This window comes from Clinocottus analis, unplaced genomic scaffold, assembly GCF_023055335.1.
Source record: "Clinocottus analis isolate CAN_PGR_092001 unplaced genomic scaffold, fCliAna1.0.p SCAF_14, whole genome shotgun sequence".
Lineage (NCBI taxonomy): Eukaryota > Metazoa > Chordata > Actinopteri > Perciformes > Cottidae > Clinocottus > Clinocottus analis.
In genome coordinates, this window is record NW_027175865.1 from 8,649,709 (window position 1) to 8,704,419 (window position 54,711).

Here is a 54,711-nt window from a genome sequence, read left to right on the forward strand (position 1 = left end):
TGTAGAGTCTTTGTATCGGTTGATATGATTCAATTCTAATTCAGCTTCTTTAAACACTCATAATGCATGACCCCCTTTTCCTATTCGCTGCCATCAGATTCTTCATTCAGTCCTAAATGGAGTTGAGTCACTTGGGTGGATCCCTACTAACCTTGTGCACTGATGGGGCAGCGATGCAATTTCCCAGTAGCTTGCGGCTGAATGGGCCATAAACACCCTCATTCATGTAGTACAGGAACTCGGCATCTTCATTGTTCCCACCTGTGTAAATACAGAGATATAAAAAAAAACATAGAACATGGTGTATTATCTGGCAATGGAGGACTTGACCGCTGATGGTTTTGCTGTGATTATGCAACAGAAATCTTGACACAACAAATATGAGAACACAAACCATTCTGTCTTTTCTAAATCTGCATAAAATTATCTGTACATTTTCACAGTCAGTGAGTGCAGAGACAGATGTATTACAGTCAGATTTAAATGAAATACACTGGACAAAGACAACCTCTGAGAATGAAGTAACTCACCTTGAGTGAGGCTGTCCCAGTGACGGTTCATCACCTTTTTGCCAATTACGTTGACAGCCAGGCTGAAAGCTGAGGCCACGTAGAAGCTGCCTGGCTGGGCCAACACGTGCACACCGGACAGAGGGGGGAAGTAAGCCTCCAGCAGCGGCCTGACTGCAGACTCAACCTACACCAACAAAGTTACAGTAAATATGCATTTAGGCAGTAGTTCCAAATAAAAACAAAACATGTGCAAGAACTTTGCTATTAAAAGATCCCAAAGCTGAAAGCCATTACTTTATGCACGTTGTTAGTGAGGGGCAACTACACTGGCATCTTACATTACATTTAGCCGACGCTTTTGTCCAAAGTTAATTTGAGTAAACTGGTTATGTCTTCAATAATATATTGGTGGCCAAAAAAAATACAGTTGTCTGAAATAGTGTAATCTATCTTAACGTTGCTATTCTTTGCAGAACAAGTACATAGTGATTTGACAGTCATATTAATGCAAAACAATATCAGTTGTTCACCGTACCTGTTTAAGCTGACCCTCTGAGCCAGTAAATCCACCCCCAATGTCCAGGATGTTCATGTTAAAGCCCAGATCCACCTAAACAAAAACAGCAGACAATAAGTTGTGTCCCTTATTAAAAAGAAAGTACAGTACAAGGGATAAAAAGGCATTTAGGAATCAGAAAGTCTTGGGTTGTCACAAATCTTCTTAAGTAATCAGTTTATGATTATATAATTCGCAGAAAGTGCTTACCCCCATGTCAAACACACAGCGGGCATCTGACAGTGCATGGTTGTAGGCCTGTTGCAGGTCTTGGCAGGAGCTGGGGATGTGAAAGGTCACCCCCACCACCTGGACTCCAAGCTCTTTGGCTGCTTCCAACAGGTGGCGGCAGCTCTTCAGAGAAAAGCCAAAGGCCATGCTGGTTTCAGCCGCGTGAGCCTCGGTGGTCAACTGCAGCAGCAATCTACAAGATAAAAGAAAAAGGAGCGTCAGCCAGGAATCAAAACATAAAAAAGTAACAGCAAAGTAAGTATGTTTTTGACACAAACGATAACTTTCTTAATCTTATGTTAATTGTCAACCTAGATTGACACAGTCTTCAGTTTGGCAGAAGTGCACACAGATTAAAAAGTAGCCAAAGAAAAAGGTTTGCTCCTGGATTTGACACTTACTTTGCACTAGGGTGCAGGCGTGAAATCTTGGATAACTCAGCCTCACTTTCGCACACAAGATGTTGGATGTTGTTCTTGGCTGCGTGCTTGATGTGTGCTAGCTGCTTGCAAACCCCTGACAGAATGATGTTTTCTGGTGGCACGCCGTGCTCCAGCACCAGGCTTGCTTCAGTCTGCAGGAAAGAGGACACGTGTTAGAGAAATTACTGCAACAAAGTCTAAAATCTCTCTCTCTCCTGAACAATGAAAAGGGTACTAAGTGTGTTGCATAGGTTAAAAGGATAACAGTCATCCACTGACGAGTAATCAATTGAGTGCTGGTAATGTAATTGCCCCCAAATGGCATGTGCTTGCATAAGAGGATGATGCAGTTTGAAAAAATAAACAAAGCTATGTTTCTAAGTTGAAAGCTGACCTTGTTGGCACAAATGAAGCCCAGGCCCAAGGAGGCCAGCACCTCGATGACTGCAGGGCTGCTGTTGCACTTGACCGGGTAGTAGGGCTGCATCCGTGGCACTGCACTTTGCCAGCAGACATGCTGCCGCATCAGGGCACCGAGGTCTCCCACCACAAAAGCACTCTTCTCTCCCTAGGAACATAAGGACGTGAAGACGGAATGTAGTACAAATAGTCACTGGTCAAACCACTAAAGTTGAAGTGGAAAAACCAGGGGAAAAACCTGCTTAGTGCTAATAACAGTGACATTAAAACTATTTGAAGTATTTGGAAAATGTATTTCCCTGCAACATGAAGCCATTAAAAGGCATGCAAGCTGAACTGACCAGAGCCTGCTCACAGATGTGTCCGTCAATGACATCGTCGAGGGTCACTCCTCCCTCCAGGAGTTCAATAATGTAGTTGGGTTTGTCAACAAGTCCTTTCATCTCAACCGTAAGCCGACAATCATAAAGAACAGATAAGTAAGTCAAGGGGTCACGACTGAGCCAATGGGGTCCTGCCGGTATGCAACAAACTGGGAATGAAGAGGAAAAAAAAAACATACACCCTTAATTTACAGCAATTAACCAGGGGAAAAAAATACATAAGCATGCACAGCACTAATGACTTTCTACCTGGATGCATTCCCATGTTTAAAATCAACAGCTCCACTCTGTAGTCCTTTTTAGACACACATATCCTATTATATGTGTGTCTAAGTAAAGTTGTAATACCCACAAACCTAAATAAGCTTTTACATAAATCTATTGACTTTCTCAAAAACACATCGACCCCAATACAAACATGCATACTCACATCTTGGTTTGAATGCCCAATGACACCAGGAACACAATGCTTTTGGACTTTGTTACAGGTGTGTGCATACGTAAGCAAAAATGTGTCTGTGTTGTGGCCAATAGACACTGTGTCACTCACATGGACAAGTCAGGAGATGGACCTGTCCCGCTATCAGCTAGGATCCCAAGGTGGCTCAGCGTTGAAGTCAAAGGGCTCCCGGTAGAGAGCCGCCCCTAGGCCCCCTGGGTAGCGCTCATACACCTGTGCAGAGACAGGGGAGCCCTGAGGGACACACATATGCAATGTATTGCTATGCATACATAGTAATAATACTGCATTTTATCTTTAACACACTGTTCTTTCAAAAGAATCTCAGAGGGCCACAGAGCCAATATATAGTAAAACAAATAAAAACATAGTTAAAACATAGTTACAGCAAACCATAATAAAAAATAATAGCTGACAATGAATTAAGTAAAAAATGTCTTCCTGAAAAAAAATCAAAGTTTAAACGCTATTTTCTATGGGGTCACATTTGTTGTGATGATTTCACCGGCACAATCGATACATGCAGCAACTCTCGCGCCGGGTTACGTGGCTTCTGTTTTTAACCCAATAAACACCCACTAAATGCCGGACAACATATTGTCTCAACCTACTGTTTTTAGTCACTATTAGTCAACATCATGCAATACATGTCTATTAATAAAACACACACGTGTGTTGTGACAATGTCATAACTTGACAAATAAGATGTGTTTTTTTTTTAGCAATACGTCACCACAAACAAACGGGAAACCCTATCCAAGACATGTTACTAATATTTAGCTACATGTCGCACTCAGCTGTATTTAACATCGGAAACCTAATCGCGAGGAAACGAGCTGAGACTAGAGAGCTGCTCACGTTGAGCTGGCTGCCGATAGCACGTCGAGGAGGCTCGTGTTAGCGCTGCGTTTTGGTAATAACAGCCAAATAAACAGCAACACCGTCACACTTAACTCAAAACGAAGGTGCTAAGAGCGCATGCCATGTTCCAATATCTCCTATCGTAACATTAATACAGCTCAAAAACATAAAACGCAATAAATCGCCGTGTCCTGTGTGGCTAGAAGGCAGAACGACCAGCCCGCCATGTTACGTCCGCCTGCTGAATTCAAGAAACTCAACCCAAGTGTTACGCGTTACTTACGTGAGATAACGGCCAGAATGTTTTGGAAAATCGTCTTCTCTTTTTCGGCGGAATTTTTAAAGAGTAGTGGGCACAACGATGTAAGAAAGAAAGAGGGCGGTTTGTGCCATATGTCTGGATGACGGACGAGAGGCAGCTGAGCGGCGTCTTCTCTTTCGGCTGATGGGTGGAGGACGACTGGAGCAGAGTGGAGGAAGTGGGAAGAGTAATCAACTGCCATGGGCGGGGCCTAACGGTCAGTTCCACCAATGAACTTTCTGTATCTTTAAGCGCATACCAAATATGTATTTCCGAATATCTTACAGGCCGCCGTAGATCTGTGATGTTTATTCAGGTTACATAACCATAAACTTTCCGTAGATGGCCACTCGTTTCAGTCAAACAGTCCAAGGCCCTTGCTCTTGTTTTCTTGGGACAATTCAGAGAGAGAGAGAGAGAGAGAGAGAGAGAGAGAGAGAGAAGGAGAGAGAGAGAGAGAGAGAGAGAGAGAGAGAGAGAGAGAGAGAGAGAGAGAGAGAGAGAGAGAGAGAGAGAGAGAGAGAGAGAGATGGTTGGACCCCTGGAAGAATAGCTGAGAAGAAAATAATATATACACAATTTTAAAGTGTATCAGTATGTACAAAACATGAAACAATTATTTTGGAAAATATTTCAAGTTGCATTTAAATGTTGGAGCTAATTTTAACTACTTTATATACTATTAGGTAATGTAATCTTTAGAACTGCATCACATTTTTTAAATGTTATCTAAGTTTTAATGAAATGTTAACACAACTAAGAATTATTTAAAGACATGTAGGCATTCATAGATGTTGAGGGCAATTGTATTGTCCTTGTTTAATCTTCTTTCCAAGTCTGTCTAAAAATGTTTTTTAAAAAAAGGCATTGTTTTCAGTTGTATGCTGCCAATAGCAGTTTCCTCTATGATAACATGGCCAACCAAAGCATGATGCTAATTCTTGGAGTTATGAAGTGCTTTTCATCAACATTTCAACTTTATTGAGAAAGTCAGTGTGTCAAAGTCTTAAATTATTACATGTTTTTATAGTTTTCACAACCCTACAGAACTCAGTAATACACCTTTCAAAGGTTCTGTATGGAGATTTGATTGATTTAAAACAAAGAAAAAACAATGGTGTGGCACCCACAAACTTTTACAATACAGGGATGAAAAAACATACAAAATATGCTGCTTTGTAGGTTGTGGATATTTTGGTTGTGCTCAAAAATCTGGTGGATTATTAAGATACAAAAGCTGACCTAATATTTAGTTGATCCGCCCTGAAGAAAAACGTTGTGAACTGTGAATCAGTTTGATGGGAAGAAATTAATTTGGAAAAATGTATCTCGTAAAGCGTGGTGGTCAGGAGTTCAATAAAAACAGTGAATGACTGGTACAAAAATTTTAGCTTGCAGCCACCATAGTCGTATGACTTGTATTGCTGTGCATGTCTATAGCTGTTTGGCTGTATGTTCTTATCTTCATTGTCTGACAGTTACTTTGAGGGACACCATGTTCACAAAACAATGTGGCCTAGAAAACCGTGGAGTCTAAACAACAAAGTCCTATGTGAAAGCATATTGACAGAGCTATTTTAAAGTCCCTGGCTGGCTTTCTTCACAGAGACAAAGTGACTTGACTAAATGCATGGATTCATGCGGTACAGTCATGCTCATAGCCCTGAGGTAAATATTACAGGAATAGACAACCAAATTGGGCCAGACAGTTCACAGTTCTGAGATAGACATAATACACATTTATTTACAGTGTGTGTGTGTGTGTATATATATATATATATATATATATATATATATAATATATATATATATATATATATATATATATATATATATATATATATATATATATATATATATATACATATATATATATATATCAAATACTAACATGGATTTTGCAATCTTATCATTTGATTATGACTGCACAATTAAAGTTGTCAAAACAAAGTTCATGACAGAGTCCATGAGGACAGGAGGAAATAAGATTTCATGCTTCAGTTCTGCTGAGTTCAGTTAAATGCCTTGACTGTCATCAGGAAGGGAACTGAATTTGCAGTAAGAAGTAAAATGTATAAATAACTGCATTACTAATCAATTCACAATACCCTCAGCACACAATTCCAAAATTAAAACTTTTTCCAGACTATGTATTGTTAATTGTAAGGAATGCTCAAGTAGCTAACCTATATATCCACCTAACTGGTGGATATATCCACCAGTATCAACTGGTATTGGTATCTGTTTTTGTGACTCATAAATAACAAGAAAATATCAGTAAAGAAATGCCCCAAAAATGTTTTTACTGACATATTTTGTGATCTCGACAGTTTTGTTGACTATTAATAACTATTATATATTACCAATAGTTCTTTTTTTTCTCCTTTGAAACGGTTCATAAGAACTGTCACCTAAAGGCAGGAACTATTCAGTAATGTATGATATACATCTGACCAGCAGAGGGCGACATGAGTCAAACTGACTAAGCTGTCAAAACAGATAATCATGCTGCCTTTAATGACTATCGAAAATACTACAATTACTTTATAACAAAAAATGATGCAACTGAAATAAAAACTTTTTGGATTGTGATATGATTAAACAGAATGGAGAGCAAGTAATCAAAATACGTGGTAATACTTATCTTCACAATATGGCTCATAAAACGTGTTTTCCCATCTCCATCCACTTCTGTACAAGATTAACAGGAGCCTCTACAACCCAAAACGACATTGAATTACTAGGCCTACTACAATTTTTTTGTAATTCTTATATCCAGTATTCATAGTAATATATAATCTTTTTAACTATTTGTCCATCACCTATTATTTTTTCTCCATCACTAATAAATTTCAACAAATTATCTAACTACGTAACCTTTGGCTTCCTCAATGCATCAATCAATTCACGCGGGTGTGGAGTCCAGGTGTACTCCAGATCGGTTTTTAAATCGATGAAAAATACATAATGAAATCACAGTTTCCATTACTTGCACCGCTTAACAACTGCTATTGCTGTTTTTTATATACAGACATGGAATCTCACACGCGGTTGTCTGTCACGTGAAGGCAGCACAGCGCGCAGCAGCAGTTGCGCAGACGCACGACGACTGCCCTGATCAGCTGACTGTGAGTAAGACGTTATGTTGTTACACCTTTGAGTCGAAAAGCTGCTTTTATCTGCGCTATGTATGATAAGCTGCGTCTATCTAGCTGAATTACACCGTGTGGGCATCATTCGAAAGCCATAAGCAGACTGGTAAGTACGGAAATATACCGATTAATGATGTCGTGACAGCGCGAGACACTGCGATGCAAACAGCTCATGTCAGCAGCGAGCTAACACTGCATTTAGACACACAAGACCCAGGTAATGAACAGTCATTTGTAGTGAGAATGGTTCACAAATCCAACATGAATACCAGCAGCCCTGAGTCACGTGTTCATGGTGTTAAATTAAGAGGAGGCTCAGTATTTAGTGTGTCCTCTGCAGAACTCGAACTGATCATATGACAGTCAATCAGCAGACATGGACACCAGTCTCTTTGAGTTTTCCTGGCGCAATTAACCAGTGAGTGTGTAGAGATCATATTACAATCATGGGATATGTCAGCAAGTTAATGAATTGGAAGCAAAATACAAACAGTGGAACAAAAATCTTCCTTAATATGACTCTAATTCATTATACCTGCTGCAAATCCGTTCTCACACGGTGGTGAAAAAGTACTCGTGTCCTTTATTTTAGCAAAGGCAGTTATAGCAAAATATAATTAATGCGGTACATTAAACATCTTTGTAAGGGTGCCAAAGCAAAATAAACTTGAACATCAAAAGTGTAAGTACGTTCTCATTATGCAAAATTATAGTAGCATGTATTTCATATTATTGTATAAGTGACATATCAGCAGCTTTCAGCTACTTTATATACATAAAGTATATAAAGTAGCTGAATAAAGTAGCTGTATATCGAATCAAGTAAGGTATCGTTTTTTTTTGTGTTGATTATGTGTTTTGTTTACAAAGCTCAACATCCAAAGCAACTAACAACACATGTCAGTTAAGTGTAGTGGAGTAAAAAGTACAATATTTTCCACTAAAATGTAGCAGAGTGGAAGTATTCAGAAGCATAACATACAATCTAGTACAAGTACTTTAAAAAGCACACTGTGTAGGCCTACATATACGGTTCACATGTGTGAAATGCTTTGAATCAAGTAAGCTGCAGTATATCTCCAAAGTTTGATCTTGTTAAAATGTCCTAACCTAAGTTAAATTATTTTGATGTAATATATGTGGAGAACTGTAAACTAGAAGAATTACCTCACAATAATTAGTGTTTTTGTCCAATTTAGTACTTAATGGTTTGATACAGAAATCATTGAAATAGGGGTTTTTAAACATTGCCTACAATGGCTTAATACAACCAACTGCAATATCTATAATGCTGTAAATGATAATAGTATTTTATATAGGTATATATATAGCATAATTTTCATTGTTTCACCGTACATATCATCTCCCATTTTCTTTTTACTTTCCTTCAGAGTCGGCTACAGAACAGCGGCCCTCAAACAAATCCCAGAGCTCTACCGATACTCTGTCTCCTACTTCATCCTGAGTGACTTCCTCGCATCAAACCTGGACAAACCTCTTACCAACAGCCATGACAGAATTCTGGTTGATCTCTGCACCGGGGGAGAAGACGTGCCAGCAGACCTGGGACAAGTTGATGGTGGCCACCGCACACGCCAACAACCTCTCCGCTAACAACAAATTCAACATCCCTGATCTCAAGGTCACTCATGTGTATTCCCCACAAAAGACAATTCCCCTTTAAGTCATCTCGTGGAGGTTTTTGTTCATATTTTGGTGTGTTTTGTCTCTAACAGGTCGGAACACTAGATGTGTTGGTGGGTTTGTCGGATGAACTGGCTAAACTAGACACCTTTGTGGAAAGGTAAAACTTTATGTGTTAAAACTTTGCTGAAATAGTTTCTATAGTTCCCTATAAATCTATTGGGGAGCAGGAGACAATTGTTAGATGAACAAATAACCATATTTTAGAACAGTTCTGCCTATTGTTGTCATCTAATGCTTCTTTGGTCTTTTTTTAGTGTGGTGAAGAAAGTCGCTCAGTACATGGCCGATGTCCTGGAGGACAGCCGAGACAAAGTCCAGGAGAACCTACTGGCTAATGGAGGTAACTGCTGTTTACTTAATCATCGGACTGGTGTCCAGACGAACACTTTTCACTTGTTAACAGACATTGTAGGATCCTGTGTGCTCTGATGTGTAATAAAACACAGCCATTGTAAATGAAGGTGATTAATGCAGACAACTTTAATCTGTTCCTCAGTTGATCTGGTCACCTATATCACCAGATTTCAGTGGGACATGGCGAAGTATCCAATCAAACAGTCGCTGAAAAACATCTCTGAGATCATCGCCAAGGTAAACCTTTGTCTTAGTTTGATTTTGCCTATTCCTGTGATCACATTGAGTGATTTTGTATTGTGTGTTTGGTGCGGGAAATGATCCTCACTGAGCTACTTATAGTATATTTCTATACTCATTTCAGAATATGGAAAACATCCTGTTATTCATTATATATTTATCATATTTTTACATTTTGGGAAGTATCGGTATGCTTATTCCTCCTCTTACTGTTCTCCAGCAAGCGACTCAGATAGACAATGACCTAAAGGCCAGAGCTTCAGCCTACAACAACCTGAAGGGAAACCTGCAAAACTTGGAGAGGAAGAATGCGTGAGTTAAAAAATAATAACTGAATGTACTGTATTTTGTCTATGATTTGGCTTGACGAAAGCCAAATACCGTGGCACGTTTTAGCTTAATCGCAAACAATTAGCTGTACAACCGAGCAAAGTTAAAGTTAGTACATGACGGCATTTACTAATATCCCCCTTGTCCTACTCACAGCAGTTACAAACAGAAATCACAGATAATATTTTCTTTTTGTATGTTTTCCATTTTCCTGCCATAGCGAGGTAGTAAAAACTCACTTAACATTGTTGCTTAAACAATATACATTTTACACATCACCCTCTCTGAGCTGCCCTGATTTCCTGTTGTACGTATATGTTTAACATTTAGAACCAAAAGATTTGTATGGCATTGTGAGAGAAGTTCAAGTTGCCTGAGTATCTAAATGCATGTCTCGTTCTTTAGGGGGAGTTTGTTGACTAGGAGTTTGGCTGACATTGTGAAGAAAGAGGATTTTGTACTGGACTCTGAGTACCTTGTTACTGTGCTGGTGGTTGTCCCAAAGTAAGTATGCGTACATCAGTATCTACATCTTCACTTTACGATGAGTTAAGAGTTCTCATGTCATTGTATCTATGGTAGATTTGATGGAGGATCTTCTCTTACAGCTGCATACAAACAGTCAAATAGATTTTTATTTAGCAAAACGATCTATTTTTGCATTTTTAAAGGTATAATGTGGGTTACAGAGCTGCACGGTGCTGCAATGGCTGACACTGTCAACTCGCAGCAAGAGGGGCGAGGGTTCGAACCCCCGATCCCTCTGTGTGGAGTTTACACGTTCTCTCCGTGGTTCTCCTGCGTCCTCCCGCAGCCCAAAGACGTGCAGCTTAATAATTGGAAACGCACCAAAAAAAACCAAATGCCCGTGGGAGTGAATGTGAGCATGAATGGTTGTCTGTGCTGGGTGAACCCTGCCTGCACCCAATGTCATACAGCTGGGATCGGCTCCAGCGACTTGCAAACCCTAAAATAGGATAAGCGGTTTGGATAATGGAATGTGGGTTACATGGGTAGATAAAGGTCATTTAAGAAGACACCCAGTGAAAATCATTTATCTTCAGTCCCATGATGTGGTGTCCCCAGGGCCTTCTTCGCCTCACACTTGGTTTTGTCCATTCAATTTATTTATCTATTTTTAAATGTTGTATTATCAGTATTGGTATCAGCTGTTAAATACAATTCTCAAATGTAAAATACATTGATGTTTTCTTTCCCTTTCCAATCTCTCCAGGACAGGATATGCTGACTGGCAGAAGACGTATGAGACCCTGGCAGAAATGGTCGTGCCACGCTCCACAAAGTAAGCCCGGTGGTTCAGTTCACTGACTTCTGTGTTGTATCTGAATTAAAAGCCTCAATGAGTAGGTGAAAAAATAGAATAAATAGGCAAAATAATTCACTTGTCAATTTCTTATTCGTTATCTTCAGGACATTTCTGGCCATCAACCTCGATAAAAACATAGCGACCAGATTGTAAGCACTCATTCCAAAACAAGAGTGAATATGGGGTTCTAGCTTTCACACTCTGGCGAGCACCTTAACCCTCGTTGAGCCGAGGAAGAGAACCAACTTGAATATTGATATCCTTATTGTCAGGCAGTGCACCACCCCTGTGTCCGCGACAGTTGTTTCAGCAGGTTTCATGCTCTGATTAGTATTGGAAACATTTTATGGCTGACCCTTAAAAATCTACTGAAATAGAAAACATTATGTGGTTGACCTGCAGAAGGCAACTTACCTTTTGCCAACCGGGCCAGATGATTGGTGACGTTATGTTCGGGCTTTTGGACAGACACTAAGTATGGTATGGTAACCTAGCGACCTGTCTTTCCAAAACATATCTGCTGATGGAACAGGAAATGGGAAACATCATATATGTGTGTGTTTCTCATATGCAGCTAGAACAGTGGAATTATTGTAATTTTGACTATCTCCACTTTAATAGATTTTAACACCTACATTTAAACCTGGAACAGATGTTAATCTGTGCGTTGTTAATGCAGACTTGATCCTTAACTGCACATATTTCAACATAATATCTATAAATTGGGTTCCAGCACACACAGTTGGTTTGTGCTTCTTTCAATGAGTGAGAAGCCAGTGAGGGATCATGTCCTCATTGCTGCCTCAACGTACTAATAAGTGGTGGTGACCCAATATGTATCAAAGGAAATCAGTTCAATATAGTGAAATCTGCACAACAAGCGGATTTGTTAGTTTGAGTTTATCTTTCGGGATTATACGATTAATTAATAATGCATGTAATTTGTGCAGTACTTAAATAAGGTTCTCAATGGCGGTGTACATAATAATAAAAACAAGTGCCGCAAGTGGTTGCTGACTTTTTGTAACTTTTTGTAAAAGACCTTTTCAGATGTGAGTGTCACAAATAATTACCTGATGAAAGCACGATTTACATGTTTTGGATTATAAGCAGGCCAAGTCGTTTTTAGATACTTAAGAAATCTTGTTATGAGTAATATTGGGAATATTATATATATTGCGGTCTAATCAAATTGTTTACAGGGTATTCAACCTTTTTGTTTCTTTATAATGAACGTTAGACTTGTCTTCTTACTTTTACTGGGCTTCTACAAAGGCATTAAAGTAGGCCATGAATATAAGATATGAGTTTATTGTGTAAACATCGCAACGTGTCATGTCCTCTCCTGCAGGCTGATGTTTGAGGACAACGACAGCGGTCTGTTTAGTGTCACTCTCTTTACGAAGGCTATGGATGACTTCAAGCACCAAGCCAGAGAAAACAAGTAAATTCATTTTATTTTCCACTTGAGAGATTCTAGCTTGGTGTTTCTATTTTGTGTTTTTGTAATGTTTGGAAAATCAACCACAGATAAATGGCAGTAATGATATCTCATTATTGAAATTTACTTATTTGTTGACATAGGAACTGGCTTGTTATGCTCTAAAAAAATACTGCCATTCTATAATAAACACAATTTACCAGCACTGGACAGTCTCTCCAGTTAGCACGACTCAGGGATCTGTGTGTTCATGTGTCTTGTTTGTGTGTAGCCCTTTTTCTGGTGTGCACTTGTGTGTGTGTGTGTAGGTGTGTGTGTGTGTTGTGTGTGTGTGTGTTCACTGACAGCTGATTGCAAGCTCTCTTCTGTGTGTCCTGACCTAGGTTTACAGTGCGGGATTTCCAGTATAATGAGGAAGAGATGAAGGCAGACAAGGAAGAGATGACACGTTTGTCCACTGACAAGAAGAAACAGTTTGTACGACTGCTATTTTTGGCATAAACAGAACTACTGACTAAGTTGGGGAAGGAGCTTCATAGAGCTTTCTTACATAGAGCTGAAAGCCTAAAACCAGTTGAATATACTTCTGTCAATATACCTACTGGTAATTCACCAGAATGATTTAATTAAAAAACATCCAAAATGGGAATTTCAGCCAGTTAAGTATATATTCTTTTTTAGAAAATATTAAAATGCTGTTTCTATCCACACAGGGGCCTTTGGTACGGTGGCTGAAAGTGAATTTCAGTGAAGCCTTCATTGCGTGGATCCACATAAAAGCCCTTCGTGTGTTTGTGGAATCAGTTTTGAGGTAAGCAAGTGAAGACCCAGCAGCTTACATGAAACTCACTCAGTGAAATTAATCAGTCTGCTGCTCTTTTTGCATACGTTCACATCCATTCACTCGCTCTTTTTAATGCAAGATTAGTTTATTCTTGTTTCCTGTGCAAGAGGAAAGATGGCCTGAAAGACTTTTTGTGTTTCATAGATATGGACTACCAGTGAACTTCCAGGCTATGCTGCTGCAGCCCAACAAGAAGAACATGAAGAAGCTGAGAGAGGTGCTCTCCGACCTGTACAAACACCTGGATAGCAGCGCTGCGATCATTGATGTGAGTCCCTGTCACAGGCTCTTTGGCTGTGAAAGTGGCAGTAAAATGGTTGGAGAAAGGCAGGCCCAGCTCTTTGACATGTAACTCGGATCATCTCTTGTGTTTGAGCTACTGGCATCTGGTTGTTATTTACATACATACATTTTCCTAACTTTGGTTGCAAATGTATTATTTAAATTCATTTTCAAAATAATGAAAATGACACTAGTTTGCGACGAATGCTTTTTGTAACAGGCATGACTAAAATTGAAAGATGAAGTTTCCTTCCGATGCCAGAAAACATGGCTCATTCATTCACCATGCTAGAGGAGCTTTGCATTGCCTTCGGCGCGGAAACAAGCTTCTAGATTGTTTTATCACCGTTCACTGCTGAACAAATGGGAAAGCCTTTCTGTAAATCTATTCTTTATTCAGAACACCGAAACATCCTGTTTGGTGTGACAGATATCGCCTCTGTTGTTTCATGGAGGAACTGCTCACTCACAAGGTCTCTTGAATAACTGGGTCATGATTCCTGAATAGTCATTGCTGTTATTTCTTTAAAGGTTTTTCTGGTCATGTCAGCTAGTTCTATTATATTGGCAATAAGGCCGAAATATCTATGGCTGATACCTCCAACACTCTTCAACAACCCAGATGAATATATTGCACGACAGACAGGAGGGAAATATGTATTTTAAGACAGGCCACGTATGTAGTAAACAAACACAACAATGGTATCTTGAAACTCTAATAGGAACTTACTATAATACAATAAAAAGTATCGAAACATGGATGCAAACATTTTGTGTGTGATTATTTTGTCTAACTGTGTCTCCGTTGTGCCTGCAGGCTGCAATGGACATCCCGGGGCTGAACTTGAGCCAGCAGGAGTACTACCCCTACGTTTATTACAAGATCGACTGCAACCTGCTGGACTTCAAAGTCTAGATGAATTTCCATCATCATCTCACTCTGTGCAGTATTATTCTAGTGTGACACGCTCACATCCCCAAGATTTCCTGTTTTTCCAGTTTTCATTCCCATCGTCTTTTCCTCTCTGATGCTCCTGGTACATTCCTCGGTCCATGTTGAACAAGTTGTTGAACTTCTGTTCTAATATACTTAACAAATATGTGCCATCTTCTTTGTTTGTTTTTTTACCTCCTCTTTGTACCATGATGTAAAAGTGAATAGATCGAGGTGAAACCCACCAAGCATTCCCCATCAAAGGAGATAACATTTCTGAATTTGTATTGTTGTTTTTCTCTCCTGTCTGGCTACTTTAATAAAACCAACAAAAATGGTACATATGGAGGGAAAATGGGAAAAAAAATAAATGTATATTAAATATAGTATTTATTTAAAGCCTCTATAATCAGTGAATTTCTTTTGTTCAGTTCTTGAAAGTGATGTATTTGAGCTCCATGTAAGCAATGTCTGTTTACAAAAGATGTTGACCATTGTTCCTCTACTAAAGCTGTAATCCTGTGAAATACTGAGACGGATCATTTTACGGTTTGAAGAAGCAATATGTGCTGATTATGGTCCTAAAATTCCTGTACATTTAGCAGTTTGAGAAAAACACTGATGGGTCTATGTGCAAATGCTGTCTTGTCATTATAGCTGAGAATTACACAACATATTTCAAATAAATGTGAAAAATAAATACTCTATGTGAAATATAATGGACTTTGGCTCACTTTCCTTTTTAACTGCAGAATAAAGTTTATACATGTTTTCAGGCTGATATTAATCAACATCAGAATCACTATCAGTTCCAAGAGAAAAAAGTAAAAGAAGAAAAATGTTGGATATCATTTAGACTTATGTTGACTTAAAATACAAACTTGTTGAAGCAAACGGTTTTAGAATAGTTTTAGATCTTTGCTCAAGGAGTTATATGTTCAACACTTCTCTGTTTCGCTACATAAATTGTTTGCCTCATTTAAATGTCAGGTTCTTTACGTTTGTTGACTACCTCAATAAATAACAGATATGATGGCTTATTAGAAAGGAGAAATCTTATGATCCTTTATTAATGGATTTTATATAACTGTTGTATTTCCAATTAGATGGATAAATACCTTTATGGAGGATTTGTAACAGCCATTGAACCCCAAACTTTTTTTTTTTTTTTTACTAATGCTGTCTCACTGATCTGAAACACTATCAATAAAACCAATAGTTAAATGTTTTCCAATTTGTCTGCTGCATTTACTTTGTAAACTATCCTCTTTTGACTACTTTTGATTATTTAACTCTAAATGAACCATTATAATATTCTTAAAGAACTATATAACTATATAACTATATATATATATATATATATATATATATATATATATATATATATATATATATATATATATATATATATATATATATATTATTAACATTAATGGTTTTGGTGACACTATAATATCAGCCATCATATTTAACGTGTACAAGTAGCATCATTATTGTTAAATGGTTTATTATATGTAATATAAAAGCTAATATAAAAATATCTTTTTTAACAACTATAACTCCTCCCGTTGGCACTCATAAGTTTATGCTGATCAACACAATGAATAAACGACAAGATACTAAAACAGTTCTAAAATGTTCTAAAATGAGCAGCTGTTTTTTGACAACTACATAGATGTTCTTACATCTGCTGAGCCAACATTACAGTCTATTTTTTTAAATGTTTGTACAGGTATGATACATGCGATATGGGGGGACTTAAAGTGTGATTTTGATTGGTGCAAGCGCATATTTGCATGATGACGATGGTGACGGAGTCGATATCCCACACAGCCTATCAGCGGGCCGACTGGGTGCAGTTGGGTGACGCAGGTAGCTCCGGTGTGTCTTAATGCTGGTCAGCTGCTGTCTGTGGAGAGCATCAACATCAGCAGCAGCTCATGATGGTGACGGAACCACGGATTGAGCCGCAGTAGAGATCCAGGAGAGGATGCCGCGGCCGTCGTGAGACAACCCGAGCAGTGTTTAGCCCGAGTCAGCCGCACCTGCCGTGGATGCTTTTCCCGATGGGTTGTGGGGGGAGTCGGGCCGACGCGATCATCGAGCCGAGGTACCATGAGAGCTGGACCAGAGAAACGGAATCGACGTGGCTCACCAACACGGACGTCGAGACCTCTCTGCCAGTAGCAAACAGTAAGAGCCTCCTCGCTGTTTTCACTGCATCGTCTCGCTTTGCATGTGCCACAGGCCACATCACAGCTAAGATGAGAAAATAATGCACCTATAGGGATCACAGGAAAGCTAAATAAACCAGTCTAAACTGTCAGCTGTCAACTCCTTGACGTAGCAGTTTTGCGGCTCTACTATTGTCTTATTGTCGAAAGAAGCCAGGACAAGAATCTGCTGGTTTCACATGATAATCTCAGCCCTTACTGCTGTCCAAAGGTAAAGCTCTGGAGGCCAGCCTGAGGGAGAAGAGGATGGTCAACACAGGCACCCAGTGTGGGAAGCAGGCCCTCACGTCCACTGTCTCCAACCACCAGAGGAGACCCAGGCGCTCCTTGAGTGATGTAGGTGTCACTGGTAGCAGATATTGGCACGTCTGACAGCTAAACCTCAACCCCAAGAGCCTCTGTCTCTGCACATGGTGACGTTACAGGCTGTGAGACCTAACAGCATGACCTAGTGCACCTGTCCTCTGACATTACATGTGCATTTGCAGTGTTTGATAGTCCTTCTGACAGGTTGCTCTGCAGAATCAAAATCAACTTAATGAGGAATCAGAATCAGTAGTTTTCAATTTGTTCATGCCAAGTTTGGAAATTGACAATAATATTGAATTTGGACTTCAAATTTCTTAATTTAACTTTTAAGAACATGACAGCTTTAGGGAAGGAATGAGGGCATATATATATATATATATATATATATATATATATATATATATATATATATATATATATATATATATATATATATATATATATAGTGTGTATTGTAATCTGAAATAATGTTATGAAATAAGTTTGCAGAGATATTTACAATAATATCTACAGGCAACATTTTGAGGAAGATGCAAATATAGATACACGACAACAGGAACCATACATAATACAAGACCTGCTGCTTTTCTTTGTCAATAATAGCACTGAATAGTCAATATAAAATAGCCACTCACAGATGTCCCTCTGGGTCTTTCCAAAGTAAACATTATTGATCCTTCATGAAACAAGTTATTGGTTGCAGTCCTTTTCCAAAGGACGTTTGAGCTTCTTATTCGATTAGTCAACTAAAGAGAAAGTGTTTGTTTTGGGCTGAAGAACGGACAGATGCAACAAAGAATTAGAAAATGGGTATTTTTCAATATTATCGCACATTTTTATTGATACAATTAATCAAATGGGAAAATGTTGATGTTCCAGACCTAAAAATGTTCTGCATTTGCATTTAATTACACAATATTTTCCTGACTTTCAATGTTTGAGTGTCCTCTGACTGTACAGCTGTTAGTGCAAACAGTTATTATTGAGAATGAAAAATGTATGGATGTAAAAATTATTTTCATTTGCGTACGACCTCTACCATAACATTTCTTTTTTTATTTTTATTGTAAGAGCTACTGGACTGGAGGAACTGTGTGTATATGCTATCCACTCTGACTGCAAATGTGTGGGCTTTTAACTCTCACATCTTTTCACAGCAAACCACTCGTGAGTCCAAAAGGAGGGCGTCAAAAGAGGCCAGTGCGTTGTCTAAGGATGGGCAGCCCGTCAATACTAACAGTAGTGGAGACGCTGAACCTGGGAACGTGTGTGATGAAAGATGAAGAAAAGCCAAGACTCTGTGAAGAGGAAGATGGCAGCTCGAGCTGTGAAAAGTTCACCAGACGATGGGACGGGGATTTACAGACTTCTGTGGATGATGTTTGCTCGTGACTTTGCAAGACCTTGGCTGTCGATCTCAGTGACTTAAAACAAAAGCACCTGCATAATGTCTCCATCCAAAGATCTCAGGATGATGCATCCTTGTTGTGCCATTGTTGCGAATGCATGCGTGAAGTGAAGCAGAGAGTGCATCGCAGTAAGTGTGCGCGCTCTCCACCACGCCCTTCTCCCATGCTTAAGGTGCCGGTCAGGGAATCAGTCACTGTGTTAAGCCAATTTTAAAGAAAACAAGAACAGACCGTCCCGTATGCACATGATAATCACAGTCTGCACATCAAATGTTTTCTGTGTGCGGCCTTCCTCAAGACTTTGCTTCAGTTCTTTGTGCAAGTATATTCCTTTTGTTGCGAATGAAAAACAATGATGATGATGTTTAACCTCAGTTGATGCTGTAAATTATTTTCATTTCAAAGACCCTGAAGTGCTGTTTAGAAACTGAGATTTGGAGGTTTAATGCCTAAAGGCTGAAGACTGTCTTTTCCAGCCTTTGCAAGATAAACAAACAAACACACCCGCATGTGCCTACATCTTAATCTGAATTGCTCCTGATTTCACTTTGAGAATTTGTTTGGTTCAGTATTATGTGTTTTCCTACTTCTGATTTTCTGTTACATTATGTTACACTTTCCCATTTACCCTTATTATGTATTGTACTGATGAATCATCCATGTGGCTTACACTGATCTGCATGTTTAAATCAATCTTAAATGGTTTCAGCATTGGTGGAAAATGTTTCTACCCAGACATGGAGAAGCAAACTGTCTGAAATAAAACGTTTTGCTCATTTGATACACGTACAAATTTAAAAACTGCACAGAGAAGTACATAAAGAAGAGTAATTTAGAATGGGTCATCAGGAGAGTGAGAGTTATGGCCATCAGATGGCGCTGTTTACCAGTCTGATCTGACATGTTCTGCTTGTGACGGCTGTTGCTTGTCAAGAGTTTTTGATGATTCACTGAGATGATAACGTTTGAATGTGTACAGGCAAACCTTTGTGATGGAAAACAGCATTTAAACACATGATCTAACACAGTTTTCTTCTTTGAATTAAAATTGTTGTCAGTTTCTTAAGTTGTGAAACTCAGAAAGTTGTGGGCAATGCAATAATTTCTCCTTACATGCAAACGTGACACCAGAATTAATCAGCCTACATCAATAGACCAATAAATTGCTTTATGTTAGTTTCTATGAATTAATTGATGTGTTTATATACCTCACGGATACTTCAAGATACAGTTTTCACTTTGTCCTTTACCAAGCATCCACACAGTTGATAGTTATCTCTCTTATTTTGCTTCTACATACTTTTATATATGACGAATATGATGACCATCTATTAACATCTCAAGAAAACAAAAGCAGTTGAATTCATATTTATTCATTGTTGTATAAAATATAAGAAATTATGCATAAATTCATAAAACATATTGCGTAAAATCATAGTCTCTAGCTCTCACTGGTAGTGTAACATGATACTATAAATAGTTCATGTCAACAATGTTCAGTAAAAATCTATAAAAACACATGATGTGAGCTACATTTTCGTAAGCAGGAAATAGAACTCTGTAGAAAGTGCGTGAGAACTAAAGTAAGCTGCACAAGAAATAAGCACAACTCACTAAGACCAGAAATAGCATTCATATTTATTTGAATTTAATAAAATATTAAGGAAATCAAAGAGATGGTGTTTAAAATTAATTACTCGAAATCTAAGTTTCCTTTGCTAAAATAGATTTTTTTTCTCTATCTCCCTTTTTATGTATTCTCTAAATCTTTCCAATCTTTCCAGGAAGTATCAATGAAACCAGTGTTTTGATAATTTGATTGCAAAATTGTGTAATTTTCATAAATTATGTTTTTATTGTGCAGTTAAGAATAGTGTTTATCTTATTTTGCAAATACACTTTATTTGGGTGAGTTACTTCTCACCCATCTAAACCCATTATATGTCACAATTATAGTTTGCCCTTTAACCTAACTGAATTTGGCCTACACACCTGGTGGCGGAAGTTAAGTGGCCTACAAAATGACGAGTTCCGCTTTCAGGTAAAAAAAAAAAAAGATGGACAAGCGAGTCTTGCGCAGTGTAAACACGGCGGGCACTGGGACCACGCGGAACGGGCTTTCAGCAAGCTGTCGCTCACCGTGAACCGTTGACGCTGCTCGTTCACACAGCTGAGAGCTTCACGCCTGCGTTCCCGACAGACGCTGGAATATTAATCAATAACTCGCTTTCGTTTTTTATCTCTCTCTTCAAATTATGTGGTCATGATGAAGTGAAGCATGGCCAAGCGACCGGGGACCGACGACGGGATGTTAACTTCGCCGACCATTCTCCGGGGCTTGGCGTCCGATTCGAGCCCCGAAGACGTGGACATGGACTGCGGCGACGGAGCCGCGGAGGTCTCCTTGGAAGACATCCTGAAACTGTACAGCCAGCCGATAAACGAGGAACAGGCCTGGGCTGTGTGCTACCAGTGCTGTCGGACTTTAGCGCAGAAACGTTGGAGGAAAAGCTCCAAGTCTGCCAGTGGTTCGGCCGTCGACAACCCGAAGAGGATTGAGGGACCCGGGGATGTGATAATCAGGAGGGACGGCACCGTGAAACTGCTCTTTGAAGACTGCACAGGTAAACGAACCGAGCCCGGGTCAAGGTGTCGGGATTTCAATCCTAGTCCGGTTTGATTAACTGCGCAGCCAAACCGACAAAGACTGCTATCTCTACAGACCATGAAGCCTTTGCCTTCACATCACTCACAGGCCAAACGAACCGAGCATCTCTACAAAGAGGCCATATTGTTGTGTCTGTCTGCTTCCAGCCATGTGGTGAATTTGTTTACAGACGCCCGATGCGGTCATTAAAAATACATCACGGATCCCCGCATAGCTGCAGGGAATAGAGGCGACAAGGAAAGCTGTGTATCAATAATTAACTGACAGGATCTGTTCTCGCAACATAATCTAATATTTACATTATAAACATGGTTGATATTGTTGCTTCATTCAAAAGGGTGTGTTAACAGGGCTGGTCCTGAAGGACCGCTCGGTTTAGGTTTCTTTTTTCAAATTACGCTCCTTCAGCGGTCTGTTATCTACAGTAAACAATGACCCATGTGTTAAATTCAAACTGCAGAGCACCCTTGGGCCCAGTCCAGAGCAAAGCCATATAGCAGCATCAAGGCCATGGTTACATTCTGGCAAAAAGACAAGCGCAGATGACTCATATTGCTGCTAACAGCCACATTATTTGTGCTGTGACATTGGATCACAGCAGGTGCTTGGTGTGGGCTGCCTGCACCTGAGGGGGGTTTTACACGCAATGGAAACCCATTTTAATATTTTTTAGTAAACATAGTAAGGTGTAAGCTTGCAGGCTGCATTTGTAGTTGTGATCCTCTACTTTCCTGCTGGTGTGTTCCATGAGATGAAACGATTATTACTGTAAATGAGTTGATCAGTCAATTGACAGATAATTAATTGTTCTAACCATTTTGCTAATTAATCCTAAAGGCAAAACTGTAAAAATGTCAAACATACCAGCTTCTCAAATGCACTCATTTGCTAGTTTTTTTGCAGAGTTACATTTTGACTTTGGGGTTTTGGACTGTCTTTTGAACAAAACAAGCAACATGAAGACCTTTTTAGAGACAAAACTATTGTTGATGAACAAAATCAGCCCTAATGTACCTGATGGCCCTAATTAACATAATCAGGCAGATTATATCAAATCATTCTAGACTGAATGACTTGAATCCTGGCATATATTAATAGAATAATGCATAGATTTACACTTGAGGATTTAAGATTCATGCAGTCAACCTTTGGACCAACTACCAACTTTGGGCTTAAAGACCAGCTGGTAACTAATTTAAAGGAGCTTCCTTGAAGGCCTCTTCGAGTACACCAGTTTTGGTGTGTAGAGAGATGTACAGAGTTTCTCAAATATCTTAACTGCATTACATTAATATGTAAAAGATGCAGTTGGGTATGGGTGGAGAAGGCGTGTCCATCGGCTCAGCCTCAGGCTCTAAGGTTATAACCGGTCTCTCCTGGGAACTTATTAGCCACCGTTTCTTATTTTCCCCTTAACTGTTTGTTTACACCGCTCCATGCAATCTCACTATCGAACCCTTCAGTCCAGCTCTCCCTTAGCTCAGCATATTAAACCAACCTGAGATGGTTTCTGTGTAAGTTACATTCTTAGTAGAAACCCATTCAGCCTGAAAGTCTTGACACTGCAAAAATAGAATACATGTGATGATTAGTTTGGAGATTATGGAGGAGAGTCCTTTGCCTCTCCTCTGGCTAGTGACTGAGGTATTTTGGGACAGCTCGGCCCTGTCCTGATTCTTATTAGGCCCGGTGATGAGAGAGATGTGAGACCTATTAAGCTTTCAGTAGCTCTGAGTCCCGTTTCAGAGGTTGCTACCCTAACAAAAAAAAAAAAACAACCTTGTATAACGTACATATGGCCTACATGAGTCAGTGACAGGGTGGCATTATTTGGCCAGCACACAGAACACCAACACTACTGAGGCCTTAACCGCCCTTTTCCTATCTCAATGCTTATATCATAATGTCGGCTGCAGTACGTGTGTGTCTTAGTGTTGCATACAACAGTGTCGAACTAAACACGGAGTCTAAGTCAAGTGCTTATTTTAGACTCAATTGACGCAAGATATGCACTGCTCCTGCTGCAGTTGGATCAATTCACTCGGAGCATGGGGAGAAATATATTCACTGCCACTCTACGTTGCCAAGAGCAGTGCCTGAATGAGAGAGACGCTTGTTTACCCCTAAGAGTTTTGATGATTCATATCAGCAGAGAGAGTTGATTTTTGGTTGATTTGTTGCATGCAGTATTTTAACTGAAATGTAATTCAATACAGTTGATGTGGTTAATTATCCCTGAAGGGGTTTAAATATGTTTTTAACATCTTGTCTGTACATATTTATTTGAGATGAGACAAACAATGTTTTTTTTTTTACAGATTGAATCTGGTAGAGAGGTCTTTCATCTACCCATCTCTCTACGAAGCCCCTTTTTTCAGTAGCACAGAGGTTGATATTTCACTGAATGGGATAGTCTGGGTGACACCGCACACTGCTCCAAATATGCCTCACAGTGACTTAATCGCTCTGAGCGATGAGGGCCCTGGCCAAGCCTACTCTCCTTGCCTGGGACAAACAGAGGATCCAGTGTTTCTCAAATGAGCGTTGGTGGATGACTGTTTATTTATTTTTTTCCTCCCGTCTGTTGGCTTTAATTTATGGTGACCTGCGCAGAATTGAGCTGAGACATGTCTTTTCCGTGAATGTCTCCTTAAACTCTGCATAGAAAACAAATTTCTTAGCCTCAATTCAAACTGGTTTGTCAAATACATTAACATTCAGAGAGATGACACATCTGGCCAAACTGTCTCATTTATATGCAATGACCTAATTTTACAGTCTGGACTAGTGACAAAGTCTACACATCTATCTTCCCTATTTGTACTTTAACCCCACACGTTACTCTTACCGACAGTTACCCTGTGTTCCAATCACTTTTGTCCAGTGATTATTATGTGTGCTTTTGATTGCCAAAGCTTTTGTGGTCTCTTTTGTCCAATAAAGAGAAACTTTAGTTTTTTTCCTGTCCATTTAGGGTCCTGTGTTTGGTTATATTGTTTCTAAAAGGCTTAAAGTTTACGTGAAAGGTTAAGGTTCTTCATATTGACTGTCTATGTTGAGAGAGGTTTTCATGGAAATGAAGAGAGGGTAGTGTCTTCCACCAGCCCCCAGTGGCAGGTTTTGACACCTCAGTTTGCCTCAGGCAGTGTGCAGTGACTGTAGGGAAAACATAATAATTTATTCACTGTGTAATTTTACTGTTGGCACGGTCGAGCAATCGAGCTTTACAGTTCCACGACATTTAGTCTCCTCTTTACTCAAATTGAATATTTGATGTCCTGTAACACTGAGGTGTGTTTTCTGTCTGCTTAAATGTCAAATATAATTATACAGAACGTGTACACAAATACTTCAGAGGGTGTGTTTTACTAATAATAATATATAAATTGTTTATGAGTGTAATAACTCTATTGTTCTGTCATTACAGAAAAATACCAACCAGCTGCAACGTCATTGGAGGTGAGTGTCCCATCAGTCTCTTTTATTGCTCCAAGTTCAGTTTCAGAGATTTGGTCTTCCTTTTCAACATGCTGGTAGAGCATTTCGGCACTATGTATTACTCTTAAGATACAATGAATGTTAATTCAGTATCAGATTTTTTTCACTCCACAACAGCCATGCGCGATTTTGTTATGACAACTTGAGAAACGAGATTCAGTGCCCACCACTGAATCCACAAGTGAGCAATTGCGTCATAAGTGGTGCTGGTGTTGCCACTGTGTTGCAAAATTGTTGACAGTGGCCTTGAGAAAAACATCTCTGTGGAGGCAATGCAAAAAAGACACACAAATGAACATTAACTTGTTATGAGTGCTGGTAAAGAGTGGTGGTATTTTTCTTTAGGAAATGGTAGAAATCATTTTGTCAGTCAAAACATAGATGGACACTGCTCCAATGCAACATACAAATTAATTGTTAGCCGTCTAAATGTACCAACACGCAAGCATTGCACCCTTTCATGCATTAAACAATAGTGGGAGTGAGCTTTGTGCAACAAGTCCTCTCTACTTTGTCCAGTACTTGTTGTGTTTGCTGCACTCTGATGAAGAAAAGGCACCAAAAAGAAGAGCATGACTTATTCTCTTTTTGGTCATTGAATGTGTTACTTTCTATACTTATCACACTCATTGCTAAAACCATGCGAAGAGGTCATGTGTCTGTTTGGCTAAGCAAGGTGCACTGTATAAGCCCTCAATCTTCATTATGTGTACAAAGACTAAGTGCACAGAGAGTTCTGTCAACTCTGAGCAGTCTGATCATCTTTTGTTTGCCTTGCTGTTCATGTGATCACAGGCATGCACAGTATGTGTTTGTTTCTGCATGGCTGAATTTGAAGTAGAATTCCTCCACCTCAGCTGACAGTCCCTGCCCTCTTCTCCTCCTCTTCTTCTTTTGGCAGTTGATATGGAGTTCCTCCTTGTATCATGGTCTTTGCTCATGCTGTGTGACTAAGAATCAACGGGGTGTGTTTGCCTTGCTAGTTTGTTGGAAGTTGGCAACATCTTGCACAACGGCTATTTGTGCCGTTACATTACAATCCTACAGAATCGACCACAAGGCCAAACTTTAAGGACACACCTTTTTTTTTATTCTCATGGACTGATAACTGAAGCAAAGAGATAATCACATGTCTTTTGTGTGAGCTCTCATTTAGACTCGGTAGCTTGCTTTTCCCAATTAATTTTCAGTCACACATGCTGAACATAACCCACAGTGGCAATGTTGGTCCGTCTATCATTTTGACTGAGACTGAAATAATTTGGAATACTTGATTATTGGTAATAACCTTTTATCGACTATCAAACACAGTTTGAAGATGTTGATGTTCCGAGCAAAGACACCATAGTCCGTGGAGGTTCTGCCGCGTGAGTGGGGGAACACTTGAAGCTCGCAATTTGTCACAACTGCAAGTCCAAAATAAGCAGAGGAACAACCATAAACACATTTGGAACAACTAACTTAATAACACTTATTATATTGTGACTCATTCCCATACCACATTTATTTTTTGGCGACAAATTTAATAAACATAGTTGTTTGAAGATGATGTTTTCGCAGCAATATAACATTATAATTATATATATATATATATATATATATATATATATATATATATATATATATATATATATATATATATATATATATATATATATTATAGAGGGAATTAAGAGTTTGAACCTTTTGGGACAGATGTGAGAACATGGCATTCTTTATCCTTGCTAAACATGTGAGCATCATTGTTATGAACGTGTTATCATTAATGCAATCAATGTAATTTAATATTCTAAGCATTAACTGGAACTATAAATTCACTTTAGTGCTTTGCCTTGACCTAATTATATCCAGATCATTCCGGAAAATAAATTTAGTGGACACATAGACTCACACAAACAGTGTTACCCCTTTTGTTGTTGATACACACAGCAACGCTCTCACACATGGTCAAATTTTGGCCAAAGCACATCGTCCCTCATGTCTCGGCGTTGTGTGTTTTGTTTGTCTCCGTCCCTTGTGGAAGTGAGTCAGCATATTGGTAAATGGAGTTCTCTCATGCCTTTCTCTGCTTTGGACACTTGGAGCTAATCATCAATAATATCAAACAAGTTACCCATTGGTCACTTGAGTTCAAACTGGTATTTTACTTGTTGTGCCCTGTTGTCATCTTTGTGGCTTGTGGTACACATTTCTTACAAGGAAAATAATTAGTGTGAGACTTGCATCTTAAGTTGTCGCCTTCAGGACAAGCTCAACCCAGTTTATCCTCTGTTAAAGATTAAGACAAGATTAGTTGTAGTACCCTGTTCTCCAGTCTTCCAGGTCTGCCCGGATCCCTGTTGTTAATTTTTATGCTGAGATATTTGGTTTGCCAGCTTCATGCACAAAATAAAAGTGTTGGATTTTGAAATTAATCCTCGTAGTTTTCAGAGAGACCACGGTGAGGTTAGCTGTATTTGGCTGTTTGGCTCAGATTCTGCAGAGCAGTGCATATTTTTGCATGTAAACAGTCCTGGCATCCGCTCTGCAGCTGATTGAACAGGAAGTGCAGGTGTCTCCACGTGAAGCTCTGGCTCGAAACAGGCCGTTTCTTACTCTTGTCAGCTCTGATGAGATACTGCGCATTTCCAGAGAAACTGATAATGATAGAAATAATAATAATAATAATAAGATGTCCTTTCCTTTCATCATTTTTGAATGATGGCTGTAGAGTTTGAATATTTGTCAGACTGTTTAAATGTTTAAACATAAGTACAGGTCTTTGTGTGTGAGGGGTTGGTTGTCTGACTTTTGAGAGCAGACATAGTCCCCTGGAGTGACTGGCACTCAGTTTTTACTAGTGACCTAATTGTTATGTCCTGCTTTTATTCCAATCAATACATTTATTTTTTGTGACATTGACAGCTTCACTTAAAAGCACTCATGCAGCTCACATTGCAGCCCCCTCGCATTACAGTTATGCCTATATCAAGATATTCACAGCAAGCAAACTACAGGAATGACATTTATTGAGTAGTCTGAGGTTTTTGAGTCAGGGTATTCTGTTTACATCACACAAAATAAATCTATATTGTTTTCTTCTGGTCCGATCAGCCCTGAGAGATTAATTTAATTTCCACTTCAGTTGGTCAGCTTTATAAAGTTAGCTTTTTTTAAGTCGCAATAAGGTCCAGTTTGGTTTTTGGAATGGTTTTTGAGTTTTTTCCTCTTTCTCTTTTGTCACAGAGTTGGGTTTCTTGCATGTTTGAGCCAATGTGGGGAGTCTGAGATTTTAGATGAAACGATTAGCTTTTACAGCTGATGAATATGGTTTCTTAAGCAACAAGCTAGATCATTTAATGCTCAAGTGATTTAACTTGAATTTTATGTTGATACAACCCCTTTAAAAAAAAATAATTTTTTTTTTATTTTTTGGCGACAAATTTAATAAACATAGTTGTTTGAAGATGATGTTTTCGCAGCAATATAACATTATAATATATATATATATATATATATATATATATATATATATATATATATATATATATATATATATATATATATATATATATATATATATATATATATATATTAAATTGGTTTTACCTGCACCTCTACTTTCAACCTTTATTCCACCATGATGGCTTAAAACTATGTCACATAATGGCTGTTTGGTCCAGAGGGACTTTTTCAGTCCTCTTCTGTAATTTCCAGCTGACTTCATATGAATGCAAAGTGGACAGCAACAAGCGGATACAAAAGAGCGAGTAGTGTTCTGTCCCACAATGAATAGTAATGCGTCAGATTGGAGGAGGCTGAGCATCCACTCTTGTGGTGGAAGATCTCTAGATTTAGCTCTGCTTATGTAACAGTCTGTGTAATGATGGCTTTGCTTTACTACTGCAGCAAGCTGAAGGACGCTTCGCTGTCTGTTGTGATGGTCACAGTGTTGCTTTGGGCTGTTAAGGCAAGAATGTGCTGCGATAACTCAAAGAATTACGTCATTCCAGTGGCTCAAGTCAGCAAGAATACAGACTTCAATTCTATCAGTTGTTATATTTATGGCTATTAATATGACAACTGATACAGCTGATGAACAGACAGGAGTAGTAAAGTGTTCCTGTTAACAATGTATTCTGAGATACTCCTTCTCTCCCAGACCTGCCCGAGCTTGTAAATCTAAAATCATCTCGGATGATTGTCTGTTCATCAGCTTTATTAGATGACATATTTATAGACATAAATATGACAACTGATATAAATTGAATTGATTAAATGAGGAGTAGTTGTATATTTCTATAAACAGATATGTATGCTAAAACACATTAGCCAGATTTTTTCCTTTCTCCCACGTTTGTGTTGAAGAGCACCATTAACATTACCACAAGCGTCTTTCTTTGCCGATCTGCGTAGTGGTTGACTCACTGAGTCTTTCCCCATCATATGGTTGCTCCTCTCGCCCTGCTTGTTGAGCCAGTTTATCCAACAAAGGATTTGTGTCTATTTTTTTTAACCTAGTCTTGTTTTTGGCCTTTCACTTTGTCCCGTATGAATTAAAATGGCAGTTTATCAAAGCTTTACTTACGATATTAAACTTTCATCAAACCAGGTGTACTCACATTCATGAATTTATTTTCCAAGCAATGATCTCAATGATTCTCTGATCAAGAAAGAAGCACACACAATAAATACACAAGTTTTAGCCTCTCCAGAGACAGCATTTCTACTCACGATTGCCCAAACTTGCCCTTTTGAGCTATTTGGCGCAAAAGTCGACCAAACAGATGTTTGATAATTATGTGCCCCTCTTTATTTCTTTTTTCTTTTTCAAGAAGGCTAATGTTGAGTGTAAAGCTTGACCCATTTTTCAGTAGTTAAAAAAACAGCACTTTTGTTGTGTGGCTACAAATAATTAGGTTCTGTTCGGCGAAAAAAAGTCCACATCCTGAGTATTTTCTATCTATACGGAAAGAAATACAAATAACCTTTTGTTTCCTGCCAATCCTGAGTTAAAAAAAGTCTCTTCCTACTAGTCATTGAGTCTCAAGATGCCTCCGACACTAGTTTCAATATGAGACAAAGATTCTGAAGTATAAAACAACTCATTGTTGGAAAACATAGGCCTGACGCCCCTCTTTGCCAGGCAGGGATGTCATGCAGATCCAAAGCACGATTATTTGTTTGTGGAGCGTGAGAAATGTTTTCTCTGAATACATATCTCCCTCCACTCCCACAGTTCTGTTTGCACACAATACAATTACATTAGTTTAAGATTCGGATGACTCATCCCGCTGAATTTCCTGAGATGTTTGGTAATGTAGGTGATTTCCTGTGTTACTGTAGTTAGTTGGTCAAAGCTAGAGCAATAGCTGCTTGAGGATTTCATCCACCCGAGCAGGTGTCAACCTATTCTGGGTGGGAGCCTGGTTTCAATTAGTGGTTCGCCACCAAACACTTCTGGCTATGACTAAAACCTACCAGTGGATTTTCTGGCAGTCTTTCCTAAGTGTTTATCGCGTACTTGTTTCACCTCATTCCTCCTCTGCATCGCCTCCTCGCCTCATTTCTCTGTGTCACAAGTCTTCTAATTATATTTTTAGGTGCATTTAGAAACTGGATTTAACGTTTCCTCTTTCCTGGTCGCTGATTATCAATTGTACTTTTAGAGGTATTTTTCCCATTCCATCTGACACGAACTCATAGGAGACTTGATGCCATTCTTTAATGAATTTGTGAAGCTGTAACAACACGGCCATGTTGGTGGTGTGACAGGGTGGAGTTATCTCCTCCTTTTCTAGGCATTCATCCATGGACTTAACTGTGTGTTTGCCGAATTGAGTCCAAACTGTCATTATTTACGTTCAGGAGCGTCAGAAGAACCAGATTAATGTACGGTGCTTTTGGTTAATTATGTGAAACAATCTTTCTGTGCTAAACCACGAGCAGTTAATTATTACAAGCCGTGTTGTGTTAGCATGGAAATTGGATTCAAACTAAATCCACTCAAGCCTTGACAGTATATTGCAAATGTTATACTGGATTAGACATCGGCAACTGCTTGAATTCCATATGAATACTTGATTGTACATGGTCTAATGTAAATCTTTACGTCACTGCGGCCCATGAATGACACCCTGGTGCTGTGTCTCTCACTCCAGCAGTCCCGAGCATCGCCGGCGACTAGAGCGCATGTTGTCATACGGATGGATTATAAGGTTACATAATGAGACACTAAGGAATAGGATATTTATTTTAGCCCTGGAACAGGATTATCAGCTGCACACAGAGATAGTTGATGAATGATAACAGTAGGAGACCATGAAACTGATATTTTTTTTCAGAAAAAGAATCGGATTAATAGAGGTGGTTATTTTTATTTATAGTTAGACCGTGAGCAAGGAGCCAAGTCAAAACTGACAGTTTAGTGGTTTGAGTCACAGAAGAACCAGAATCCCATTGCTGTCAGGTGATTTAGTGCAAACATGAAGAGACTTAAAATTATTATGACATGTTATGTGCAATTATTGGCAACCGTATCAACATTTCTTTTTGAATTTTGATATCCCCATATTTTTTATAGTTTAGGAAAATGATCAATGTTAAAAAAATGATCTACAGGAAGCATCTTGGTATGTTGAGTTTAAACTCGAGTACGCCTCTTGTGTAATGATTTTCCGCCTCTGTTGCTGCTGTCAATTCCCCCAAACATGCTCAGTCAACTCCCTCCCCTTCAGTGCAGTACACCACAGGCAGGTGCTGTTCCCTGAGCCAAGCATAGCAGGCCAAGCCCTCCAACACCAGCCAAAGCAACACTCTTGTTGAAAAAGGGAGGTGTCCAAATACAACAATGACGCTCCATTCCTTTCTGGATAAAAACACACGGCACACTAATAACTCACTGTATGCAACACATAAAACTCATCTTCTTACGTCAACAAAGCAAATTCAAAATAGTTTTGAGGTGTTACTTCTGCGCAAACAAATGCATTTCAGCAGGCAGTCTGTCTACATACAAATTTTGTGCAAACCATGCAGCCACAGCAGTTACACACTGACACGACTCCCTTGTTGAATGTTACAGAAGCAATGACAAGAAATATATAATGCAAAACTGGAAACTATGAAAAGGCATGTAAGCAACAGTATATTTTCTTGCAGTCTGGAAGTGCACTGTGGTGCTGTATTAAGAAAAATGTAATAAAATCAAATCTGAGACTTTGGCAGGTACTGAATATCACAAGACTAATATTGGGATCACAAGCACATTTCTTTTTTTGTGCTGGAAAGAAGTAAAGTGTCAGTTTAAATTAGCTGTATTTTACATGTCTGAGAATAAATGTAGCAGCAAAGAACTATTTGCTATGTCAAGATATATTGTAATGTCAACATGTTGAGTCACTAGAAATGCTCCAGATCTTGCACCTTTTCAAATGAGTGCTGAAGTTCACGCACTGAAAGAAGTTGGTCAAAGTTTACTCCATCGGAGACCCTCCTCAGTGAGCTACTGTCCTGTGTGAATAATTTACTCATCTTGCTGATATACTTAAATTTAGAGCAGTGGATTGATTAAGTTGTCAGGGGTGGACGTTGCACAGCAGAGACATCTTGTCATGCTGCAGTGAAAGAACAACTTTGTTTTGTCTCGTGCGGTGGTTGTTTGAGACATTTTGGAACAAACTGCAAAGAATAAAGGATGGGTCATACCCTGCTTGTTAGTGAGGGGAAGCAGTGATGAAATGAAATCATCCCCAGATTATGCTAATAATCACGCTGTTTGGAGGAACACCGTGGCCTTGTTTCACATCTGGTTTATTGCCATAAACTGTCTTTGTCTGTTCAGGTGAATTACATTTTTTTTTTCACGATTTTAAGAATGTTTGTCTAACAAAGTCAGGGGTGATCAGAAATTTTGGTCTGTACATGAGGATCTTACAATCTGCCAAAATTTAAAGAGCAGCAGGGGCAACATAAAATTTGTATAGAGCCTTTCATATAATGAACATACCGGATAGCAAACGGTGTAGTCTGACAGTTGGAAAGAACACAATGTTGTCACTGATGCAGCAAGTAAACTAAACACGTTTAGGAAAAATGGAATTTAATAACCCTTGTTTAATTAGAAGGGTCCCTTTGCTTCCCTACTTAATTGTCAAGATAAACAACAGTTAAATCGTGTATAACTGAATGTTCAATTTCTAGTTATTCTTTTTGTCTTTCATATTTAGCTAAAGAGTAAATTGTGTGATATTGTGAAAGGGCGGGCCGCGGGTGTCTTTTATTATAGTCAGATCCAATCCTGCATCGTCTCTGGAAAAACTTGGTTGAAAGGAAATCTCTTATAGATTTGTGAAATATATTTATTTTCACTACCCAATACTAATATACACCATTAAATCTGTCCATTGTTCCACAGGTCATTGACTCATTGGGTATCATGATTTACAAAGCTCTAGACTATGGCCTCAAAGAAAATGAGGAGCGTGAACTCAGTCCGCCGCTGGAGCGCCTGATCGACATGATGACCAACGCCGACAAAAACCAGAGTGACCCCTGTCCTGACGAGGGCTACGAAGCCACAGAGGAGGAGGATGAGTGTGATGAGGAAGAAGAAGAAGATAAAGAAAAAAAGGAGGAGGAAGAGGAGTCCGTCTCTGCCTCCACCACCAGCTCTGTCGGCAGCATACGCAGCTATCGAGACCTTCTTACGGTAGGTTGCTGGGTGGCAGAACATTTCACAACAGCTCTATTCTGTTTTTTTTCTGTTAAAAGCTGGTGAAAGATGCTCAGAGGCTGTTGATCAGTGCAGATGGCGCATTTTCAATAAGATGCAATTGCAATGACATCTGTTTGAAACAAAAGTAGAATCCTCACATTCATAACAAAGTCACATTAGGTTAATTAAATGTACCGATTCCCCTTTTGCTTTAAATATTTCCTTTATGCCATTTTTATATTGGATCTGTTAACGGCGCAGTGCATACACATCACTCCCCTGATTCCCCTCATGAGGGCTGTCATGCTGCAAATTCCCGAAGGAGCTTGTGAATATGAGACTGGTAATTATAGCTGTGTAAACACGCCGGTATTTGGGGAATAGGCTGAGAAACCTTCACAGTTTGTTCTTCCATATAATAAACCCAGTGTATAACACAACAATAGGTCTGTTTGCTGCTTGCCTGACTCCTAATTCCTCCAACAATGACCTCTTGAGTGTGAACTGCAATATGGTGGTATGACATGGCTCGAGTAGATTACAGCACATTCCTGACTGACCTCCTTCCTTTACTTGTACTCTGCTGCTCTGCTAGAGGAAGTTTGGGTCGATAAGGGTTCAGTAAGACGTGAAGTTAATGAAAGATGACAGGACTTGCTGGAGAAGCATCCTACTAAGACAGGAGTAGTTGGACGTTGAATGTGCTGTTTTTACCCATTGTCATAGTGAGCTAGCTCTTCAATAAAACACCGAATCTCCAAACTATACCATTGGCACAAACTGTAATATCTAAAAAAATATAATTCACCTACAGATTATCTGTATAATTATACAGATCATTGTTGGCATAAGCTGTGAAAACCACAATGCAGCTGTATTTTAAACTTGTTCATAAAGACTCTGACTGCTCAGGTGTCATTTTACATGTGATTTTCCCTTCAAAGGACGAGGAAGAAGACATTGTGCTGAGTCAGACATTCCTGTGGCTTGCCAAGCCCTGTATGAAAATATCAGAATATGTCACTCGTCTGGTTTCTCTCCTTGTGTCACTGGAGATAATTGGCCAGTATACCATTGCTCTGGCAGATGGTGTTTATCATATTTTTACTGTCAAATGCCATGAGGGCCAGGCTGCTTAAGTGATACTATCAGGCTAGTTCTGTAGGTCAAACTGGACAAACAGGTTTGAACTGCCAAAACCACAACATTGGTTGAGTTTAAAATAGTTCAATAATTGTTGATGAATTGGCACATTGTACAGACCGTCATTATCCCCAGAGTTTAACTGTGATATTAACAAACTAACTGCAGGTGTTAGCAAGCAACACCTTTACAATGAGAAAGCTTTATAATGAAACTAGAACTCATATTGTGGTGTTGAAGAAATCATTATTGCCGCAGGGGAAATTCTTTCACTGCGATAGTGCTGCTGGTGATCCCCTGATGTTTTGTCTTGCATCACTTTGAGCCACACATGTTGGTCTATTTGGGATGTAACATTACATTTTATACAGACATTCATATTTCTCCTCAAGATGAATAGTAATAACTTGGATTTTCGATTTTAAACTCTCCAACCAGTGTATTCATCAGGCCAACATTTCAGTTTAATAAAATACTGATATCTGCACAATTAATAATATTGCCATCAGCCTCTGCTATGCTTTGTGTTTAGTGCTAATTAGAAAACGTTAGCATGCTATACTAAGATGGTGAACATGTTAAGCAAGTCTACAGTTTACCTTGAGCATGTTAGCATGCTGACTTTAGCGTTAGCATCGAGCTTGAAGCACTGCTGTGACTGAGCTGCAGACTCTAATTCTTGTTGCTACATCGCCTGGGTTTTGTTAAAAATGTAGTCGATGATTCTAACAGCTGGAAAGTAAAAGCCTAGTAAAATGCTGTGTGTGTGTGTGTGTGTGTGTGTGTGTGTGTGTGTGTGTGTGTGTGTGTGTGTGTGTGTGTGTGTGTGTGTGTGTGTGTGTGTGTGTGTGTGTGTGTGTGTGTGTGTGTGTGTGTGTGTGTGTGTGTGTGTAACTTAATTCCTTCTCTTCTCTACAGCTATGTTCTTCCCACCTACCCAGAACATCCAACGCCTCAAGTCATTACCAGGCCGTGTGCCGTGCTCTTTATGCCGAGACAAGAGAACTTCACACCTTTCTGGAGAAGATCAAGAATGCCAAAGAGGTAAGAAACTATGGCATGTGACATCTGCGGGTTATTCATAAATGTGGAGAGGATAAGTTACAAACTATTCCATTTGCGTGCGCTTTACCATTTTATACAACAATTGATAATATATTTGCCTATAAGAAAGTAACTTAAAACATTTAACTTTTCACTTTTCTTAGTTGCTACTCATCCAAAGTCGGAATACTTTGTTGATGAGTCATCCTCCAAAACATTGAACTCCTTTTACATCTCACAAACTTATCAAAATGTCTGTCAAGCCTAAATGGAATAAAATTCTTGTTCACTGACTGGTACTCTGAGTTAATTTTGGAAAAGATGTAGGCATTTGACGTTTTCCCACAGCCCAGACAGTGTAGCTATGCCTCACAGTGTGTACACACTCATGCCATATGTTCTGGCCTTGTTTTCTGGTCTTGACTCATGCAAATAACCTTATGTAATATATGGTTATAGAATCAAGTTTAACCTTGTTACAGCAACGTAAGGAGCTTACAGGAGGGGACCCCCAGGACATGTGGGCTGCTTTGTACTCCCTGTCACACTGAGCGTCACTGGATAGATGCTAATAAGTAACCATACGGTATCCCACGTGGTTACAAATTAGGAGAGTCAGTGAGACTTCCTTCAGGTTCTCTCACTGTTGTTGCCCTTCTCTTTTCTCTGACAGTGTGTATGAGCGTCTTGTTAACTTTCCCCTGTCTGTTCCGCCCATCTAGAATTAAACCAAAACCGTTGTTTTTTTGTGAAAGGTGTCAGTCAGCTACAGGTAGTTGTCATGGTTTAAAAAGATTAGATTTAAGGAGTGTTTCATCAGGAAATGTGGGTGTGGATGAATAGATGTGACAATGATGAGAAGAAAAGCAGCTACTTTCTTTGATCCGAGAAATATTGTAAATCATGTTTCTAACAACTTTTAATAAAGATGCTGGGCAGCTGTAGCTCATGGAGAGTGGTCGTCCTGCAACCACAAGGTTGGCGGCTCGTTTCCCAGTCCCCCCATTGTTTGCATGGTGAAGTGTCCCTGAGCAAGACACTGAACCCAGAGTTGCTCCCTGAACGCTTCACTAGGGCCAGCTCACTGCTCCTTAAAATACCAAAGATGGGATAATACATTTCCCCACTGTGGGACTAATAAGTCCCACAGTGGGACTGTATTGAAAGTATTGTCAGTCTGCCGGTGGTACAGTATTTTTTAATATGATGACAATGGAAATACATTTTTATGTATTTTTTTGTTCTTCTTTTCCTTTAACTTTTCTTGGTCAGAACCTTCGAAAAATGGAAGGCTATACTCAGGACGAACCTGTTAAAGACCTCGATGAACTGCAAAATGCAGATTGGGTAAGAGGGTTTTTTTTTGTTCTTTTATTGCTCAAAAAAAAAGACAACACATAGACACAACATCAAGAGGACGACAAAACGGTGAGATGCAAGACATCATATATTCACGGTGTATAACTATGGTGTGTGTCCGTGTGGATTATTTTCTCTGAGATCTGTGTTGCCAATCACATAATTTATAGACTGTGGTAATGATCCTGTCAGGTGTTTTTTTTCTTCCCCCCACTAGGCACGGTTCTGGGTGCAGGTGATGCGAGATCTACGAGATGGTGTCAAATTGAAGAAGGTTCAGGAGCGTCAGTATAACCCATTACCCATTGAATACCAGCTCACACCCTACGAAATGCTGATGGATGATATCCGCTCCCAACGCTACAAGCTGCGGAAAGTCATGGTAAAACAAAATTATTTTTGTTAGTTTTTAATAAATTGAAACGGATGGATAAGCATTTTAATCCCCCTGTTTATGTAAATAGTCACATGTTCCCATGTTGCAATGGTATTTTCTCTTTGCAGGTTTATACAACCCCTTAAGTGCATGTATTAAAAAGCAGTAAAAACAAACCTGATCCTTATTAAATTTAACTGTCATTGCAGGTGAATGGAGACATCCCGCCGAGGTTAAAGAAGAGTGCTCATGACATCATTCTTGATTTTATCAGATCGAGACCGCCTCTCAACCCTGTGAGTACAACAACACGGTGACAGTAATCTGCAAATCAACCTTATAGTTGTACCTTTACCATATTCAGCATACAATATTTATATAAGATGTATTGCCAATATTCAGTTTAAAGAGATTAAGAGGAATTAATTTAGTAATTATCTATATTCAACCTGGTTGTACAAACAATTTGTCAGTGCATTCAAACTATTATTTCCGGTTGTTTTACTTGCTCACTGGAATTCCCAGTACATGCCAACTGGCATGTTATATGTTCCCTAACATAGGGAACATGGTGTCTTATGAACAGATATCAGACTGTTATTGTTAACAAAGGGATCAACTTTGAATTGAAGAGCTGGATGACTTAATGCAGTTGGTCAAATGCGGGTGCTTAAAGTAATTTTTTTTTATAATAAAAAGAATATTAGTCGTATGTATGTATGTATGTATGTATGTATGTATGTATGTATGTATGTATGTATATGTGGTTCCTAAAGTGACATAGATAACTTTATAAACCAAGTTTATATTAAAGATGCATATTATCAATGCAATCAGTAACTGTTAGAAGAAAAACAAGCATTTTTTGCAGCAGTTGAGTTTTCAGCAGTGTTGTGTGCTAGTTAGGTGGTTCTTTGCGAAGAAAAATATTTCAGAGGGAAAACTTTATTGTACCACTGACTTAATGCGATTACATAACATGCACTCCTTTGATGAGTACTCACTTGGTGTGGTGGTTGTCATGAAAGGTTGCGGCCCGTAAACTGAAACCTCACCCGGCACGTCCCCGGAGCCTCCACGAGCGACTGCTGGAGGGCATCAAAGCTGAAAGGAAGCTCAGGCCGGTCTCCCCGGACATGATCCGCAGAAGCCGCCTCGGTAAGCTGCTAACAACTGTACAAATTGACATTCTAATGGTGTCATGCACAAATAGTCATTTAGCAAAAACTAATGTGCACAATTCCCTTGATTGTTTCTATCATCGAGAGTGCCTGTTAACTTACTGCTTTACGAGCCGAACCCAACCTCTCACTACAAAAACCATTTAAACATGACTTTACCACATCCATCATGATTACTCTAACAGCCCTCTTCCTACATCGATCTATTCACTTAATCAGAAGACGGTGTTTGCTCATGGATCACTTTGACTGCAGCTGGGAGCTTTGAGTTGTTTGTCTGACCTGAACTGCTAAAGTAACAGTTGTGGTTACTCACAATTTTGCTCTTTAACTCAAGTTTTTTGGTTCGGACTTAAAAATAAAACTTCTATTTGTAATGTTGCTCTTTGATGTTACTTTTTTCAAAGCAAGGAGGTAGAGAATCATTTTGGTATGCAGCCATCATAATTAGATAAAATGTTCGAACCATTAAAGGCTTTAATCGGATAAAACAGCAAACATGTTGTCGGTCGCTATACCCTCCGGCGCTATGTTTACACAAGGCACCTTTTTGTAAAGGGGTTTAGGAGCGTAATGTGGAGCTGTGGTTGCATAATACATGGGAGGCAAACCTGTTGTTCCTAAACATAATGCAGCTCTGAAATGTTAGATTTTCAATTTTTTAAACTTGGATTATTCATTGACATCCATTTTAACTCATGGATTTCTTTTTCTCCTATTTGCTCTCATTTCCTTAATTTAAAACATTGGCATATCTGTCAGTCATGCGACCTCTTAGCACATCTTACAGCTTTGACTCATCAGGTAAAGTTTCACGTCACCCATTGTGTTCCTATTGTTGCACGTTGTGTTTCATTCCAGGCTATTTTAGTGTTAGCTCCTGCTTCTCTATGATTTGAACACACCCTTTTCTTTTCTTTTTTCCTGGCTTGTGTTGTGTGTATGACACTATTGTCACCGACTACTGTACCTGTGGAAAAAGATTGGTCAACACAGTGCAACTAAATCTCGGACTGGGTGAAACTGCCACCTCGGTCTTTACTCGGAGGTAGAATAAAAATGCAAATCTTCAGCGCAGGCATTTTATTTGTAGTCATGTTATGAATGACGGCGTGGGGTTACTCACAGGGGACCATCTGTGGTCTAGGTGATGAGGGATAGCCGTTGAGACAGAGCCAGCAGGCTGAGATTACAGATCATCACTCTGCCCCTACAGCCAGTCTGCCCTGTTTGTCACCCTAATCCGTTCTCACTGAGGAATATGACAAATTGCATAACGCTGGTGAAATGTTGAACGGCGGATGACCGTCTGAATGTGTCACTACAGTGTCGTAGGATGACAATATTCCAGATGGATGTATGGGAATAACCTTACCCACTGTTGCTGCACTCCTTGTCGTTCTACTTCCCCCACGTTGTGTGTGTGTGTGTGTGTGTGTGTGTGTTTGCGTGTGTGCGTGTGCGTGTGTGTGCGTGTAGCTGGTGTCAGGAATGAAAATATGAATACACGTCATCCTGCTAATGGTTACACTCCCTTCATTCATTTGCAGGTGCAGGGAAAAGCATCAGCACTCCTCAGGACTTGTTCCGTGGCTCAGGTAAAGAAGAGCCTTTTTCAGTTTCCATCCCTTTTTAAATTAAACAATTGAGGAGAGAATTTGTAATATAAGCATATGGGCTGTGTATGCTGACTCTGTGGTATCATGAAGTAACGATACAGAGATTATTCTTGAGAAAAGTTGACTCGTTTATTTCATCCGCAGACACTCCTGATGCACCCAGGAAATTGGCTGTCAGCACCCAGTTTCTGGACAGTAGCAGCCTGCTGGGACCAAACCAAGGTGGTGCCCAGAACCTGAGCCAGAGGAAGAGGCTGCTCAAAGCGCCCACACTAGCTGAGCTGGACAGCTCCGAATCTGACGTAAGATGTCTGATTTATTTCCTGTGCTCATAAGATAATCATCACCCGCTTATTAATCAGGTTTCAATTAAGCTTCTTGAAACATGTTGATCATGTTTCCACATGAAAAAAGTAAAAACCTAAATGAACTCTGTTTTGACATTCAAAGTAGTTTAAAGGGATCCATGTCATGTGACTGGTTGAGTGTAATCTTCTGGTCGACAGGAGGAGCACACACGGAGCAGCTCCAGTAGGTCCACATCTTTGATGGAGGACACGTCACCAGAGTCAGTCATAGGGAAGAACGGTAAGTGCTTACCTGGAATATATTACGTTCTTTTTCTCTTTTTTTTTTATCACTACAAACATGTCGAAGTCGTCCTCATAAGATTTACTTATTTTTTGTCGCGTGTATCCAGTTCCTGCAATAGTCTTGCCTGTGTCGGCGACCAAACAAGACAAGCCAGACAAGCGTCGGTCTCCACAGAGGCGGCACTCAATCGAGAAGGAGGCCCCCACCAATGTCTGTCCCTTCGTACCGCCCTCCAGACAGAGCTCCAAGTCTTTGGTATGTAAACTGTGGGACTTATATTATCACAGCCTGGATGAATAAAGACTCTAAAGTAGATGACAGAGCTTGCATTAGTGACTGATCTTACTACACCAGTGGCAAATGTACTTATATTAGGTGACTAACCTAAGATGGTCAATTATATTATTTATTTGGTATAATTAAGATTATTCTCTTATCAGCATCTCTTTTTGGTCAAAATAATAAAATATACCAGTAACAGAAGGAAAAGGAGAGTCTGCTAAAGTATTTACAGCTCATATGGAAATTACAATTAGAATGAACTCTGAACGCACTAACAACACTGGGTACGTACAACATATCTGTTGAATTTACTCCCGTCCTGTGACCGGTCATTCGTTTTCCAATGAGGTCACTGGTTCTCTGAGTAACTGCGCCGGTCGTATGATTCTCGTGAGGTTGATGGATATAATTGAAAACACAGGACAGGCCGCCGTATGATGCGGATTCAGATGAAATTGGTTCATTTGCACGACATTATAGTTAAATTGCAAACTTCTATCATCAAATCAAAAGAAATGACAGTTAAAACCCTGGAGGAGACAGCTCTTCTAGGAAAAGTTGTCTCATTTTAACTTTATGACGATGTTAGTGATTACATCCTGGTCTCTGAAAATAAGAATAATAAACTTCTTTGTGACAGATTGAGGTAATCAAAAAACACACAATTACAGTTTTCTAGTTGGAATCAAAGGGTGATTTCCATAACCTGAAGCCATGTTTATTTTTTAAATTAAAAATTTCAAACATTTCTCTTGTAAATGTTAAATAAAAGGAGGGAAACTAGAACAAAGATCTTCCTGTTACTCATTTAATATCATTAACATGTTTACACTGGTTAGCTGTCTCATACTGAAGACTTACTTGCAGTCATTTCCTGTTTCATGTAATGCTGCAGCTGATGGAGGATCCCAGTGCCAAGGTAACAGAGTGACCTCTTTTAATTTGTTTTTGGGTTGTATGTTTGTTCCATTTTTGTGAGCAAAGTATCCCAGGACCACCTGGAGGGAACTTCTCTTAAATTTGGCACAAACGTCCCTTTGGAGTCAAGGGTTAACTGATTTTAATTTGTTGGTCACTGACCTTGTGTCTGTCCCATTCTCGTGAAAGAAAGATGTAAATCTGCACCATCAGACCCAGTCACTGGTTGTGATCCTGCAGTCATGAGTTATGAATGCCGCCATTTCATTGAACTCTTCTTCTGTCCTCTAATGGATTCGTCAAGTGTTGAATTGGATTAAACATAGTTGCAACCTAGCTTGTTTGAATATAAGGTCCCATATGTTTAAATGCCATGCTCCCGCTGTCTGCTGGTCAGGGGGAAGCTACTAGCGGTGCTCAGGGCACGGTATGTCACTATTACTGCATATCTTCAAGGGCACATAACACTGTGTGTGGCACTGTGGGTATTCCAATAGACTTGTTTTAGATGAACGGGACCTTGTGTCATGACCATTTGTGTGAATTGGAGATCTGTGGCATTCTGGAAACGTCACGGGAATGTTGAAAGGAAATGAACAGTTAATAATTACAAAATTGTCTCACTTTTTAAAATGTTTAATCCAAGCCTCCAACTGGAAGAGCGTGAGAGTAAATGATTGGTGAAGAACTTCTCTGAGCTTTGACTTTGGATGCTCTGCTACGGAGATGTTCAATAGATGGATGAATATGTTAAGTAGGCTCCGAGCAATGCCACAAATCTCCTGGCGACAGCAGCATGCACCGCGATGGGGGTCCACTTGCAAATTGGAAGTGTGGAATTTGTTATAAAACAGTCATAATAAACTTAAAGAGACATTTCGTAACGTCAAAAGATAATTCTACATGTTGCGCTGGATAACACTGACAGATTTTGAAGAAAGTAAATAGTGGACCACCAACATGACGGGCATGTTTCATCACCAGCATGCTCTGCATTTCCTGTTCATTGTCAGTGGAAGCTTCATTTGTGGTTCACAGAAGATGAATGTGGTCACCATCTTATCGCATGCTAGGTCTTTTGGTTAAGTGGTGGGCTACGGGTGTCTCATTGGCAGCAGATATCGTCACTTGTCGCAGTTCCACTCTTGTTCTGAATCTGCATATGTACCGGTAGTTTGCTGATTTTAATTATGTGTTTTTTTCCCCCAGGAGGAGTTCTGCTACCCAGTGGAGTGTCTGGCTCTGACGGTGGAGGAGGTGATGCACATCCGACAAGTTCTGGTCAAGGCAGAGCTGGAGAAGTTCCAGCAGTACAAAGACATCTACACGGCCCTCAAGAAAGGAAAGGTAGATGCCACATGTAGGATTTTCATTAACATAGGGATCATTTTAATACAACAGATGCCATGTACCTTGTTCACCTCACACATACTTTTCCCCCTAGGTTTGCTTTTCATGTCGGACCAAGAAGTTCTCTCTCTTCACCTGGTCCTACACCTGCCAGTTCTGCAAAAGGTAAACTTATTAACTGAATTGGCTTAAGTGTGAGCAAGACGACACAGAGCAGCAAATATTGGTTTAGGACGGCATTTACAGAGATGGGCATAAATGCTGCAATAGCAACGGTTATATCTGAACTGATGAGTATTTATTCATTTTAAGAAAATAAAGCACAGCACTGAACACTTTTTTCTCCAGAAAAAAATATGTTTTGCTCCTCTTCCAACTGGCTGTAAAAGTTTGGCTCATTCAATCCCCTGCTAAGTATTTTTTGGAAGTGCCTGCTCTTTTCTGTGTCCAAGGCGGCTTCTCAGATGGTTTTGTGTAACAAACCATCCGGCGGATCAGGACAGACTACTACTGTGAATTTGAAAATGGTTGTATCAAGCCTTTTGTGGCTCTGAAGGGAAGTTCGGAAATGCATACAATTTGGGGGATGGAGTTATAAATAATTGAGATTCCCAGACTCCTTTAGCCTGCTTTTCATCTCTGCTTTTAGCCACCAACTCGAAGGTACACTAGCTGCTACTAGCATAGCACATCCAGATCTCTGATCCAATCGTTTTGAGACCCAATGTGTGAAATAAAAAAGACGATATCTCTTGTTAAGCCTTAAACCGTCCACCATGAGTCTGAGAAGTGCTGCTCCAAGGATAGCTTCTGTTTATGTTCATAATAAATAATAGCTAACTTTTGTATTCTGCAGGTCTGTGTGTTCCCAGTGTTCTAAAAAGGTAGGCGGCTGTTGATTTATATTGAACACACTTTTAAACACTCATTTTAGAATTTCCTCCCTCTACACAAAAAGCATTTTATTGTATTTTATATTCTCAGATGCGACTGCCATCCAAACCCTACTCCACCCTGCCCATTTATTCTTTGGGCCCCAGTGCTGTGGCTAAAGAACAGGCAAGTGGAGCGTCTGCTCCTGCTGCGCCAGAAAATCACCCGTTCGGGTCTGGACACAGCCGAAACAGCCTACGCAGAAGTGTTTACAAGTATGTTACTGTAGAACTCCCATTTAGTTTCATTTACTGAGGAAATGTCATGCTTTGTCAGAGTAGTTATTTATTTTCTGTCCTCAGGTTGTCTAAGCACGGCAGCAAAGAAGGGCAGTCGCAGGACGAGTCGGAGCTGCCCAAGGAGCTTACTGAGGACTGGGTCAGCATGGAGATCTGTGTAGACTGCAAAAAGTTCATCATGGAGATCATCACCTCTAGCAGGCGCAGCCTGTGCGTGGCATCCAAACGTGCCCGTCTCAATCGCAAAACCCAATCCTTCTATATGTCGTCATCTAACTCGGTCAACTTCAGGCCCTCGGAGCGCAGCATCAAGGAGGTGTAGAAAGTGGGACTGCCCTTTGCACTTTTCTTTACGCCTCTCATAGAGCTAAGTTGTTCAATGAAAAAAAAAAAAAAACAACCCCCTCAATGAAGCCAGTCCATCCCACCCCAAAGTTACGAAAGGTTCTTATACCTTACCCTGTCTCAGGAAAAGTTGGCAGGCTATGATTGGTCGTGACTGGTCAGGACTGTATGGTAGCTGCCAGATAAGAAAGAAGAGCCATGTTTCTATACAAAAAAATCAGTCAAATCTTCTCGTTGCTGAAGTTGTTATTGTAAACCAGGTAAGATAATGTATATTTGACATAAGAGCAGAATCAGATGATACAGAAAGCCAAAAGCTGAAGTGATATGTTATTGTAGGCCCCTCTTTAATCTGGGTTTTGGATACATTTTACAGTTCCTGTTTACTTCTAGCGCTCAGGATTAGCAACAGATTGTCTTTTGACAGAAATGCACTGTAGATCTTCCTGTCAGGTCTGTTGGGGCAAACCCCTTCCACTTCTTGCCATCCCCTCTTATTCTTCCAACAACAATTATGCCAAATGTAACATCATTCATTTTTTTAAGCCAGTTTAAATGCATATGTACTGTTTTCTCATGTTGTAGGGGCTGACCCGTTGGGGTGAGGATAGTCAGATTATTTTTCCGGGGGGGGAGTGGTTAGCAAGTACTTTTAATGTAAATTCAATTCTGTGCCTGGTGCCAAAATGTAATTTTCTTTCTTCGAATGCCTTTTGTAGTTATGGACCTATTGTACATATGTGTTATAAACTCAATGGGGGACATTTTTAGGGTAATCCCAGGTTTCTTGCCCTTTCAATGTTTCAAGCTAGGCAACAGAAGCACAGAAATGTAGAATTTTGAATGTGTACATGCTGTAAATCTTAACTGTTCAAAATTTAATATAAAATTAACTAAGTAAAAGTATAATTTTACCATGTTTTACGATTTCTGCCTCTGGAGTTTTCTTTATTTGAAATTATTTTTCTGAAAACGTTATTAGTGTTTTGTTCTTGTCAATGTAATAATATTTTATTTCTGTTGTATAGTTTATAAACTCTTCAGTGTTAAACTACTCATGAATCACAAAATAGCACTTTCATTAGACCAATTATTGTTTTTGTTTAATTCATAATTTTTATTTTTATTTTTCACCTCTTGGCGGGGGGAGTCCATCATGCCATTTCCCAGAGTTCTTCATGAATGAAAATGTGTGACTGGTTATGCGTGTGATAGACTAATGACTAAAACAAAACGCTGCATCTAATTGAATGTAGGCAACAAGTTTATAACTGTCATTGAACATGCATTATGAACACACACACACACACACACACACACACACACACACACACACACACACACACACACACACACACACACACACACACACACACTCATATAGTGTGTTTGGTGACAGTTGTCAAATGAGCACTAAGCCTAACCAGTTCAGTGAAACGTACATCTGACCAGTTTTATTTTAGACCTCTGTAAGGAATGTATGCATGCTGTACTGTGATCTGTTTTTTGTTTTTTTTTTGTCAAAGAAATTATAATAAAACATCATGATTCTTACTTTGGCTCAATGACCTTTTTGAGCAGAATTTAAAACCTGGTGCGAAATGTACTTTTTAAATGTGGCAGCAGAGGGCGACACAGCTATAATGAAAATAAATCGGTCTGTTGCGTTTCACAACACTCTGTGGTCTTGGGAACATCAGGTGTTGGAAGTTGTGTATGGAAGGCATTTTAAGTTATTTCCGTATTCAGAATGAATCTGACTATCCTGTCATACAACAACTGTCTTTGTATTTGAGCCTCTAACAGTTGCTGTTTTAAAAATGGTGACTTTACATGAGCAACCTACTTGCAAGTTGCTCTAGTGTAACTTATATGTTCTTAATTCTTTTAGATCTTTGTTTTTTTCAATTATTATTAAATCAAAATACATTTTTGCATTATTGCCTAAACAAAAGCTTTTCGTTGTAGTTTTAAAGTCATCCTGTATCTGAATAGCTTTCTGGTCTGAATAAGACTTTGGCAAAATCTCTTAGCATTTCTGCTCCACTTCTGGCTGTAAAGGTATAAACCTTTGAAATCCCCATGTCCATCACATTAACACAGAGGGGTAAAGTTACAGACTGGAAATAGGCCTCTCACATGACACAGCGGGGAAACTCCTCGATTAGTATACCTACTTGTAGTTTCTTTCAAAGAAGAAAATAAACATTTTTGTAGTTCAGAGTATGAGAACCAAAGGTGTGTGTGTGTTATACATTACATTGCTCTCTAGCGACACAGTAGTACAGAAGTCCTAGTGGATATTCAGATTAAGCTCAAAAGAATGTTATAGCTGAGATGCTTGTTAATCACCCACACAGTGAAATTTAGGGTAAGGTTAAGGTGACATACTGGTGGATATTTATGGCAACATTCATGCTCCTACTCCAAGTTCTGACTACAAACGTCATCTGTGTGCGCGTGCACACACACACACACACACACACACACACACACACACACACACACACACACACACACACACACTAGGCTTGAAATGAAATGCTATCCCTTGTTGGGTTAGTAATATAGACCTAAAATAACCTGCTTGACGGGGGACCCTCACACACTGGTTTCTACAGAAAGACAGCAAGCAAACGGTCAATAAACAGTCTGCATAGGCTGTCTATTTCAGCTCAATAAAAAGTTTCACAGGTTGTTCTGAAATAGTGCTCTGACTAACCGAGTGAACCATATGACATCTGACTCGACTGATGGAAAGTTACTCCCAACTGTAACATACTCTTTTACATTTTAAGGTTTTAGGTTGTTTGAATTTAGACATTCTGCTGGGTTTTATGTGTCATTCTGCACAGTTTGTGTGTTTTGATAATAATTTGGTTAGGCATCCGGTATTGAATCCACACACACAGACACATACACAGAAGGGTTTTGCGAGTGCCAGCCTAACAAGGAGTCGTTTAGCGCCATGACAGTCTGGGCTTGCTAATGTGGAGTGTGTTGATATTCCCTTTTGGTCACTGCTCCTGGGCAAGTTTTGATGTTCCCGCACTAATGGGCAGGGATTAAAGTGTAAGAGTGAAATCCGATCCTGCGTCTCTTTCCCTGAGGTCGGCTTCACCGGAGGGCTGCATACAAGTATGCCGTACCATGCAAACAGTGAACCTCTCAGGGGGCAACTGGTAACTCGATATTTAGCCTAAAGGTTGAGCTCCTCCTGAAACTCTTTATGATGAGGCCTGAAGGGTCAGGAGGTTGACACATGTCCATCATAATGTAACCAGCCAGCTAAACTGTTTGAACTTTCTTCCGATTATATTACAGTAAAGTTAAATATTATGCTGTATATATGTTGAAGCAATGATGAATGGAAGACATGTGTCACATGATAGTCAGAAACATGTTTCTGTGTCAGTGTCTACAATGTTCCCTTGACTATGAGGGTAACATGACTCAGCCAGTCTGCAGACAGATGGAGAACTGTTTAATCAACACTAAACACAGCTCAGTAAAACAATAACATTTGTACCACCGTCCAAATACATGTGCAGAGGATTTCAAAGCAATGAATTAGAAATTATTACCACATACATAACAGTGTTCGTTTATAAACGAACAGGGAAATCAAAATCCAAAGTACAAGCATAGCTTACAGTTGGAAATAAAACATTTTTTAAAAAGGAAGTCCATTGTGCAAGAAACAGCAGCACAGTTCATCTGTGATGCTGTCTCCACTACAGGGATGCATGCCATGGTTGATCAAATGGGGTGATAACAGGGTTTCCACGGCAACTGTTACCAGGGGCTGAAGCACAGTGAATGTATGCTCCATTGGGGTCAAGAGGGTTACAAAGCCACGACAGATGTAACAGTAGCAGCCTGGAGAGAGGCTCCACGGTCTCATTGTCTTACATCTTCCGCCAATACATTACAGCTTTTGTTCTCAGATGAATAAAAGGGTGATGTCCGATCACTCAAACGTGTCTGTGAGAAACCACCTGCAGGTTGCACATGCGCATGAGCCCTTGACATCCCCACCCCCACATATGACTTGCTATGGGCAAGTGATAGTTGCACATAGCAGGTCACTGCATCCCTACCATGCACTTGCCTCAAAGTCAGCATTGTCACATGTTCTCAAATCAACACTGTGAAGCCATTTTATTCATCCAGCAACTATACATAGCGAGATTAAACGTAAACGGCCACTGACATACACAAACCCTCGTGTTTACAGTGCTTCGATTGCTCTAATACATCTTTTTATTCTACTTCATATTATATACACTACATATGTTGCAAGTGAAAATGTCCATGAGACATTTTTTTGTTGGGGGTTGCAGGAATAACTTTGAAAGTTATGAATCAAGCTAGCTAACCTGGATTAAAGTTGGCCCAAAAAAAATCTTGTTTTAGTAAAATTGCGCTTCTCATCAACACACAGGATAAACTACTGTACTTTGCATTGGGAGCTCAGTATCCTGTCACACTTCATCAACTCATCAGATAGAAGCAAGTGAGTCAAAGAGGAATGTATTTTATATAAAGTGCAAATTATATTAGCTGTCTAAACTGTCATGTCCAGTTTTACATGAGAAGCAAAGCTTGCAGAGTTAACAAGCAGCAAGACATATGATGTATTTAACTGTTACGTGGAAATCAACTGCAGCTGCCAGGCAGTAATATACAGTGTATAAATGTCTGGGAAATTAAAGCATTAACACGTTTATCTAGCATCAAACAAGCGCTGCCATCTGTGGAAAGAGATTTTTGGATTAAGTATGTGTCTGAACAGCTGTTTGTTGTGTAAGTAAGCTATGTCTGTCTCTCGTTACCTTGTGGGTTCTCAGTTCAGTTCGACCCCAGGTGCCTTAGGAATGACACCTCTGCTCATTAGCTGAGCTTTCCTTTGTTAATTTAAAGAACCCTTTGAGACGTCTGTCTTGAGGTCTTAAACACTCAAATCGGTCTGAGTCCTTATTAACATTGTGGCCGTGCTGAGACTAAGGTTTGTGGAGGAGTGCGCTCAGTTTTAAATGGTTTCCCATTTAATAGAGGCCAATAACTCAAGGCAAAGAGGAGGTGAGGAACATGCAGCAAAGCATTTGCCCAAGTGACTTGTCTGGATGGTAGGTCACGGTGGGTTGGGTCTATTGGAAACACAGACTAGTGGGAGGGAGCCATGGTCAAATAGCTTGTAGGGCAAAGAACCTTTGGAGGTCCAAACGTCCGTCTTGGGGTCGTAACACTCAAAGCAGTCCGAGTCCTCGATGACATCATGGCCGTTGAGGATGCGTCCGCCGGTGACAAAGAGCTTGTTGTTGATCACTGTTGCACTGTGGTGCATCCGCCGCTCTTTTAGGTTCTCACACTTGAAGAATTTGTTGGCTTTAGTGTCGTAGGCGATCATTCGCCTGGTGTATCCTGAAAATTAGAAATTAATTAAGCACACTTTTAAGAATAAGTCTGGTGATGTTTACATTTTTCTTACAATCAACAAATCCAAAGTAAAAACCAAAAGGAACGTGGATGTGTATCTAAAGCTTGATCTGTGCTGTAGCGCTCCATTGGTGACAAATAAGCGCACTGTTTCCTCCTGTTTGAGTAATGTTGCATAAAGTGCCCAGCTGTTTTTAGAAACTTAAATAGTCTAAAAGATTTACATCAATGACAATGCCGTAAAATGTTAATGACCACATGTATGACGCAATGGAGCACCCATTCATTGAACTCACCTCCTATGATATAGATCTTGTCTTCAATGACAGCAGCAGGAGCACAAACGTTTTTCACCGTCCTTGTTTCTAGACTGGACCACAAGTTGCGAGAGATGTGATAGACCTGTTGACACAACAAACAGTCAACCTGTTTCTTGCAGCATCAAAGACTTTAGTTTTCTATCTGCCTGTGTGATATTCGTTATAGCTCTGGCTCCTAATTTTTCAAGTGTTGATACCGACAATGAATTTGGTTCAAGGCCATGTCTGAATTTGGGGGGCAACGATGCAATATTTGGACTGCGATACTGATTCAATGCTGCTGAAATGAGAAGTATGACTTTACCTGAATCAGCCTGACTGGATTCTGCATGGCATCCTCCCCTCCGAAAACGTAGATCCTCTGATCACTGGCTGCAACAGCTGGATGCAGTGCTGCTGTGGGCATCAGCGCCATGACCTCCCATTGATTAAACATACTGTTATATCTCTCAACAGACTGAGAGATTTTCTTGTCCACGCCAATGCCTCCTAACACAAAAATGAAGTGCAGATAGGATACACTTTGGTGGGCATATCGTGGTTCTAGCATAGGCTCAGCAGTCCGCCACTGGTTGGTCTTCAGGGAGAGTGTGTAAACTGTGGCGCTGACTGAGCTGTCACCTGATGCCATGCAGAGGCTGAGCCCGCCAACCACATAGAGGATGCTATGAATGCACACATATGCAGCTTTGTAGAGGCGCAGAGGGAGCTTGGCCAACCACTGCCAGCGATGAGTCCTTTCATCATATAGTAAGGCTTCACGTGAGGTCTGTTCATTGTTTTTGCGTCCTCCAACCACCACTAGTGTTTCGTTGCAGGTGTAACGCCGCGGTGTGGTCCAGAGCGGCTTAAGTTCTCGGCTGCACTTGGTGCTGACTGTCAGCATGAGGCGGCGCACTGACTCGATTATCTCGGTACATAGGGTGGAGGACTGCACCAGTGGGTCATTGGCAATAAACTGGAAAAGGTAAGTTGGATGGATGTAGCGAAGACGGACTTTCTTGAAGAGATCATGGATGGCACCGCGTCGTGAGAAGGGGTCATGGTGGATCCACGCCAGGAGGGTCTCAAACACTTGCTCTTCCTCAGCACAAAGTCGGTCATCTTCTAGATAACACATAAGTTCAGGAAGAGACAACTCACAGAAGTCCTCTGTCGCAGCTACATCAGAGAAACACCTTACAGCCATTTCCTTCGCCCTCTCCCTCAAACTCTCACAGTGAAGGATCTCAGAGAGTCGTATCATGCTCAGACAGTTTTCTGGACTCAGCTGCTTCTGGAGGAACACGGAACACGCCTCAAAGAGACCTCCGTAGTGAAGCATGGAGGCTGCCTGCATGAGCGGGAGCACAATCTCCATGGTGATAGTGATGCAGCCTGTATAGACATAGTCCACGATGCCACTGAGGACATCTGAAGAGATTCCCTTGAGATTCACTCGGGCCTGACTGCTCTCCAAAAAGTTGCTGCAGAACATGGCCCGGAAGTATGGGCTGCTGGAGACAAGGATGTTCCTGTGGCACGGGATCTCCTGGTGCTCCGTGCAGAGCAGGACGTCTGTCAGGATACGCTCCTGACGGAGGATGTTGAGCTGGGCAAGTAGGTGGGAGGGAAATTCTGAGTCTTTGAAAGAGAAAACTTCTCGTGGTTCTAAGGCCATCCTGTGGAGACGGAATGAGAGAATCTATGACCATAGTGTTGTATTTCAATTGTCCTTTGGAGAGAGATGGTTCATAAAAACATGGGCATACATTACAAATCCAAATGTTATAAACTACATGTTGTGGTGTTATAGGAGGTCATATCTTGACCCGGCAAAGTGACTTCCTGACATCTCACCATGACGTTGACAGGAAGCTATCATGTCTTTCCTAAAATTTGCTTTCAGGTCCAAAAGTAGATATTAATTCTTCAACAAAAAGGATTGAAATCTACCAATAACCCACTAAATAACCAATTTACCCAAGTGCTACTTTGCGTGTGAAACTAGATTAGTAAGGTCAGCTATTCAGCTTTCAAAGAATGTAAGAATCCCAGCTTATTATTTAACATTTTATCACACTTTCCTCTTTGTCCTTGGATTAACATGCAGATGACAGAAAACCCTTACATTTATCAACCAACTCTCAAACTCTCAGCAGCTGTCCTTAATGTGACTCACAGATTGCTATTTTTAACCCCTCTGTATAATCTTGATGCATCCATGTAGCATTAGGCTACATCTCCCTTATCAACCAGCCCATCATCGCTGACATTAACAGAACTGTGTTAACTGACCATCTGTGTGTGTCTCTCTGTCCCTCCCAAACAACTCTCATTCTATTATTGTTTTTTATGTTGTGTTTTTCCTCCATCGTATCCCACTCCGTTTCTCCCTAGTTGAAGGGTTTGTGACTATCCTACTGTTTGAAGAAAGGCATGTCATTGGGCTACAAAGCTTTCTAATCACACCTAGCAACAGCTCCTGATTCCCTCCTACTTAATTTCTCTGTCTGGTATTGTTTGACCTGGATATTGGACTACTGGTAGTACCAAGAACTCCTTAAAATTGAAACTTGATGCACACTTGAGTATAAATTATATTCAATCACTTGGGATACTTTCTCGTCAGTCATCAATAATGTTTCTGAATATTTACCCATTTATCACTAACCATATATCTGCCATATTTAATATATATATATATATATATATATATATATATATATATATATATATATATATATATATATATATATATATATATATATATATGTGTATATATATATGTATATATATATATATATATATATATATATATATATATATATATATATATATATATATATATATATATATATATATATATATATATACTGTAACCACATGTCAAAGTGGAAAAAAAAAACACTGAAGCAGTTGAATATTATATTTGTGTCAAAATGATGAGTTTGAGAGAGACGTGTTGAACTTGTTGGCAGTTCATCAGCAACATCTGTGACTGAGTGAATCCTTACCTCCTGCCCTCAGAAAAACAATAATATCCAAAATGTCTATTCAGTCCCGTCAGAAAAAATCAGTCTCAATCAAAAGAGGACCAAAACATTATCCAGTGGGAAAATGAATAGTGTGGTCAGGGAGGAAAAAGGAACATGAGAGAGAAACGACGAGGCTTTCCAGTTAGGCGCTGTGGAGCTCGCCATGAGGCCACTGTGTACATTCCTGCAGCTAAGAATAGTATCCTGGGCCACCGTGACTGAAGCCAGGCCTCTCATGTGACACAGAGCTGTTTGGTACCCAGTTGCCGGCTTTACAGCTCTGCCATGGTCCAGTGTAGATAGCATTTACAACAGCCAGGGGGTGAGGGGGAGGATCTTCACAGGGTCCTGACTCAGCCATCCAGCCCACCCAAGCTGGTGTTTAATCAAAGTGTCCCAGAGCTGCTAAGCCTTGTCCATCTTCCTGTGCTGTTTAAGTCCTCCTCCCTCGTGTGTGTAACCCAGGATGAAGTAAATATAGTGCAGCGCTGATGGGCCAGCCTGACCAGGAGAAACAGCTGTGAGAAATGGGCTCATTTTGCATCTAGATGTGGTGCTGTTTCTGTGTGTTGGTTCACGCACAACTGGAAATGATTACTGTTACTGCTGTTACAGGTGTCAGTTACATTGTAACAATGCATGTGTCGCATTGCCAAATAGCATTCATTACCCCATGAAAATAGTTCTGTTTGCATTAGTAGTAACAGACGTCTCTGATAATGTGTTAGGATGTGTTTGCGTCTAGGAAATGGTGGACTCTGCAGCAAACAAAGAAAACTACCAGAATGGTTACAGATTGAGTACAGTGATAGCTATTGCTCAAAAATATTGTCCATAGCATCAAAAACCAGGTTTGATTTCTTAAAACTCTGACGGATTATAACTTTAAACTCTTCTTTTCTTAAAACAAGTGAAAACATCTGGCAGTGCAGTGATACTACTTCTACTTGCACAATGACAGATTGAACAGATTGAACTGCCT

General features: G+C 39.8%; 5 protein-coding genes across 12 annotated transcripts in view; 3 read left to right on the forward strand and 2 right to left on the reverse strand.

Annotated features, from left to right (window-relative positions):
• The window catches only part of azin1b (antizyme inhibitor 1b), a 6,583-nt gene extending 2,255 nt beyond the window's left edge, over positions 1–4,328 (reverse strand). For 2 of the 3 annotated variants that reach the window (XM_068575177.1, XM_068575179.1), the window contains exons 1-9: positions 4,129–4,328; positions 3,075–3,218; positions 2,483–2,673; positions 2,116–2,289; positions 1,701–1,873; positions 1,279–1,492; positions 1,048–1,122; positions 531–696; positions 152–261 (exon numbers count right to left, since the gene is read on the reverse strand). In XM_068575177.1, coding sequence (XP_068431278.1) covers positions 152–261; positions 531–696; positions 1,048–1,122; positions 1,279–1,492; positions 1,701–1,873; positions 2,116–2,289; positions 2,483–2,584 — 1,014 coding nt within the window. In that variant the 5' untranslated portion in view covers positions 2,585–2,673; positions 3,075–3,218; positions 4,129–4,328. The remainder of the gene's footprint in view (positions 1–151; positions 262–530; positions 697–1,047; positions 1,123–1,278; positions 1,493–1,700; positions 1,874–2,115; positions 2,290–2,482; positions 2,674–3,074; positions 3,219–4,128) is intronic. The other variant, XM_068575178.1, reaches the window with a different exon arrangement.
• A 2,849-nt stretch (positions 4,329–7,177) lies between these two features.
• Positions 7,178–15,461, forward strand: atp6v1c1b (ATPase H+ transporting V1 subunit C1b). 2 transcript variants are annotated; one of them, XM_068575181.1, is made up of 13 exons: positions 7,178–7,274; positions 8,690–8,940; positions 9,035–9,102; positions 9,260–9,345; positions 9,502–9,596; positions 9,820–9,911; positions 10,335–10,433; positions 11,164–11,232; positions 12,608–12,700; positions 13,081–13,174; positions 13,411–13,508; positions 13,686–13,809; positions 14,641–15,461. In XM_068575181.1, the coding sequence occupies exons 2-13, from the start codon at positions 8,809–8,811 to the stop codon at positions 14,737–14,739; spliced, it is 1,149 nt and encodes a 382-aa protein (XP_068431282.1). In that variant the 5' UTR covers positions 7,178–7,274; positions 8,690–8,808; the 3' UTR covers positions 14,740–15,461. The 2 variants fall into 2 exon arrangements, with proteins under 2 accessions (XP_068431282.1, XP_068431281.1); XM_068575180.1 differs by lacking the exon at positions 7,178–7,274 and adding an exon at positions 7,281–7,404.
• A 1,146-nt stretch (positions 15,462–16,607) lies between these two features.
• si:ch211-215i13.3 (brain and acute leukemia cytoplasmic protein) lies at positions 16,608–19,856 on the forward strand. The gene is made up of 3 exons (XM_068576097.1): positions 16,608–16,950; positions 17,203–17,327; positions 18,458–19,856. Exons 1-3 carry the CDS (start codon positions 16,812–16,814, stop codon positions 18,581–18,583), a joined length of 390 nt encoding a protein of 129 aa, XP_068432198.1. The 5' UTR covers positions 16,608–16,811; the 3' UTR covers positions 18,584–19,856.
• A 1,005-nt stretch (positions 19,857–20,861) lies between these two features.
• spire1a (spire-type actin nucleation factor 1a) lies at positions 20,862–46,488 on the forward strand. Of its 5 annotated transcripts, none has more exons than XM_068575467.1 (19): positions 20,862–21,333; positions 24,805–24,836; positions 33,271–33,564; positions 35,632–35,757; positions 37,030–37,104; positions 37,334–37,498; positions 37,702–37,788; positions 38,521–38,650; positions 39,436–39,477; positions 40,224–40,271; positions 40,437–40,594; positions 40,799–40,880; positions 40,993–41,141; positions 42,064–42,087; positions 43,296–43,433; positions 43,531–43,601; positions 44,293–44,320; positions 44,421–44,584; positions 44,672–46,488. In XM_068575467.1, the coding sequence occupies exons 1-19, from the start codon at positions 20,988–20,990 to the stop codon at positions 44,928–44,930; spliced, it is 2,418 nt and encodes an 805-aa protein (XP_068431568.1). In that variant the 5' UTR covers positions 20,862–20,987; the 3' UTR covers positions 44,931–46,488. The 5 variants fall into 5 exon arrangements, with proteins under 5 accessions (XP_068431568.1, XP_068431572.1, XP_068431569.1 ...); XM_068575471.1 differs by lacking the exon at positions 39,436–39,477 and adding an exon at positions 42,484–42,513; XM_068575468.1 differs by lacking the exon at positions 42,064–42,087.
• A 1,974-nt stretch (positions 46,489–48,462) lies between these two features.
• klhl38a (kelch-like family member 38a) lies at positions 48,463–53,795 on the reverse strand. Its single transcript, XM_068575878.1, has 4 exons — positions 53,709–53,795; positions 51,017–52,373; positions 50,689–50,794; positions 48,463–50,377 (listed from the first exon to the last, which is right to left on the reverse strand). The coding sequence occupies exons 2-4, from the start codon at positions 52,370–52,372 to the stop codon at positions 50,088–50,090; spliced, it is 1,752 nt and encodes a 583-aa protein (XP_068431979.1). The 5' UTR covers position 52,373; positions 53,709–53,795; the 3' UTR covers positions 48,463–50,087.
• Between the last annotated feature and the right edge of the window lie 916 nt (positions 53,796–54,711).

Coding starts and splice junctions, on each gene's coding strand:
- atp6v1c1b (XM_068575181.1), top strand. CDS start 8,809: ATGACAGAATTCTGGTTGATCTCTGCACCGGGGGAGAAGACGTGCCAG. Junction 9,346..9,501: donor GAACCTACTGGCTAATGGAG/GTAACTGCTGTT, acceptor TCTGTTCCTCAG/TTGATCTGGTCACCTATATC. Junction 13,810..14,640: donor GCAGCGCTGCGATCATTGAT/GTGAGTCCCTGT, acceptor TTGTGCCTGCAG/GCTGCAATGGACATCCCGGG.
- si:ch211-215i13.3 (XM_068576097.1), top strand. CDS start 16,812: ATGCTTTTCCCGATGGGTTGTGGGGGGAGTCGGGCCGACGCGATCATC. Junction 16,951..17,202: donor CTCTCTGCCAGTAGCAAACA/GTAAGAGCCTCC, acceptor TGCTGTCCAAAG/GTAAAGCTCTGGAGGCCAGC. Junction 17,328..18,457: donor CCAGGCGCTCCTTGAGTGAT/GTAGGTGTCACT, acceptor ATCTTTTCACAG/CAAACCACTCGTGAGTCCAA.
- spire1a (XM_068575467.1), top strand. CDS start 20,988: ATGGCCAAGCGACCGGGGACCGACGACGGGATGTTAACTTCGCCGACC. Junction 38,651..39,435: donor GATCCGCAGAAGCCGCCTCG/GTAAGCTGCTAA, acceptor CATATCTGTCAG/TCATGCGACCTCTTAGCACA. Junction 43,602..44,292: donor ACCTGCCAGTTCTGCAAAAG/GTAAACTTATTA, acceptor TGTATTCTGCAG/GTCTGTGTGTTCCCAGTGTT.
- klhl38a (XM_068575878.1), bottom strand. CDS start 52,372: ATGGCCTTAGAACCACGAGAAGTTTTCTCTTTCAAAGACTCAGAATTT. Junction 50,795..51,016: donor ATCCAGTCAGGCTGATTCAG/GTAAAGTCATAC, acceptor TTGTGTCAACAG/GTCTATCACATCTCTCGCAA. Junction 50,378..50,688: donor CAAGATCTATATCATAGGAG/GTGAGTTCAATG, acceptor TCTAATTTTCAG/GATACACCAGGCGAATGATC.